Raw genomic sequence first — 71740 nt, forward strand, 5'->3', positions numbered from 1 at the left:
TTTATTGGGATGTATCCATGACTTAACCATGTGAAATAGACTCACAGCATCAAGAAGACAGTGGAGAGCTGGCACTCTTAGTCCCATGTCAGCTCATCTGTCCCAGGTAATTTCCACCAAGTCATCCTTAACATATGGCTACAAACCAAGTCTCCCAACCCAGCCAGTCAGCCAGAACCCAACAATCAACCCCCAACTCATTCATCAACACCAGACAATAAAACAAGCTCATAAAAATGAGTTTTGCTTTAAATGTTTTGATATAACCGTTCAGAAAAGTGCATAAAAGCATTACCACCACTCATGCTGAGCTCCATTGAGACCGGTATCAGCAGCATTATCCCCCAGGGAGCCATTCCCGAGGGGGTGGAACAGGAGATCTACTTCAAGGTCTGCCGAGACAACAGCATCCTGCCGCCTTTGGACAAAGAGAAGGGTGAGACCCTGCTGAGCCCCCTAGTGATGTGTGGGCCCCATGGCCTCAAGTTCCTGAAGCCCGTGCAGCTGCGCCTACCACACTGTGCATCCATGACTCCTGACGGTGATCCTAAAACCTGGCAAAAACAAGTGTCTTCCTGGAGATCCAAATTATCTTGTTGGAGCAAACTGTGTTTCTGTCCTGATTGACCACTTTTGATCCTTAAAATATACGAACTTGATTAAATAATGTGAAACTGGGTTAAACTTACTAAATCTAAAATGGAACCACTCTATCAAGTAGTACCTTTTCCTGGAAGTGATCCTGCAGTGTGTTAGTCTTACACGCTGTGTTTGGATGGGGGAGGCTGAGTGTGCATGCCTGGGAACATGCTGCCTACTGTACATTTGGGGCTGGTGTGGGCTGGAGGCTTAGAGATGCCATGCTTTGTAATGACTTTTGTACTTTTATATGGTCACTGCTTAACATTGATTTCTGTTAAAATACCAGCCAGTAAATTGGGTGCATTTGAGTTTTAGTCTTTCCAAAGTACACTGTTTCAGACTTTATCATGGCCGTGGCCTGCACACACATTTATTTTATTATGCATGAGGTAATATGCACACGTTTTTAAAATGCACCTCGAATATATAACCAGTGTAGTGGATTTAACAGAAATGTACAGCAAGGGGAATTTGTGGTGTGTTGGGGGTGGTGGTGATGCGGGTCAAGTGAAGACAATGACTTACTGTATATGAAAACTCACTTATCTTAGGGAAGGACACCAAAGCATGAGACTGGTTCCGTGGCCTCTTCTGGATCAATAAATTAACCATATCACCACAGACGTACTGACCAGCAGGAATGCCTTACCCTCATGTTTTTAATTGTTAGATCATTCTGTCTGTGTATCACTAAGTTTTATGGCTTTGTGCGCATCTAGATACTGTATCATGAAAAAGATGGAGTAAATTGTCGATTTGGTTGTTTCAGAAATGTGTGATCACCCAGAAGAAAATAATGGTGTGATTTTGGGTGGGGTTTTTTTTTTTTTTTTGGCAAGAGGCAGTGGTTGTTTTTCTTTTGGCAATGCATATGATAAATTTTGACGTTTTAAGGATGCTTGTACATAATGGGTGCATACCACTTTGTTCTTGGTTTGTAAATTAACTTTTATAAACTTTACCTTTTTTATACATAAACAAAACCAAGTTTCTTAAGGCTGCCTTTGTATTCTCTCCTGTACCTCTTAAGCGTTGAACTTGGACTTCTGCAGCAATAAAGCAGCATTTCTATGACACACACAAGGTCATTTTTTAAGAAAAAAGAATGCACAGAGTTGTTACATTTTTAAGTGCTGCATTCAGATGACACAGTTACTCAGAATTCTCTAGTTTGAATAAATTCTTGCAAAGTATCCCTACTGTAATTTGTGATACAATGCTGTGCCCTAAAGTGTATTTTTTTTTTTTACTAATAGACAATTTATTATGGCACATCAGCACGATTTCTGTTTAGATAATACACCACTACATTCTGTTAATCATTAGGTGTGACTGGATTTCTTTTACAGTTATTAAAGACTCGAATTTCTAAATCTGCAGACTAAAACTTTTTAAAATTAAAAAAAAAAAGCATTACCACCACTCAAATGATTGAATGAACAATCCCAGAAATCAAGTCAGATGTTAACTTTCTGGCTGCCTTTAATAGAGTTGCAAACCAATACTGGCAGAGAACACTTTTTCAATACATTGAAGACTCAGAAATATTATATATTAATATCTGCGCCTCTACTGACCTAATTGGTCAAAAGAGCTTTGTGTGGCAGAAGCAAGGGGTGGGTGAAAAGGAAGTGGGAAGAAGAAAAGGAGAAAAGCTGGAGGGTACTCAAAGCCCAGGATTCTTCAGAAGCTAGGCAGCATCCAGAGTTGGCCCACGGGATGGAATCTGAGGTAGATCAGCTCTGGTGACCTCAGCAGGACCTAGTTCACAGGGTCACTAGAGTGTCCAGTGGATGAAGGAAGCCTCAGCTGGTGACACAGGGGTTAGCAGTGTCTGAAGATTCCAGGTTCTGGGAGAAAGAACAAACACTGGAGAAGTGGGTAAACACCACGGACCCAGCACTTCCAGGGACAACACAGGAGGGACCCTCATGCAAGACTGCACGCATGCTCAGTCGCTTCGGTCGTGTCTAACTCTTTGCAACCCTATGGATCCTAGCCCACTAGGCTCCTCCATGCATGGGATTCTTCAGGCAAGAATACTGGAGTGGGTTGCTACGCCCGCCCCCAGGCATCTTCCCTACCTAGGAATCGAACCCATGTCTCCTAGGTCTCCTACACTGGTAAGTGGGTTCTGTGCCACTAGCCACCTGGGAAGCCCCCGTGCAAGACTAATGACCCGCAAATACCCAAAGCTCTGAAATGTCAGTGTGACCACTCTTTAGGATCCTCTACACCCAAGAGTAGTGGGATGCAAGGCTTCGCCTGAATTATGGGACAGGGCCACAGTCATACCTGGAGGCCTTAGCAAGAGGCTAGAGTCCAGGGCTTGTTGGGGCAGGGTCGTCCATCCGTCCCTCTGCAGGCAAGGGTTGAGCCTTGGGATCTAAGGAGAGGCCCCTCTTAGCTCTGATGGGGGCAGTCAGCTCTCGAGTGCCCTTTTCCCGAGGACGACGACGAGAACCGCATCTGCCAACTGGCTGGAGACACGGCGCCACCGTCGGACCTGGCGACAGCGGAGGGGTCTGGCTGGTCTTCCGTGAGCTGCTGCCGGCGACAGCATCAAACTGGGAGGACGAGCAGGAACCCCGGACAGGCAAGGGGCGCAGGGACACGGCCCGCACAGGGGCTCTGGGGTAGGTGCCCTGGCTTGAAGACACAGGCTGACGCGGGCGGGCGGAGCGGCGAGGCGGGTAGTACTTGGGGCCCACCGTTTGCACCTCCCTCCAGGCGCTCAGCTCCCGGCCGCCCGGCGCCGCGGCCTCGGCGTGGTTCACCACCGCCCGGTCCTGCCCGCGTTTCCACAGCTCATAGCGCTCAGGCTGCAGGATGCGCACGAAGGCGTCCATGGAGAAGGCCACCTGCGCCTCGCCGCAGCTGCACTGCGAGGCCGCTTTGCCATAATCGATCCAGCGCGGGGTGGCGAAATTGATGGCCTCGGCGCAGTTGAAGCCGTGGTTGAAGCCCGAGTGGTAGCCGTAGGGGAAGGTCACCATGAACTCGCCCGCCTCCTGCGTGACCCGCCCGAAGGGGATGCCGTTGTCCCGGAGCACCGTGGGCGAGATGAGCGCCGCCTTGTGCCGCAGGAAGGCCGCGCAGCCCCGCGAGCTGCCCGGGAAGAGCTCGCCGGCCAGGCGTTCCAGGCGCCGGCCGTGCTCAGGCGGCACCGCGTACCAGGTCTTGGGCTCCCCGAAGTGCAGGAAGTTGATGCTGTAAAGGTCCATGTCCTCCGTGTGCCAGGCGAAGGCGGTCTTCCACATGCCGAAGTACAGGTAGGGGGTGTTGACGCCCTCGATGACCACCCCGCACTCCTGCTCCAGCAGGTCCTGAATGGTTCCCAGGTGGCCCAGGTTCCACTGCTTCGTGTTTTCATCAAATAAAGAGCCACTGATGTCCGCGCCGTATATTGGGGACTCGTACAGGCGGGTTTTCCAATATTTTCGCTCCAATTCCTCAAAATCGGAGTAGAATGGAGTCTGATACTTTTTCGTATTTGCTAAGTGGCGGTACTCTGCCACGGTCATGGCTTTCTTCTTTTTGTGGTATTGAGTAAACACACCTGCCCCCCCGGAGACCACCTGCTGGAGCGGAGAGGCTATTAAGATGTCATTGATATCGTCGTAGGTCTGTCGGGCTTTCCATCCCTTGGGTGGAACTATCTTAGCCAAGCCTGCTCGGTGGGCCCCTTGCGATTCTATGTAAGCAATGTATTTATCAAAATCAGTAAACTCTTCTTTGGTTGGATGAAATATCATTATGCTACAACTTGGGTTCCGGCCACAATTGGACTTCATAGCTTCCATTAATAAGAAACAAAGTGCCAAGTTTTTCTGTATATTCTGGATAGGTGAGGATGCTGGAAAATGTTACGTTTTCAAAAACAGTTTGAGGATCTATGAGTCAGAAGGAACGCCCAGTGGACTTTAATACAATGAGCTGATGGTACTGCTTAGGCCTGCTGCTTCTCCAGGGGAATCCAGTCTGGGCAGAAGCTTTGCTCAGGACTGATGGTGGCTGAGCCTGCAAGTCTATGATATTTCTCAGTTGACCTTCGGCTCTGCCCTCTTGAGGTATATTGAATTACCCAGTCCTGGACAGATATCTCAAACGAAGTGTCTTCAGGGTGGTGTTGAAAAGAAAACCTAAAATATATATATATATAATACAGAAAGGTTGAAAACTAATGTTTGGAAAATGTTAATAGAGAACTGCAAATAAAACTGTATCATGGAATATAATTGCATGCTCAAATAAAGGCTAAAATTTCACAAGACTGACAATATAAGAAATGGTATTGATGTGGAACAATGGAAATTCTTCTGTTCTAGTAAGGAGAATGGAAATCATTACACTCACTTTGAAAAACAATTTGGACAGTACTATATCTACTAACATTGAACCCTTTTGCTATGATTCAACTGTTACCACACGCCTAGGATATGTGTATGCCTATGCACTGAAAGTCAAGTCCAAGAATGTTCAAAACAACATTATTTCTAGTAACTAAACATTGGAAACAACCCAAATATCAATCAACAGTAGAATGGATAAACACATTTTAATATATTCATATAGTGGAACACAATACAGCAATGAAGATAAACAAGAATTACATGAAAATATAGGCATAATTCTATAAACGTGAAACTAATTATCTAGGCTCAAAAGAATACCTATTCTATGCTTCCATTTATACAAAGATAAAAAGGAGGCAAAGTAATCTATATTAGAAGTCATAATAGTGGTGAAGTGGTGAACTTTGTGAAGGAGAGAGGTTATGAGTGGAGCTATGAGGAAGTCTCTAGAGTAATATGAATATTCTGTTTGGAACCTGGGTAAACACAGCCTTCAGAATGGTTCATTGTCATAATTCATCAAGCTATAATGATTTTCACAGATATCTGTGAACTAAACTTTTAAAAATTTACTTAAATTAGTTAAATAAATATATTTAAAAATAGAGTTTAAGGTGAAAAGCATTAAAGGAGTCAGAGCTATTATAACAAAAGGAAAAGGAAGAGTGATTGAAAATAAATGAACTAAACATTCAACTGAAGAAGCTAAAAAATAGAAGAAAGAAACTAAAAAAGTATATTTAAAAATTAAAAAAATGAGAGAAGAACTAAAAAAATAACAAAGAATAAAGAAATTAATGAGAGATAACACATACAAAACAGAGAGTTGCTGACCAAAAGTATTCTTTGAAGAAATTAATAAGAGCAACAAATCATGGGAATAACTGAGCATGAGAAAAGGAAGAAGGGGACTTCCCTGGTGGTACAATGGATAAGAATCCACCTGTAAATGCAGGGGACACAGGTTCAATCCCTGGTCTGGGAAGGCTGCACATGCCTCAGAACGACTAAGCCCATGCGCCACAACTAGTGAGCCTGCCTGCTTCAACAACTGAAGCCCACGTGCTTCACGACGAGAGATGCCACTGCAAAGAGAAGCTGGTGTGCTGCAACTAGAGTATAGCACCACCTCTCCGAAACTAGAGAAAGCCCACATGCGGCATTGAAGACTCAGAGCCACCAAAAAGAAAATAAATTTTTTTTTTTTCCAAAAGGAAGAAGAGGAAAAAAAGTTACTAGGAATGAAATAGGGCACAAAGCTAGTAACAGCAGAGAATTTTGAAAATCTCTAAAGAGAATATTAGGAGCAACATGACAGCAAAAGTTTCCAAAGAGAGAAAAATAATTTTCTAGAGAGGAAACATATCCAAAATGGATCCAAGAAAAACTAGAAAGCTTGAATATTCCAGTACAAAGATCTGGTTCAAAGTATGACCCTTGAAAGTTCAGGTGACACATCATTTTATATGTGAATCTAGAAAATTTTCAAGAAACAGTTAACTCTTATTATTCAAGTTGTTTCAGAGTATAGGAAAAGGTGGAAAGCTACTCAGATGAGGCTATTCTCATCTCTGATAGCAAAATTAAATAAAAGACAATAGAAAATAAAGCTATGGGCTATCTTTGTTTATAAGCATAGATACAAGCATAAAATGGAATGTTATCCAATGAAATACAGCAATACAGTAAAATAATAATAACATCATGACTAAATAGAATGCAAGAATGATTTAGTATTGGAAAATCTAATGGTATAATTCAGAATATTAACAAAGGGAATGAAACATATCATCATATTGTAGGTATCCAAAAAAAAAAGCATTTGATGAAATGCAACATCCATTTATGATTTAAAAATTCTTACTTGCAAAGCATCAAGGGAAACTTCTTTTGTAAGATAAAGAATTTTAATGAAAAAAAATAGCAAGGATCATTCTTAACAGTGAAACAAAAGTAATAGTCTCATTAAATTTAGAAGAAAAAAAAAGATGTATCAGCAAACTATTTCATTGACCAATTTCAATTACTCTTTTAATACTGTTTCCTAATCCTCTTACACTCCCCTAATTCCACCCTCTAAATATTCTATGTCACCTTCCCTGTCCTCAAACTTCAGGCCTACCTACTCCACCCCACTGAGAATCTTTGGAATGTCCTCAAAGTCCCTACGTGATCTGGCCCACCATCACCTCCTGACCTTACCCCTTTCTACCTTACTCCTTGCTCTCTCTGTTCCAAACACATTCCCGGCTGTGTCTCAAAAAAATGCCAGTATACTCCTAGCTTCTCCCCTGCAGAAGGAAAAGGCGACCCACTCCAGTATTCTTGCCTGGGAAATCCCATGGACACAGGCACAGGAGCTTGGCTGTGGAAAGAGTCAGACACGACTTAGCGACTAAAACGATGACATGAAATGTCAACCTGTCTCCTTCTTCCCATTTCTCTCTTCCAAAATCTCCTTCCTTCTCAGTCCCTAAATTCCACCGCTTCCAAAGTAGATGAACTTGCCCCCTTATCTTCCTTTACTGCTCCCAACAGAGCACAATCTCATTGATTTTCTACAGTTCTCTTTCAGCACTTGTCATTTCTATAACAGCAAGCATCACCTTCATTTGCACTTCATTTTGTCGAGCTCCTCATTAAGCATGTTCTGTACAGTATCTCATTCAAACCTCACAACTAGTCTATGAAACTGGTATTATCGTTATCCCCAATTTATGGAGGAAAAAACCAAGATGTAGAAAAATTTATATTTAACTTAATAGTTTGTATTCTCAATCTCTAGTTATTTCTATACTTATCTTCCATAGGAAAGTATTTTGAGAGCACTGTCTATGTCTCGATCATCATCGTATTTTCCAAAAGATCTTGGTACCTTACATAGGGCACACACTTCAAAAATTTTTATTAAAAAAATAAGTAAAATCATTGGCACACGCTACAAACTCTCTCCTCTTACTTACATCTCATCTGTCTTCCTACTCTTGGATAAGATAGTCTCCCTTTCCAGAGTTAATGTTGCTATTTAAACTCCTTAAATTGACACCTCCCACTCATTCCAAAACTAAATAAATAATCACTATCACCTTTGTCTTTCTTAAATCATCAGTCTCTTTGCTGATTTAGGCGACTGTCCTTTCACCTTCCTTTCAATTGTTGTTGTTCAGTTGCTCAGTCATGTCCAACTCTTCCTTTCAATACCAAAATATAAACAAAAATAATCTATGTTCACAAATACATTTCCTCATCTCTCGTCTTCTGATTGTAACCCCACTTCTCCACTGGAATCCATCTCTAAATCATCAAATTGTCTCCCAAATACTGCTCCAGGAGTTATAGTTTATCTCTCTACATCACAGGGCTTCCCTGGTGGCTCAGATGGTAAAGCTCCAGTCTGCAATGCAGGAGACCCGGGTTCAATCCATGGGTTTGGAAGATCCTCTGGAGAAGGAAATGGCAGCTCACTCCAATAGTCTTGCCTGGAAAATACCATGGATGGAGGAGCCTGATAGGCTATAGTCCATGGGGTCACAAAGAGTCAGACACAACTGAGCGACTCCACTTTCTCTTTCTCTACATCACTGATTCATGGAACACCCCCTTCTTCCTCCTAAAATATCTCTCACCTCCAGGGCATTGATAATCCTCTTAACTCTCTCTCTCTCTTTTTTTTTTTCTGCTTGGTTCTACTTTTTATACTACATAAATGCAGACTTATGTCAAAGTTCAATTCTCATTTCTCTTTTAACTCCTTTTACTTCCCCCTTTAAATTTCCTTTTTATGTTCATGGCTTTCCTTAGTATCACTCTCCCTATCCTTAAAGATATCATTTATTGCTATAGCTTTCTCTAAGAGCACTGACTTTCTCCCAAGTTTCTGATTTGCTTCTCCTGCCACTGAGCGCCTGAAAATCAACTCGTTTAGTACAAACTGATCATCTTTCTCCTGAGACTAACTTCCTCCTTTAGAAGTCATTTTTTCCAAGGATGGTAATACAATTATCCTAGTTACTGTTGGCTATTCATCTCCCTCTCCCCAGACATACAGTCAGTGATGTCAGGGGACCCCCTGATAGTCTACTATAAAGCCTTAGGGACATCTGTATACCCCAGGGAAGCTTCCTGTGCTCTCCCTCCTTGTATAAGACCCCAAGGACCCAGCTTGCCTTCCTCTCCTACTTATAGTTGTCACCACTCCACTAGACTCTGAGGATCTACAAGGACCAACATTACCTGTATCACATGATCATCTCCCCATCTCACATCGATTTTTTTGTTTAATTTTTGGTTGCGCCCTGCAGCATGTGGGATCTCAGTTCCTTGACCGGAGCTAGTGCCCCGTGCATTGGAAGGCAGAGTCTTAAACACTAGACTCCCAGGGAAGTTTTCACCCTAACTTTTTAATCTTTAAAATTTTTCTACAATGATTTTATTTAAAACTCTTGGTTTGTTTTTATGAATATATAATCAAATATTGCATTCTTTCTATCTGAAAATTTCCTCTAAAGAAATGAAAAGAGAAAAGTGAAACAATTTAGAAGACGAATTAATGTCAAATATTTAAATACCATGTGAAGTGTCTTTCCACTAATAAACGATAAAATGCTGACGATGAGTATCACACAGGCCCTCATTTCTTATTGAATTATTAATAGACAACTAAAATAAGCTTTGAGTTGATTGCTTTGTATTTGTTTCTATTTTTTTGGCTGTGCCACGAGGCATGCAGGTGTGTGTGCTAAGTCACTTCAGTCATGTCCCACTCTCTGTGACCCTATGGACTGTAGCCCACCAGGCTCCTCTGTCCATGGTGATTCTCCAGGCAAGAGTACTGGAGTGGGTTGCCATTCTCTCCTCCAGGGGATCTTCCCAATCCAAGGATCGAACCCCCATCTCTTATGACTCCTGCATTGGCAGGCAGGTTCCTTACCACTAAGGCCACCTAAGAAGCCTGCCACGAGGCATGCAGGATCTTAGTTCCCTGGCCAGGGACTGAACCTGTGCCCCTGCAAAGGAAGCTCAGAGTCCTAACCACTGGACTACCAAGGATGTCTCCTGTATTTGTTTTGTAAACTAAGTTATTTCCTTTTTTATATTTCTAAGGATCCTAGGAGGAATGAGGCTGGGCTAACATCTATATAAAACCATCTATGTAAACATTAGTCTTCAGATAATGAGCATCCAAAAGAAACACTCTGATTTTGTAAGTGTAACTCTGTGCTCAAATCAAAACTTCTCAGAATTTGCAGGTGCACTGACAGTGATGCTTCAGTGCTCCAGACGTATGCTTTCTCTCTGGCTCTCAGATGGCTGCTTGGACTGTGAGCCTGCCTCCACGTTTCTTGCAGCTGCAGTCACAAGGACTAGGTGAATATAGACGCTTTCATTTCAGATACTCTTCCATTTTACCCTTATTCTTGGTATTCCCAAGTAACACAGAAATTCTTCATCTAAGGAAACTTGACAATTCTGACAACTGAAGAAGAATATTTTTATCAGAATAATTAGACTTAATGGATTTCTGGAAATTAGGAAGTCTTTAAAAAATAATTTCTCCAAGATTTCCTGGGGGGTGTCTGTGTGTCTGTTTTAAACTGAGAAGGTGAGAAGTGAAGTTAAGTTTAATAATCCCTCTCACTGTGGCCACTGTCTAGATTGCTCACAACAATTTAAGGACAGCAGGAAAGCTTTCTTGTCTTTCATGTTGCATGCATATTTCAAAGTTATTATTCCAGATAGAGATTGTTGACAAAATGCCTCAAGCATTAGCCATTGTTTCTGCTGACAGTCAATATCTAAATGATTTGTTTAATAAATTTCTTCTCAAGTTATAAAGTCTACTTACCATTTATTGAAAATAATTATAACCATAATATTTGACAGCTAAATAAATTCTATTTGATGGGAGATAAGTGACTCAACTTTCTCCCATTGTTGTACAGTTATTTTTTTTACTTTTCCATAATTATTACTCATTGATAAATATCTTATATTTAAGTACTTAGATCAATATATAGAGTAAAATATCAGTTAAACAATGATATTCCTTGGATTAGATATTTAGAAATGGAATTACCACATTGCAAAGTTTAAACATTCTAAGATCCTTAACTCATATTGCCAAAATTTTCCAGAAAAACATCACTTTACATCCTTACTATTAACTTTGCTCTGAAAAAAATCTTTTAATAATTTGTAAGTGAAAAAGACTAGTTCAAGTTTTAAATTATACTTCTTGGATTACTACTAAGATTGATCTTTTTTTCTTCAATGAATGTTAGCCATTTGGATTTTATCATATGCACTGGTTCATATCCTTTGCCCATTTTTCTCTAATATGCTTCTAATGTTTTGCTTAATCTATTTATGTGAACATTTTACATATTATGTGAATATCTCACATATTTTACATAGTATATGAATATTTTACAAACTGCTCAGATGAATATTTTACATAGTAAACCTCTTGTTGGATCTAGTTATAGTTTTTTCCCAGTTTGCCAATTCTTAAATTTATATTTAGTTTTAAATGATTTTTGACATTCATTTCAGTCTTATTAAAATGTTGAGTCTGTTTTTCCTACGTAATGCCTTTCATGTCTTTTAAGTTTAGAAAGTTATTTCCCCATCCAGAGGGAGATAAATATTGCCGTATGAGTTTTTCCTTTTTGTATGTTAGTTCAGTTCAGTTCAGTAGCTCAGTCAAGTCCAACTCTTTGCAAACCCATGGACTGCAGCACGCCAGGGCTCCCTGACCAACACCAACTCCTGGAATTTGCTCAAACTCATGTCCATTATGGAGAAGGCAATGGCACCCCACTCCAGTACTCTTGCCTGGAAAATCCCATGGACGGAGGAGCCTGGCGGGCTGCAGTCCATGGGGTCACTGAGTCGGACACGACTGAGCGACTCCACTTTCACTTTTCACTTTCATGCCCTGGAGAAGGAAATGGCAACCCACTCCAGTACTCTTGCCTGGAGAATCCCAGGGACGGGGGAGCCTGGTGAGCTGCCATCTATGGTGTCGCACAGAGTCGGACATGACTGACGCGACTTAGCAGCAGCAGCAGCAGCATCATGTCCATTAAGTCGGTGATGCCATCCAACCATCTCATCCTCTGTCGTCCCCCACTCTCTTCTTCAATCTTTCCCAGCATCAGGGTCTTTTCAAGTGAGTCAGTTCTTCGCATCAGGTGGCCCAAGTATTGGGGTTTCCGCTTCAACATCAGTCCTTCCAATGAACACCCAGGACTGATCTCCTTTAGGATGGACTGGTTGGATCTCCTTGCAGTCCAAGGGACTTTCAAGAGTCTTCTCCAACACCACAGTTCAAAAGCATCAATTCTTCGGTGCTCAGCTTTCTTTATAGTCCAACTCTCACATCCATACATGACTACTGGAAAAACCATAGCTTTGACTAGATGGACCTTTGTTGCCAAAGTAATGTCTCTGCTAGTCTCTGCTGTCTAGGTTGGTCATAACTTTTCTTCCAAAGAGCAAACATCTTTTAACTTCATGACTGCAGTCACCATCTGCTGTGATTTTTGAGCCCAAGAAAATTAAGTCTGTCACTGTTTCCATTGTTACCCCAACTATTTGCCATGAAGTGATGGGACCAGATGTCATAATCTTTGTTTTTTGAATGTTGAGTTTAAGCCAGCTTTTTCACTCTCCTCTTTCACTTTCATCAAGAGAATCTTTAGTTCCTTCTCACTTTCTGCCATAACGGTGATATCATCTGCATACCTGAGGTTATTGATATTTCTCCTGGTAATCTTGATGCCAGCTTGTGCTTCATCCAGCCCAGCATTTTGCTTGATGTACTCTGCATATAAGCTTAATAAGCAGGGTGACAATATACAGCCTTGACATACTGCTTTCCCAATTTTGAACCAGTCTGTTGTTCCATGTCCAGTTCTAACTGTTGCTTCTTGATCTGCATACAGGTTTCTCAGGAGGCAGGTAAGGTGGTTTGATATTCCCATCTCTTGAATTTTCCAGTTTGTTGTGATACATACCGTCAAAGGCTTTAGTGTAGTCAATGAAGCAGAAGTAGATGTTTTTCTGGAATTCCCTTGCTTTTTCTACGATCCAATGGATGTTGGCAATTTGATCTCTGCTTCGTCTCCTTTCTAAATCCAGCTTGAACATGTGGAAGTTTTCAGTTCATGTACTGTTGAAGCCTGGCTTGGAGAATTTTGAGCATTACTTCATCTCTCAGAAAATACTAAAATGTCATTGACTTTTGGAGGTACTCTCCCCTCCTGCATAGTCTGGTTCTTTAAACCTTCTTTTTCTGTTGGTTCGTTTTGGCTTCTTTTAGGTTCAAGGCTTTCCTCAAATGTCTGGCGGTCCTTAGTAATAGGGTCAAATATAAGGGTATGGCGCCCAGAACTTATTAGAAGCTCCGGGTGTGTGGATGGTTTTGGTGACTTATGCTTCCCTGTATGGTGATCTGGCTGGGCTGTTTCCTGACTGAAGCTCTGATGCTGGTATCTCTACAACTGGTGATATTCAACAGTAAAGAATCTTCTAATCTTCCCCCTGAGGGGACAGGCCTGGTTTCTCCACCAGGCAGAAAATGGGTCTTGAATTTTCTAATATCCAACTGGGGAGGTTCAGTAAATCAGCCAGTTTCCCCTTTGACAGCCATACTCCCAGTGGTTCCCGGAAATTCCCAGTCCAGAGAACATCCTTTTCAGCCACTCTAGACAATGAAGCTTAGTTTTCTGTCAGGGTGAGATAGCAGTTTACTCTGCTGCCCAGAGGGGGAGGGGCAGAATCTTAACTGCTTAATCTTAACTGCTTAATCTTAACTGCTTCTAAGACAGACTTCCAACAAATCCCCCTTAGCCCCATTTTAACTGTCACATCCAGAGGTACCTGGTGCCATGAATTTCTGCTGCCTTTGGGGTTCTTAGAGACAACTGAGCTGCTTCTTGACTTTCACTGCCAATTTCGGATTCAGCTTTCCAGGGTTTGACAAATCAGTTTCTACTTGTCCTTCTGTTTTCTAATTTTGCTTCTATATTATCTCCTTTGCCATTTTCTTTGTGTATATATATATATATATATATAATTTTAGTTTTTATATACATAATTTTAGGTTTTTATTTTTGGCTGTGCCAGGTCTTCTGTGCTGCATGGGCTCTTTTGTTGTGGAAAGCAGGGGTTACTTTCTAGTTGTGGTGCGCAGGCTTCTTATTGCAGTGGCTTCTTTTGTTGTGGGTTCTAGGGTAAGCAGGTATCAGTAATTGTGGCGTAAGGGCTTATAGTTGCTCCAAGGCCATACGGGATCTTCCCAGAGCAGGGATAAACCCATGTCTCCTGCATTGGCAGGTGGATTCCTTACCACTGAGCCACCAGGGAAGCCGTTTATTACTTCTTAAAACAAAGATCCTGTTATTGTCACTCCAGTAGAGTTTTGGAGGGAACAAAGTAAATGTTTTTAAAGCACCATCTTTATCTTGTTTTCCCAACTGTCTCTCCCAATAGTTCCTAAAACTAACTCCCAGCTTCAAATACACGCCCTTCTTGTCTCTCCTTCTCTCAATGCAATGCTTAGTCGCTCAGTCGTGTCCGACTCTGCGAACCCATGGACTGTGGCCCTTCAGACTCCTCTGTCCATGGGATTCTCCAGGCAAGAATAATGGAGTAGGTTGCCATTCCTTCCTCCAAGGGATCTTCCCAACCCACGGATCGAACGCAAGTCTCCCGCATTTTAAGTGGATTCTTTCTGAGCCACCAGGAAAGCCCCACTTTCTTCTCTCACTGTTATCTAAATTATGATCCCTGCCTTCCAGACAAGTCTCCTGCTTGAAGGATCCTTCTGCGTGTGTGCACATCGCTTCAGCCGTGTCCAACTCTGTGCGACCCTATGAACTGTAGCCCGCCAGGCTCCTCTGTCCATGGGATTCTCCAAGCAAGAATACTGGAGTCGGTTGCCATGCCCTTCTCCAAGCGATCTTCCCAACCCAGGGATTGTACCGGTGTCTTTTGTCTCCTGCATTGACAGGTGGGTTCTTTAACCACTAGTGCCACCTGGGATGCTCCAAACCTGCAAAGCCTAGGTGTTGGTAAAGACTGTCCTCTACACTCCACGAGCACTGTTTGTTTGCACCGTTTATTTGGTGCTTAAAACAACTGTTGACGTGGGAACTCTCCAGACTGTTTTACTTGAAGCTAGCTTGCACCTTCAGTGGGCACTTAATAAATCCCTTCTATGAGATGTGCTTGCTTCTTTCTCTGAGATACCTGCATGTTTCTGCTCCACAAGCTTCTACATTCCCTTCTTGATAAGTTGTGTGGAAAAGAGAAGATGAAAAGTTACCTTTCCTGTACACTTTTAATCCCAAATGCCAATATTTGATGTGGACTCCCTAGTAAGGAACATCCAGGAGTGTGGACATAAAGGAGAATGACACATGATGGGAAGTGTCAGGCATGAACAGCATGGCAAAAATACTGATCCAGTCGAACAGCAGAAATTAAATCATGACAAAGACGATGAGTTGGTCTTTAAATCAGCAACTTAAATGTCTCGTAATGATTTCATTGTGACATGTAATAAATTGAGCCTGGGAATATTAATCTCAGAGACTTCTCTCCTTACTTTGCTCTTACATGGATACTGTGGCAATCACCGTGGTATCTGGCAGTCAGGCGGAAGTCTTCTTGAACTCATATCTCCATGACACAGCCACTCGAATTTTAATTCTAACACAGACTTCTTTGAATTGTCAATAAACTTTTAATATATTTCTTGAGTAGTATATAATCCTAATTCTTGGAATTCTCCCAGAGATTCCATAAAACCACTGAAAAACAAACTAAACCCAAAACAGAATCAACTTCCTTTGCCTAAGAGTAAATTCTCTAGGCAATAAAGAACGCTGACAAATACTCTTCCTATCCCTCATTCCCACTCCTCGAAGGCTTACTGTTACATATTTTACCTGTTTCTGGTATTTTGTATTTCCAGTATTTCTAGACTTTGCAGTTTTAGATATTGTGGACATAAACTATAAAAGACATGGATCTAGTTCTCTTTTGCTCCATCCCAGCACACTCAGACTTCCCCTACCCCATCCTCTCATATAGTTATAACCAATATTTTGGTTAAGTCAAGTCTGAAGTTTTACCACACAATCTTAGATACAGCTGAATCATGTAGTGTACCATGATTGCACTGCCTTTCATATATGAAATGTTCTCCTATAGTTAATTAATGCCTAATTTCATTTGCTTAGTTTTATACATATTAATTCATCCCCAAATTCATTCCCAGTAGTGTAAATCTCTTCTAAATACATAAGACACTTCAGGTACCAAATCTAATTTCTCTTTTCAGAAATATTCTTCCTGGAGCCCTCCATATGCTTGCTTGAATCTGGACTGGTTAGTCTTTAGGCTGTTGCACAGACTGTATCCTGGGGTTTCTATTCACTGAAATTCTGGGTGTTCTTTTTCTCTGTTAGTTTCTCTAATCTACCCCTGACCCCCATCTCAATCTTCTTTCCTGGTTTATTTTCTTGGGTTGGTGGAGTATCCATCAGGAGCATCCTTGGAAGCATCATTAGACAGAATCTCCAAGAGGAACAGAGAATAGGGTTTGGTGACTGTGCACCCAGGAAAAACACCCAAATTATCCAACCACCTATATATTCTATACCTTCTCTGGTCAAAGACCCTGAGCGAGGGACATCATTAGCTAAAACCTATGCCACGGCTGCCTCTGAAAGCTCAGTCTCTCACCATCCTCCTCCAGGGACACATCTTGTGCAAAACTGACTTCCACACATTTCTTCAAATTGAGCGCTTCCACGGAAATGTCTGATTGGAAGAGCTACGGTCGTGTGCTTACGTCTTTGCTACAACAGATACTGGATAAGTGACTTACCACTTGGCAAGGCAGGGGTTATAATGTGGAAATTTCCTCAGATACAAAAACAGAATTCTGGCCACAGATGTAACAACTGTCTACCAGAATCTGCATGTCTGAAAATGTCTGTGCTCTACCTTTTTCTTTCAAGATTCTGGAGACAATGTTCCATTGAATTACAGCTTCTAGAAATCCAAAACCCATCTGCTTTCTGATGCTTTCTGTGCAACCTATCTTCCTTGAACACTTTGATGATTATTTCTTTGCTCCTTATTTTCTGAGATTTCATCAAAATATGATTGTCTTTTTTTGCCAGTTATTGTGTTAGATCTTCTGATGTAAATTCTTTGTTGCTGAGAATTTTCTTATTCCATTTTTTCTTTCCACTATATTTTCAGTTTTCTCTCTCTGGAAATATAATTTGTTGGATATGAGACCTCCTGGGCTAATCAATTTTCTTATTTTTCTCTTATTTTCCATCTTTGTTCTTTTATTTTTCAAGCCTTCTAGCAATTATTTTTAATTTTCAGAAATTCTTTTGGTTCTCTGAATTCCTTCTTTATATTTCTAATAGTTTTCATGGCTGCAGATTTTTCTCCTCTTTTGAAATATTAATAGGGCTTTTTTTTTTTTAAGTTTCATTTATTCTCTACACTTTTGCAGAAGGCAATGGCACCCCACTCCAGTACTCTTGCCTGGAAAATCCCATGGATGGAGGAGCCTGGTAGGCTACAGTCCATGGGGTCGCGAAGAGTCGGACACGACTGAGCGACTTCACTTTCACTTTTCCCTTTCATGCACTGGAGAAGGAAATGGCAACCCACTCCAGTATTCTTGCCTGGAGAATCCTAGGGATGGCAGAGCCTGGTGGGCTGCCGTCTGTGGGGTCGCACAGACTGAAGCGACTTAGCAGCAGCAGCAGCATTCTCTACACTATGTCGGCTTCCCTCTGAATTCACCCTTCTAGGATGTTTTGGTTTCTATTTTTTCATGTTAAATGCTTTCCTCATACTTCTAATTACTCTTGGCTTATATTTAAATAAGAGTCAGGCACTAGAGAGTTGGGTTTGCTATGTATGACTGGAAAGATTTGCTGAGAATATTCTAATTTCCTCTGGGAATGGGGGCAACTGACAGTGTCTGAAGGTGAGGGTATAATCAAAAGACTATAAATTAATGCATCTATCTCATTTGAAATTGGGGCCTAGGATTTTATGGTGTCTTAATTTTTTGTTTCTGAGAAACATTAAAAATAAAGAAAATAGAATATATAGCAAAACCCTGCATTCCAACCAGCCATAATTGACATCTTATTATTTTATCATATTTGCTTCAAGCGGTTTTTTTAAACAGCTTTATTGAGATGTAATTTACATAACAAATATTTCACCCATTTTAAGTGTACAATTGAATGTTTTTTTGGTATATTTCAGAGCTGTGCAGCCATCATCACAATGTACTTTTAAAACATTTCCACCATTCCACATATAAACCTCATGCCCATCTGCAGTCACAGCCAATTCCCACTCTTGGCTCCAGGCAACCACTAATCGACCTTCTGTCTTTGTAGATTAACCTATTCTGGACATTTCATATAGATGGAATATGTAATATTTTGTGTCTGGCTTGTTTCACTTAGCATGTTTTTGAGGTTCATTCATGTTGTAGGCATGTTTCTTCTTTCTATGGTTGAATAATATTCCATTGTTATGAATATACCATATTTAATTTATCCATCCATCAGTTGATAACATTTGGGTTGTTTTACTCTTTTGGCTCTTATGAATAATGCAGTTATGAACATTCATATTGAATAGACATGTTTTTATTTTTTATTTTTGTACAGATACCTAGAAGTGGAATTGCTGGGTCATACAGTAACAAAGCTAGTGAAGGTGATGGAATTCCAGATGAGCTCTTTCAAATCCTAAAACATGATGCTGTGAAAGTGCTGCACTCAATACTCTTATGAATAATGCAGTTATGAACATTCATATTGAATAGACATGTTTTTATTTTTTATTTTTGTACAGATACCTAGAAGTGGAATTGCTGGGTCATACAGTAACAAAGCTAGTGAAGGTGATGGAATTCCAGATGAGCTCTTTCAAATCCTAAAACATGATGCTGTGAAAGTGCTGCACTCAATATGTCAGCAAATTTAGAAAACTCAGCAGTGGACACAGGACTGGAAAGGGTCAGTTCTCATTCCAACCCCAAAGAATGTTCAAACTACCATAAAATTGCACTCATTTCACATGCTAGCAAAGTAATGCTCAAAATTCTCCAAGCTAGGCTTTAACAGTACCTGAACTGAGAACTTCCAGTTCAAGCTGGATTTAGATGTTCAAGCTGGATTTAGATGTTCAAGCTGGATTTAGGAAAGGCAGAGGATCCAGAGAGCAAATTGCCAACATCCATTGGATCACAGAAAAAGCAAGAGAATTCCAGAAAAACATCTACTTTTGCTTCATTGATTACACTAAAGCCTTTGATGGTGTGAATCACAACAAACTGTGGAAAATTGTTCAAGAGATGGGAATACCAGATCACCTTACCCGACTGTCTCCTGAGAAACCTGTATGCAGGTCAAGAAGAATCAGTTAGAACGAGACATGGAACAATGGACTGGTTACACATTGGGAAAGGAGTACGTCAAGGCTGTATATTGTCACCCAGCTTATTTAACTTATACGCAGAGTCCATCACACAAAATGCTGGGCTGGATGAAGCACAAGCTGGAATCAAGATTGCCGGGAGAAATATCAATAATCTTAGATATGCAGACGACACCACCCTCCTGGCAGAAATTGATGAGGAACTAAAGAGCCTCTTATTGAAAGTGAAAGAGGTGAGTGAAAAAGCTGGCTTAAAACTCAACATTCAGAAAACTAAGATCCTCGCATCTGGTCCCATCACTTCATGGCAAACAGATGGAGAAACAACAGAAACAGTGACAGACTTAATTTTCTTGGGCTCAAAAATCACAGCAGATGGTGAATACAGCCATGAAATTAAAAGACATTTGCTCCTTGGAAGAAAAGCTGTGACAAAACATAGGCAGCATATTAAAACACAGAGATATTACTTTGCCAACAAGGGTCGGTATAGTCAAAGCTATGATTTTTCCAGTAGTCACATATGGATGTGAGAGTTGCACCATAAAGCTGAGCACCAAAGAATTGATGCTTTTGAATCGTGGTGCTGGAGAAGACTCTTGAGAGTCCCTTGGACAGCAAGATCAAATCAGTCAATCCTAAAGGACATCAATCCTGAATACTCATTGGAAGGACTGATGCTGAAGCTCCAATACTTTGATGCGAAGAGCCAACTCATTGGAAAAGACCGTGATGCTGGCAAAGACTGAAGGCAGGAGGAGAAGGGGACGACAGAGGATGAGGTGGTCGGATGGCATCACCGACTCAATGGACATGAGTTTGTGCAAGCTCTGGGAGATAATGAAGGACAGGGAAGCCTGGCGTGCTGCAGTCCATGGGGTCACGAAGAGTGAGACACGACTGAGCAACTGAAGATGATACAAACCATATGTTTAACGTTTTGAGAAACTGCTATACTATTTCTCCAAAGTGCCCACAACATTTTCAGTTTCCATCAACCGTATATGAGGGTTCCAATTCTTCAATATCCTCACCAACATCTGTAATTGTCCTTTTTTTATATATAGCACTTTAGTATGAAGTTGTATCTTATTTTGATTTGCATTTCCTTAACAACATATGATGCTGAGCATGTCACTATCCTTATTGGCCATTCACATATCTTTTTTGAAGAAATTTCTATTCAAATCCTTTGCTCATATTTGCATGTGTTATAATTAATTGAGTTGCAAGAGATCTTTATATGTCCTGATTATAAGTTCTTTTTTGAATGTATGATTTGCAAATATTTTCTCCCAGTCTGTGATTATCTTTTCACTTTCTTAATTGCATCTTTTGAAGTGCACGAGTTTTGAATTTTGATGAATCCAAGTCATCAGTTTTCTTTATTGCTTGTGCCTTTGGTGTTCTAGCTAAGAAATTATTGCCTAGCTCAAAATCATGGAGATATATTTCTATGTTTTAAGTTTTATAGTTTTAGCTTACACTTAGGTCTATGATTAACTTTGACTTAGTTTTTGTGCATGGTGTGAGGTTAAAAAAAAGTGAAAGTAAACTTGCTTAGTTGTGTCTGACTCTTTGCGACCCCATGGACCATAGCCTACCAGGCTCCTCCATCCATAGGATTTTCCAGGCAAGAGTACTGGAGAGGACTGCCATTGCCTTCTCGAAATATGGTGTGAGGCAGGGATCCAGATTCAGTTTTGTTTAAGGATATCCATTATTCCAGCAACATGCATTGAAAAAGATTATTCTTTCACTGTTGAAATGTCTTGAAAGTTTTGTTGATTCTATTCCATTTAAGTTTACAGTTAGTCATTAAACTATATATAGCTGTCCCTATACTAAGGGCTTGATCATTGAAACTTTGCAGTGAAGTTTTGAAATGGGGAAGTATGAGTTCTCCAAGTTTTTTATTATTTTTCAAGACTGTTTTGGCTATTTTGAGTCTTTAGTACTTCTATACCTTTTTCAGGATAAACTTTTTTTCCTGAGGGAAAAAAGCCAGCAGGAATTTCAATAGGGAATACACTGGACCCATATAGAACAATTGGGGGAGTATTGACATCTTAACAATATCATTTGCTGATCAATGAATATGGAATATTTTTTCATTTAGATCTTTTTTAACAATGTTATGTAGTTTCCAGTGTAGAAGTCTTATATCTTTTTTGTTGAATTTATTCTTAAGCATTTTATTCTTTTTGATATTGTTAATGGAATGTTTTCTTAATTTTCAGATCTTCCTGGTGTGTATAAATCAACTGATTTATGTATATTTATCTTGTGTATCCTGCAATCTTGTTGAACTTATCTGTTGTAGTAGTTTAGTCATTCCCTAAGATTTTCTCTATATAAAATCAAGCTATCTGTCAATTAAAGAGTTTTCTTTCTTTTCAACTTGGATACCTTTTCTTTCTTTTTCTTACCTAACTGCCTTGACTAGAATCTCCAGTGTAATGTTGAACAGACATCCTGAAGGGTCTTCTTCCTGGTTCAAGTATTTTTAAACAGAATAAATATTTCAGATGAAGTGGAAATCCCTTTCAGATTTAAATCCCAAATCCTAATCTCCTTCTTCTCCGCAACCCCAGAAACAACAGCTATCATGAATTTGGTGCATTTTCTGTCTGTGGATGTCTTTTGTGTGTGTCCAGGTGGTTCAGTGGTAAAGAATCTACCTGCCAATACAGGAGATGCAGTAATGATCCCTGGGTCAGGAAGATTTCCTGAAGTAGGAAATGGCTACCCACGCCAGTATTCCTGCTGGGATAACCCCATGGACAAAGGAGACTGTCCATGGACAATCCATGGCCTGGCAGGCTACCGTCCATGGGATCACAAAAGAGTTGGACACAACTGAGCAACTGAGCACACATGCCCATGTGTGTGTCTGTTGCGGATCCACATATACAGTATTGTTTCGTGTGTTTGCTATTTTTATTTTGTATAAATGATTTTATACCAAATATACTAATTTTTGTAATTTTTAAATTAACAGCTTCAAGATGCATTCATCTATGTACATATATAGTCTGTCATAAAAAAACTTTAATGCATTTCTCTATTGATGAATATTCAGATCACTTTTTTATTGTAAACAATGCTGAATTAAAAATCTTATTTACATGTCTCTTAGTAATTATATGTGAGAATTTATTTAGGTTAGATACTTTGGTCTTATTTTTTACTGATATAGAAACTATACTTTGTAGTTTATTAGGCAACGTCAGGTTGCTTACCTGTGGATTTTCCTAATTAACACAGTCACTAGCACAGTAGGAGAGTGTATTTCTCTGTATCCCCAGATGTATTTGATAATGTCAAATTTTTAGTTGCTGGTGATTGGATTGGCAATTTATCACCTTTATATTCTTGTTAATATTAATGTTGTGTGACTCATGATTTTTCATTGATTTATTGGCTTTTTGTGGGTTTTGACAATTACATTATATCCTTTGCCCATTTTTTCAGTCAGTGTTTTCCTTTATTGATTTGTTCTTTAAATATTTAAATGATTGAGATACTAATTCTATGTCTATTGGATGATTTGAAATATCTTATCCTAGGCACCACCTCCATTTCAATCTGTTTATGGTATATTTTTCAGGTGATTTCAAATTTTAAATGTAGCCTCATTTATTACCAGAGAAGGCAATGGCACCCCACTCCACTACTCTTGCCTGGAGAATCCCAGGGATGTGGAGCCTGGTGGGCTGCCATCTATGGGATCGCACAGAGTCGGACACGACTGAAGTGACTTAGCAGCAGCAGCAGCATTTATTACTATTTTCCATTATGGTTTGTTCCCTTATATCTTGTTAAAGTATCCACTGTTTTGGAGTAACAAAGATTTTATTTTCTTTTAGTTTCTCTTTTTCATATTAATTTGTTTCAACTATTTAGAACATTTTTGTTGGAGGTAGGGATCTATATTGTCATTGTTGGGTTTTTTTTGTAGAAGTCCCATTGTCTATCACCATTTTCCCACTGAGTTGGAATCCTCCACTTTCATATGTCAAGCTTAAAGATAAGAATGGAAACTTTTTATTCAAGTCTTTAATTTGTCCATTCCTGTGCCAAAACTATATTGTCTAAATTACTATAGCTTTATAGTTAGTATTGTTAACTGGTAAAACGAGTCCTGAAGTCCTTATTCCTCTTTTTCAGAATTAATTTGACTAGACTAGTAAAGTTACACCTCAGTATTCATCTTAGAATAAACTGTCAAGTCCTATAAAAACTCTGATTTAAATTGAAACTGAATGAAGTTAAATAAAAATTCACTGTAGACATAGCACTCCCTCCTATTACCTTGTATGCTGCTGCTGCTAAGTCACTTCAGTCGTGTCCGACTCTGCGTGACCCCATAGACGGCAGCCCAACAGGCTCCCCCGTCCATGGGATTTTCCAGGCAAGAGTACTGGAGTGGGGTGCCATTGCCTTCTCCGATTACCTTGTATAGTCTTCCATTTATTCAAATCTTGTGTGTATTTCAATCAAGTTTAAAAATTTTATCCATAAAGATATTTATCTGTTTCTTCAGATACATTCTAATGAACTTTGTTACTTTTTAGTATAATTTTTTAGTAATTTATAGTCATTTTTTCTATTAATTTTTTAATTGACCTCTTTTCAATCCTCATGCCTCTTATCTCCTATTGGTTCTATCAGCTTGACCACTGATTATAGAGACTTTCATACAGCTAATATCTAATGAAAATATACACAAAAATTATCTCCTCTTTTCCAGTAGCCATAGCTTTTTTTTTCAACTTTTTTGGTTTATTCTGAGCTGATTAGGAACAGAAGTCTTATATGATTAGACATAATCTCCAATAAAATGTTGGATATTGACTGAGTTAGCATAATTCTAAACTCATCTCAGATTTTAATGAGTGGTTCTAAATTCTATGTTACATCCTATCACTTAATCTGAGGTGCTTTTGAGAATGACAGATTGAGGGAAGAAAGGCATAAAATAGGACCCCACTCATTGATCAAGTAGTTGAAAAGCAACATAGACTATTTGAGTGAGGCAATTTAAAAACTGACCTAAAGGGCATAGATCGAACTTTGTACTCCCAAACTGCAGAATATGATTTTTTTGAGTACTATGGAAATTTAGCAAAATTGACTATAAAACTCTGGCCATAAAACAAGTTTTAACAAATGTCAAAGTAGGCAGAACATATCCTCTGACCACAAAACAATAAAGTCAAAAATCAATATTAAAATGATAGAGAAAGCTCTGTATTTTGTAAAATTAAAAATGTATTTCTAAATAAAACTTGTAATCATAAATAAAAATAAAATTAGAAAATACTTTAAAGTAAATGAAATCCTAAAGAAATGAATATCCTACATTTCAAATCTAGGGGGATACTAATGAATAGTATTAAAAGGAAGATTTACAGGCTTAAATAAATATTTAAGAAAAGAAAAAAGACTGGAAAATTAAATGAACTCAGCATCCACTGCAGAAAGTCAGAAGCACAGCAAAGAAAGTAGAACAAAGGAAATAGTAAAAAGACCAGAAATTGATGAAAGAGAAAACTAATATAAAGAAGATGAACAAAACCAATAGTAGTTTTTTGTGAAAAGTCTAATAAAACCAACAAACTCCTGGTGAAAATGGTAAAGACCAGAAACAGAAAGCACAAATAATCAATATTAGGAAAGACAAAGAAGTCATTGCTATAGATGCTAGAGACGTAAAAAGAAAATAAAGACAGTAAAAACAACTTTAAGCCAACATATTTTAAAATTCAGATGAAAAAAATTCTTAGAAAAATATAAATAGCAAAATTGACAGAAAAAGCGACAGAATGCTGAGTGTATCCATAACCAGCAAGGAAAATGAAGCAGTAATCAAAACTCTTTTCACAAAGAAAACTCTATGGCTACACCAGCAACTTTTACCAAATATTCAAAGTAGTAATTCCAATCTTATAAAAATTTTCCTGAAGAATAGAAAGACTATTTCCCAACATATCTTATGATACAAACTGTATGTACACGTCTCCAACAAGGACGTTATAAGAAAGGAAAATAAAAGGCTAATCTCACTGATGAGCATAGATGCAAAAGTCCTAAACAGAAACTGAGTAAACGGATCCCTACAATATATTCATCATGACCAAGATGGGTTTATTCCAGGAATGAAAGGTTAGTTGATACTTAAATAAGTTAATATAACACAAACAGATTAAAAAATAATCTTATTAGATGCAGAGAAGTGTTTGATAAAATCTGCCATTCATTTAGCAAACTATAAATTGTAGGGAAATTTCTAATTGAATAAAGTGCATCTACCCCAAACCTTCAGTAAACATCACACTTAATAATTAAAAGTTCAAAGTTTTCTCTTTCAAAGCAGGAAAAAGACAAGGATGCTTGTGACCACTTCTTTTATTCAGTATGCCCTGGATGTCTTTTTTTTTTTTTCCAAGGAGGGGAGGGGAGTATCCTGGATGTCTTATGCCATGTAAGGCAGCAAGGAAAAAAAGGGAAGGGTGGGGGGGAAACAAAGCTGTTGTTATTCCTAGAAATGACTGTGTATGTAAAAAATCCAAAAGAACTATGAATGAACTATCTTAATTAATAAAAGAGCTTAGAACAGTCTCTGAATTTAAAACAGCAATATATAAAAAACAATTATCTTTATACATACCAGCAACTAACAATTAGACAACTAAAATTTAAGATGCCATTTACAATAGCATTAAAAATTAAACAGTATCTAAGGCTAAAGCTCACAAAAATTTGCAAGACTTCTATGAAGATAATATAAATTTATTTAAGAGAACTTAAAGAAGACTTAAATAAATGGAAAAGACATAATCTGATAATAGATTTGAAGACTCAATTTTGTAAACATCAGGTTTTAAACTTATCTACAGATTCAACATTATCTCAATCAAAATCCCGAAAGTATTTTTGTAGAATAAGACAGCTTAAATCTTAAAGTGCAAAAGGCAGAGAAGAGCAAAGCACTCATAAAAGGGCAAGGTGGGAAGACTTGCTTTATCAGAGTCTAAGACTCTTCTATTATACCATATACAAAAATGAACTGCTGGTAGAACTGTGAAAGGCTCAACTATAAAACTTTCAGAAGATAATATCTCAGAATATCAATGTAATCTCAAAGTAGGGAAGAATTTTTTAACCAAGAAATACCATGCACTAAGCAAAAAGGAAAAAAAATTAATAAATTGAACTGCCCTGGTATTAATTTTTATATGTTAAAATATACCAAAAAGCCAAATGCAATCAGCATACATGTCTATACACTTATTGTTTCTGTGTATCAATGTTGTTAATTTGGAGCTAATTTCCTAGTAGATTTCTGTGATGCAGTATTATGTCTATATTTGTATCCTTGTTAATGCTACACTACTTCAAGAATGCTTTTGATAATATTGCTACATAAAGCTCCTTGTGAAAAAGAATGAAAAATTTATGTACAACACAAATAAGTGACAGAGAACTGTTGCCCAAAGTATTAAGAACTCACAGAAATCAATAAGAAAAAAACATTTCAAGACTGAACAGACACCTCATAAAAGAAATCCAAATGAACAATAAACATATGAAAGGTAATTAGTACTCAAGGAAATGTAAATTAAGACCTGAGTAAGGTATCACTATGCACTCACCAGATGAGCTAAAATTGAAAAGTTGGACAGTATCAAGTGTACAGTATCAAATGGGATTATGGGACAAGGAGAATTCTTATCTTGATGACGGGATATATATATATATATATATGAAAAGTATACACATACAGCTCTGCACATTTCCAAGAATGTTCAAGGTGGCATTATTTATAATACATTGAAAACATAACCATTAAAATAAGTTATAGGATGCATTTTTATGCAGTGAAATTCTATATATTATACCACAACTACACATAATAGACATTAAGAAACAAAACACCAAAGAACATATATGATTCATTTATATAAAGTTAAAAAATTGGCAAGATTAAATACTATCATTTAAAAATAATACATAGGCATTTATTGAAATTTATTCATGGACTTTATACTTGATTAAATTTTGTACATATTCATTGTTTATCAAAAAGAATGTGTATTCTCTTTTTTGGTTAAAGGATTTTATATACAAATATAAATGCAATATATAAATATATATGCATATATAAATGCAATAAGCATACATTCTACACACAATCTTCTGTGTATCAATGTTAATTTGTTGTTAATATCTTAGATAAAATATAAATGCAATATATAAATACATTTGCATATATAAATGCAATAAGCATACATTCTACACACAATCTTCTGTGTATCAATGTTAATTTGTTGTTAATCTTAGATATCTGTGACGCAATATGATGTCCATATAAGTGTCCTTGTTAATGCTACACTAAAGAATACTTTTTATAATTAATATTGCTACATAAAGTTCTTTATTGTTGTTGCTTAGAATTTGCCTGGTATATCTTTTTCTAGCATTTATTTTCTGTTATTTTAGTTGTTTAACTGTTTCTTAATGTTTGTTTTTAATTGTCTAATTAATAACAGACTGGCTCGCTAATGAAGCAGAGAAGTGCTCAGATTAAGTAAGAAGTGATTAAACTATAATATGGTCCAGTAATCTAGTCTGGATCATCAGCAAATTTCATCTTGAGGTTACTGCTGGGAAAGCATCTCTCTGGTATCCAAAGCATCTGCATTTAAAAACAGGATTTTATTGATAGAAAGCAAGCTTATTTTTGTATTCCTTTCACTTTCCAAAACAGATTAGAGCAATAACTTTTTATAAAATCGGTCATTTTCAGATTTATATTACTTTATTTTTTAAATGTGATTTTTAAAATTTATGATATTTTTATTACAGTGATATTTTTATTTTTTAAATGTGATTTCTAACTTGTGACCACTAGGTTTTTTCCTTCATTTTCAAGCAAAAGTTTCACACTTTGTGGGCTGGTAATTTTGTAAATGAGAGGGTTTACTGGAATTGGGGAAGAGGAGGGAAGTTTGATTGAATTAGATCTGTGATCCACTTAGGGGTTGGCTGAGTGAATTAAAATTCTGATAGTACTTATAGAGCCTGTTAATCACTTGATTTTTCATTTAGAGATTCTTTCCTAAAAAGAGCATCTTTCTGGGTCTTGGTGTATCTTCACTTTAAACCTGGACTTCAGACTCGCAGAATAAAAATTACTTTTTTCTCCTTTAAAGTATAAGGAGGTATAAAGATTAAGGTAATAACTTTTTGCATCAAAATGTGATTTTTTTTTTTTTTTCCTGTTAAAACTCACTCATTCATTTGGAAAACATTTATGTGCACCTATTGGTGCCAGGCACTGGGTTAGGAAACATAGCCAGATACCAGTCTCTAGGAAGGCTGCAGGGATCTGGACCCAGGGCACAAGGGGGAGGATCAGGGTTCCCTAACCGCGTGTTCACCTGTTCTAACCCACGGAAAGCTCAATGTAACAACACAGTCAAAAGCAGCTCAGTACATCTGCTGGGGAGAGATGAGGAGTCCTCTGAGAAAGACAGCTTCTATTTTCTCAGGGAAGTCAGATGACTATCCATTCCTGGGAAACAAAATGCAGGAAAGGAGGGTGGAAGAGGCCTGTAGATTTGAAGAAAGGGGAATGTGGCAAATTATAATACTGCAGAGTGTGGGAAAATAAGCAATTAGGACAGTGTAAAAGGATTGCTGGGTAGAATAAAGGGCTCACCTAGATTTTTGTGGAAATCGGTTTAAAATGAGGATTCTTGGGAGGTTATATATGCTTTTTGCCAGCTGACTGGGTGAATTAGGTTTTTAAGTTAACCTTACTTTCTTTATCTCATATTTTCAAGTCACTTAAATAAAAAATTTTTAGAGTTTTGTCTTTTCACTAATACTTTAAAATTTTTTAAGCAAACTTTTTAGTTTCTTTTCCTTATTAATACTTTCAGACCATTTAAGCTAAAGCTTTTAATTTTGTGGGCTAATTATATTGTAAGTCAGTGTTAATGAAACTACAGGGGTGGTTATATAATCATGGTTGGTGATCAAAAGATTACGTGGTTGAATGGGAGACAAATGAATCCAGGTCACTGCCTCAGGGCTGATAAGTTGGAATATATTAATAAAAAACCAGGAGTGTTTTCTGTATTTGTGTTACCACCTTGCCATTTATGTCATTCCTCCACTTCATAGTGTGTTAATCATTCATTCATTCAACAAATACTTACTCAGCACCTATTATGTGCCAGGCACTGTTCTACATGCAGAGGATACATCAGTGAACAAGAGAGACAAGGTTTCTGCTTTCCTGGAACTTATGTTCTAATACAGGAAGATAGACAATAATAATAAAAATATTATTAATAATAATAATAATTAACATTTGTTTAGCAAATAGTTTGCTGTGAATTTTAAGCACTAGTATTAATTCACTTAATACTTATAATAACATTATGAGGTGGAAACTAGAATTATTCCCATTTAATACATGAGGAAACTGAGGGCATAGAAAGGGAAAATACCTTGCCTGAGGTTACAGTTAGGAAAGGGCAGATCTAGATTTCAGAACCAAAACAAGCTGGCTATAGGTTCCTTTCTCTTAATGACTTTGCTATGCTGCCTCTCAGACAAGAAACAAGGAAATAAACAATCAAACAATAAATTCAGAAGTGTTTAGTACTATGAAAAAATAAAATAGGGTGATATGATGCTATTTGTGTATCAGCAGGATGGGGGTGTAAAAGAAGATGTCAGGGGAAAGCTGAGGAGGTCATCTTTGAGTTAAGACTTAGAATGGTAATACAGCTATACTGAGGCACATACAACAGAGAAAAGCTAGTGCAAAGAAATCTAGTCTCTGAAACAGAAATGCAGTGTTGCCTGTGGCTAGAGCTTAGTGTGTAGGACAATGATTAGAAGTGAAGCCAGGGAGACAGGTAGGAACCAAACCCTAAGAACTCTCACGTCAGGTCTCATTGAGAAATCTGATTATTCTAAGTGCAGTGAATTTTTACGCAGGAGAGTAACACTACCTGATTCACGATTTTAAAAGATCACTCTCATTTTTATATGCAAAGTTAACTGTGGGAGAAAAGTGGGACCAGGAAGATCATTAGGGGACAATTACAATCCAGGTAGAAAATGATGGTGGCTTGGACTAAGGCAGTGGAATCAAATTTGGGGTATATGCTGAAAGTAGAATTGGGAAGACTTGCAAGTAAACTAGATGAGAAAAGTGAAGGAAAAGGAATTTCAGCAGGATCCCTGGGATTCTGGTTTGAGTAACTAGCCTGATGGTAGTGTCCTTTACTGAGATGTGTAAGGTTAGGAGAGTAATACCTCTGGTAAGAAAAATCAAGATTAGCAACTTGAATTTTATGAGGGAAGGGGCTTTTTCTAATGCTGTTTCATTTAAAGTTCAAAGAAAGAGTTCTCGGGGCGTGGAGTGGGGGAAGCTTTTTTCTGTTCGATGTTATGAGCTCTTTACATTTGAAACTAAGTTGAGGGAGTTGAATTTTCATTTGTTTAACAAATATTTACTAAGTATCTACTGTGGCCAAGGATTATGTGATTATATACTAAGATGAACTAAAAAGGCAAACAAAATCCCTGCTCCCAGAGGGCTTTTGGTGGGGGAAGGAGTTAGGACGACTGGTGATTTTTTTATTTTCCTGTTCGTTACCTTATGAAAACTTCACCTAACGCATGAGTAGCCATCTTACAATAGTAACTGCCTCTACGGCTCCTGGCAGTTGGGCCCACCGTTCTAAACGTTCAATGTCGGTTAGTATATAAATGAATCTCTGTAAGTAGTGACACTTCCCCTCCCACTAGAACTTAGGCTTTTTTTAAAAGTAAAAATTTTAACGAACATTACGTATACAACCTTCGCTGTGAAGACTAATATTTTTGCAGGAATGGTACCTTTATAAAGATCGTGGTTGCCCCCGTACATATTTGTTCTTTCTTCATATCCAATTAAATGCAAATACTACTTTCCGTAGCCCAACTCTCTAGGCTTGTTGGGTCTAGCTCAGGAGAAAGGAAGCAGGAGCCGTTGGATTTAAACAGTTTGGTGTAATCCTTTTCTATGCTCTCTCGCTAGCCGGGGACTTGGTGTCGGCTACGGGGCTCTCTGTTCACGCAGTACCGGAATGAAGGAGTCTGGGAGGGGGTCGGGAAAGGAAAAGACGGGAGAGATATTAATTGGCTCTCGAAGATATAAAACGACATTCAGGTTCTACTCTAAAGCACTGATTTCAAATGCCCGCCCCCTAGGCCGTTTCAGCCCCGCCCCTGGCGTCGTCACTTCGACTTCCACCTTGGTCTCCGCTGATTGGTCGTTGCCTCCGCCTCCGAAGGGCGGCTGAAGAGCTCGGGGTTTGCTTCCGGGTCTTGGGCTTTTTGCCCCGGGGTGCAGAGGTTTCTGGGAGCGGAGAGTCATGATGGCGTCTGTATGATCTCCGGAGGCAGCGGCGTCGGAGCTCGGCCAAAGTGAGTGGCAAGAGGAAAGCGGACTGTGGGTTGGACCGTAAGGGGCAGTTGGCGGCGGAGGCAGAGAACCCGGTACGGGCGGTGGAGGCGCCAGAGCTCCAGATGAGGAAAGTCGAGTGTGGGTGGGGCCAGAAAGGGGCAGTTGGGGGCGGAGGCCGAGAAACCAGTGCGGACCGAGCGGGCCCCAGAGGGGCGGGACGGGGAAAGCGGCCTGTGGGCGGGGCCGGAAGGGGCAGCTGGGGGCGGAGTCAGCTAGCCGGGTTTAGGCCGCGGAAGCCCCGCAGCTGCCGACGGGTGGTTGGGGCCGGAAGGGGCAGCTAGGGGTGGAGTCAGAGAGCCAGCACTGGCGGAGGAGGCCGAGCTGCAGACGAGCGGTGGGGCTCGGCGCCTGGCGACCGTGTCCCTGGTCTCCGGCCGGCAGCCGAGAGCGCAGCGCCAAGGCGGCTCTGCAGAGGGCCGCTCCTCGCCCCCTGGGATAGGGGTGAAGAGTCAGCGGGTTCCCGGTGACAGCCCGGAGGTGAACTCCCCGCCCCAGGAATGACTCTGTAGGGGGGAGGCGGCGATGCTCCCCAGCGGCCTGCAACCCTGTTTCTGTCTCTCTGGATACATCCCTCTCCACCCCCCTTTTTTTTCCGGAAAATCTAGAGAAGTGTCTCATTTCCCCCAGTTTTCCCCTGACAAACTTGCTTCTCTGACGCTTGAGGGTGTTTCGGTAACCACAAACGGGTCCCTAATTTTTGGTTAGCAAAGTCCTTTGAGGGTGGGCTCCTGTGTTTCCAGCATGTCTTAAATTGTAACTTGCAAAAGATCTGACTTATATTATGTTGGCTGCTGCTGGAAGAAATTTGATCAACAAAAGATTGTTGGAGATATTTGCCCATGTAACTGTCATTGAGATTGAGCACACTTTTTTACCAGAACACTCAGTAACTTTGTCAGTGATTTTTTTTTTTTTTAAAGATGTCTTTGCTTTTGTAGTTGTTAGCCTGTTCTGCTGTGTGAGATTTAGATGAAATGGGAGTAAGGAGTCTGGTGGCATGAGTTTGAGTGGAGATGTTTAAAACTCAGACATAGTTATACTGTATTTTACAAGGGTTTTGATGTGTCAAGTCTCCTGATTTAATAATCTTATGAGAATATCCCTATTCCACAGATGACAGAAACTTAAACTTGGTGGCTTGCCAGGAGTCACAGATGTTTGAGGGAATGAGCTCGGGAAATTATTTCACAAGGATGGATATTGATTAATGCTTTTCAAAATGAGAGTTTGTCATATGGAAAATAACTTGGCACTGTTTTTCTTCAAAGCATAAAAGATGACAACAGCAGCTCGGCCAACTTTTGAACCTGCAAGAGGTGGAAGAGGAAAAGGTGAGGGTGATTTGAGCCAACTCTCAAAGCAGTATTCAAGCAGAGATCTACCTTCTCATACAAAGATAAAATATAGGTAATGAAGCCTTTTATTTTTTCTTGTTTCACAGGCAAGACCAAATCTGTTAAATGATGTGGTCATGAGATAGTGTGTTTGGGTTATTATCACTCAAGTTATCTATTTTCATAGGAGTAGAATGTAGTGTTTCTGACACCAAAATTGTACTCCATGATTTTAAAGTGCTACCAGATATTCCTTAAGCAGAAATTCCAGTTAACCAGGAATTTCTGTATGTAGATTGAACAATGACTAATAATACATTTCTGTCAGGAGGAGAAAGCACTATCAGTACTAATCAGTATGACATTAAAAGTCTTGCTGTAACAAGCCCTGAGTTAGCATACTAACAAAAAGTAAAGGCATTTTGATCAACCTGCTGCCTTACTATGGGAAAGTATGTTGATTTAGTTTGAGGTTCTTAAAGTTTGTTGATTTAGTTTGAGGTTTTTGACATCACAGGATGCCTCTTAGTAACCTTCGGATTAGACTGATTATCTTGTTGATTCCCCTAGTGGAGTTTTATGCTTTAGGGACTCAGGATGAAGTTGTGTTTCTTGAATTGTCTTTCATTATTACAGCCGTTTGTTTTTTAGAAGTAACTTTGCCTTGTTTTGTTTCTACTTTAGACAGACCACTCAGGATGCCCCTGAAGAGGTTCGAAACCGTGACTTCAGGAGAGAGTTGGAAGAGAGAGAGAGAGCTGCTGCAAGAGAGAAAAACAGAGATCGGCCAACCCGGGGTACCAACACTACCCTAGACATTTCTCTCATAACGTTATGTTGACAGTTTTTCTTTCATGTAGTAATAGGAATGGATTATTTTGTTTGTTTGCTTTTAAAATTGGGTAAGAGCTATAGCAGTTTCTTGAAAGATTAGATTGGATTGGATTGATTGGATTAGATTACATTGGATTGGATTAGAGACGATAATGAAATTGATGCCAATTTCATCTTTTTACGCTTCTTATTAGAACTAGGGGATATTTAGCAACCATTGTTTCAATTCAGATTAAGGAGTTTTTGACTATTTACAGCAGCCAGACTTTTTAAGTCCCCATGGTTTCTGTCGATGAAATTCTTCCATTTTTATTTCTAGCATGTGTAAACTGTATCCTAAATTTCCTGAGGCCACAGTTCCCATACTAAAATCAGTACTTTTGTTAACTCATTCAGCAAATATTTGTCAAAGACTTATTTGCCTGCCACTGTTGTTATAATCCCTACTGTCAGGTTTAAGACCTAAGCTGTCTGTGCCCACAAGTCCCTAAAATGTTACAGGAAATGCAGGATTTGATTCAGTGAGCTAACTAATGTTTGTTTTCTTCCAGAACACACAACCTCCTCTTCAGTGTCAAAGAAGCCCCGATTGGACCAGATTCCTGCTGCCAACCTTGATGCAGATGACCCCCTAACAGATGTATGTTTTACTTCCTTCTCTCATCTCCATGTAGTAATTTACTCACCATTTTTCTGAAATACTTTTTAATTTACTTTTTTAGCTTTAAGAAGCAATTTGTATTTACTTACTGTTATTCAGTTACAGCTCTGACTTCAGAGCTAAACTTTATAGTTTATTTTAAAACAAAAAAAGCATTATCTTGTTAGTCAGATTTCAAGTTTGATCTCTGGAGAGCCAGAAAGGTGTGCTTCCCTAAAAAATAATTCCCTGTATTAAACCATGGAAATTGGATAGCTCTGCCTCTTCAGACTGGGCTCTTCATCAATAGCATCACCTCCAGTGAACGTAGGGACCTTTCTGTATTCTCAACCAGTGTTGCCCCTTCCACATGTTCAGTGGGCATAATGGCTCCCTCTGTGTTTAGGGAGGCATGTGATCTAAGTGGAAGGTTTGTAAGGATTGGCACTTTCATTAACATTCACATTTAGTGGGACCCCCCCCCCCGACTCACTAAATTTGCAGTTTTCTACATACAGAGAAAAGTCTTCAAGGGTAGCATCTAATTAAGCATATATGTGTTAGTAATTCTAGAATTGATAGACTAAATTAAAAATTGACATAGTAATTCAGTATACGAAACTCAGTTTTAAGTGAGATTTAATGATTATTCATTTGAAATTATTTTACTCTGAGAATTTAGTACCCTGTTTTGTACTTCCAATTATTCTTACTTCCTAGTTGTTTTGAGCAATATAAAAGTGTTTTGACCCTCAGGGTCAAAGTATGTATAGTTAGTGTGTATCAGTGTAAAGTGTTCCTTTTCCAGTTTTACAGTTATTTGCATATGTAAATTCTTATTTGATCATGTAAATTTGAAAAATACTATTTGCTGCTATAATGTCTAAAATACATTTTAAAATACATTTTAGTAAGTAGTCATAAGCTACTTGTGAGGTTTTATTTTACTTTTTGTTTGGTTGCTGATTCTAATTGTATTTAGCTACATTTATCTTTCCCACTGGGAAAATTAATCCTGCTCAGAGATTCGATAAGTGCCATTTTTATGGAAAAAATATGACTTATGCCTATTTTGTGTCTAACCTCCTTTGCCATCACCATTCTTTTTTAGGAGGAAGATGAAGATGAAGATTTTGAAGAGGAGAGTGATGATGACGATACTGCAGCTCTTCTTGCAGAGCTTGAAAAAATTAAAAAAGAAAGAGCTGAAGAGCAGGCCAGGAAGGTAAAACCAACATATTAAATGTTTTTACATCTTCTCACATAAATTATAGTAGAAATATTTTTTAAGTCAAGTAGTAGCACCTTATATTAGACATCATCCTTGCCAGGTCTAGATATTATAGCACCTTGGGTCTATAAATCTGGTAATTTCTGTGACATTCTAAGTCTCCTAGTTATGTTAGAAATTCTTTTGAAATGGTTCAAACAAGCTTTAGGCCTAGTCATTAAATTGTTCTTCACTCATTTATTTGTTCAACAGACATTAAGTCAATGTCTGTTAAGTGTCAGAAGAATCAAAGATGACTAGATGTAGTCATTATCTAGGAAGAACCCACAGGTATAATGAAGCCATCTTTACCTCTGTTCTCGTCTTCTGCCCCAGCCTTCTTTCCAGGCACTTGCTGAGGCCATCTGTCAATAAATTTAATGTAACCTAGCTTCTCTGAGTCCCCACAGTCTCTCCATTTGGAAGAAAAGAATGTCTAACTCAAAGACAGTTAGATAAATTAAATAGGATCCATGGTATGTACCTTTATTACATAACTACCCATAGTAGTAACAACAAGAGAGAAGACTTAAGAGGCAAGAGTGAGTGCGTGCACTGACCGCTTGTAGACCAATGCGAACGGCGTGAACTCTGTCCCAAAGGATATGCAGAACTAGTTGATTTCAACAGGAGACGGTAAGGCTGGGGTGCATTTTAGAAAGAGTCCTCTGGCCGAAGTGTGGAGGATGCAAGAAAGAACTGATTAGAGGGCTGCTTCAATAATCCTCATATCCTGTTACGAGAATCTTGCATGCTAGGAGTTGAATTTGAGAGATGTTAACTATCAGGGAGATAAAACTGACCAAAGAAAAATGACCAGTTTAGCTATGGCAGTTCCTGGGTCTGTGTGAGTGCCATACACTAACTCAGGGAACGTAGAAGGATGGGCATGCTTCAGTGGAGAGAAAAGAAATGAGTTCTGTCTGGAACATGTTGAATTTGACACACTGTGAGACCCTCAAGTAGATCTATCTGCCTCCACTTTCAACCAGAATGGAGCAAAATTTTTTTTTAAGTGGGCTTCTATGTAAGATTTTATTTGAACAAGAATTGTTCTGTTTAAAAAAAGGGAAAAGACTGATGTAGGTTAATGCTTGGAACCTAGAGAGGTAGAATTCACGTGGGTCAGAAGGGCCAGGGAAGAATTGAGAAAAGTCGTAGAATTGGGGGATAGGCTTTGAAGACAGCTGGAATTCAGATTGGAAGAATAAAAACATTAAAGATCCAATTCGTGTCAAAATTTGGCATAGGATAGCAAAACTCCAATAGAACTGTAAGACCATTCCTATGCCTGCACACCACAAGAGGGCAGTTGTTCCATTCCAAATTCTTTTGGCCTTCCTAACAGCTGTGGATACAGAAAGAGACAATTAAATGCATTTGGAGCATAAACATTTATTTAAGGAGCATAAACATTTTAGAAGGTCTTGGCAATTTTGCAAGATGCATCTGATTTCTTTGTACAAAAATGTGTTGGTGTTTTTTGGAGTCAGATGACAGTTCTGTACCTATTTCCCTGTCTTGCTTTCTAGCGGCTGACTTTTGAGGTGTTTCGAAACATTTTCAAACCAGTCAGCCTATGTCAGGGACTGGGAAACTTACTATAAAGGACTACATAATAACTATATTAGGCTTGCAGACCACATAGCCTCTGTCACAACTTTTCAGCACAGCCGATTGTAGGATAAGCAGCCATAGGAATCATGAATAAATGAATGAGACTGTTCAGTAAAACATATTTACAAAACAAGATGGTTTGGATTGGAGTAAACCACAGGCTGTCCACCTGTATACCTGTGGTCATGAAACAGTGTACCTGGTACTTGAGGATGGAAAGAGTCGGCACCTTTTCCCCCCAGTGCTCTGTGTGCCAATCAACCAATAACCCTAAAGGAAATAATGGGAAATTGTTCTTGGTTAATAATAACTTGTCACCAGTCCTAGAAATGCAAGTTTACATTGTTAGTGAGTCAAAAGATTATTTATAATCGGCTATATTAACCCTTCTTTAGAAATTGAGATAAATTGCTTTGCTAAATGTGTCTTTTTGATGTTGAACATGTTCTTAAATGATTAGAATGTTTACTGATATACTCCCTAAGCAATTATGTAATTTTGTATGTAATTCAAGAAAGAAAATATGTTTAAATATGCAACTCAAGAATTTCAAAGTCAGAAAGAGACTCATGAATGATAACAAACATGAAATATTTAAAATGAAAGTGCCAAATTGTCTCAATAAGTGAGTCTTTTTTGGTATATCTTTAAAAACAAAAACAAGGCTATCTTGATGCTTATCCCATCTCTCTCTAAAAATCCTAACAGTCTTTTAAAATATGAGTTATAATAAGATTGACACCAGAGTTAATATAAGTAAATGAATCTTTTACTTATGAATCTTCCCATATCGTTGACAGGAACAAGAACAAAAAGCTGAAGAAGAAAGGATTCGCATGGAAAACATTCTCAGTGGAAACCCTCTTCTTAATCTCACTGGCCCATCCCAGCCTCAGGCCAACTTCAAAGTTAAAAGAAGGTATTGTACAGTAAATAAGTTGGAGATTTTATGTATATGTATACAATACAGATTATATATAAAATACAAGTTGTATGTGTAGTTTTTTGATTGTATTAAACTATATGGTGGTCCTACCTTGTTTGGTGCAGATAGGAATGTTTGGAGTTTGAAACATGTCTTAATACACAGATCACATTTGACCTAGCTCTGCTCAGCTTTTCACATTTCTCTGCACTGCACCAGTGATGACGTAGAACACTTTTCAAAGATGCCCATGTTCTTTGCTGGTTTTCCATGTGCAGTTTCCTCTGACACGCATACATCCACACACAAACACACACATTGTATAGGCTTTCATTTGATACATGTTGATGAGAACCCATATATTGTATACATGAGTTTGTGTTTTATATGCTAAATGATATTTTGAAATAGTAGTCTTTATTTTCTCTAAAACATGTATTTAAGCCGATCCGAGGCTGCCTGTTGTTTTTTTGTTTTTCTTTTTTTTTTAAGTTTATACATTATGAAAGCCAACCAAATACTCTTCAGCTTCTCTTTCCTTGTGGTTAATTTAGATGTGGGCCAACATATGAGCCTTAATTATTATACCCTAATAGTTTCTTCTTTTGTCCTAAATTGTTAAATGGTAACAGAGTGTATATAAAATCCTTAAAACCGCATAATCTAACTATAGTGACTTGCCCGGTTATCCTTGAGACCTGTCCATACTAATCAGGGTAGTACCAGGTGCTGCCTCTTTGTTTTAGACCGAAAAACATGAAATACTTATGCAATTTCTGCTTTTTTTAACTCAAAGTTTCTTATACTGGAGGGATAATAAGAATGTTGTGTATAGTCTAAAATAGGGATTCAGTTCAGTTGCTCAGTCGTGTCCCACTCTTTGCGACCCCATGGACCATAGCATACCAGGCTTCCCTGTCCATCATCAACTCCCAGAGCTTGCTCAAACTCGTGTCTGTCGAGTCGGTGATGCCATCCAACCTTCTCATCCTCTGTTATCCCCTTCTCCTCCCGCCTTCCATCTTTCCCAGCATCAGAGTCTTTTCAAAGGAGTCAGTTCTTTGCATCAGGTGGCCAAAGTGTTGGAGCTTCAGCTTCAGCATCAATCCTTCCAATGAAAATTCAGGACTGATTTCCTTTAGGATGGACTGGTTGGATCTCCTTGCAGTCCAAGGGACTCAAGAGTCTTCTCCAACACCACAGTTCAAAAGCATCAATTCTTCGGTGCTCAGCTTTCTTTATAGTCCAACTCTCACATCCATACATGACTACTGGAAAAACCATAGCCTTGACTAGATGGACCTTTGTTGACAAAGTAATATCTCTGCTTTTTAATATGCTGTCTAGATTGGTCATAAATAGGGATTACCCTTCCTGTTATAAAAAAGCAAGCCAACCACCTTTTAAAAATTACTTATTCTTTTGGGTATAATTGCAGCATCAAATGATGTGCATGTTGAGCATGAGTAAGCTTTGCAGTTCACATGATACTTTTATCTCTTGATACAGGTGTTGTAAGATTGTTCTATTTTTTTTTCTTTCAGGTGGGATGATGACGTTGTCTTCAAGAACTGTGCAAAAGGTGTAGATGATCAGAAGAAAGACAAAAGATTTGTAAATGATACGCTTCGATCTGAATTTCACAAAAAGTTCATGGAGAAATACATTAAATAGTACAGTTTTATGTGCTGAATTGAAGGCTATAAAATGTAAACGATCTGACTTCATTTTGATTTATTTTTCCCTCCCCACCCCTATCTAAATTGTGTATAGGCTTCCCTAATTTTTAGTTTCAAAGTATCTTTTCCTTTATTGATTAATTACTTGATAAGGACTTGGGAATTGGTTTAACCCAGTTTCCAGCTCAATATTTCCAGTCATGTGTTTTCTCATAAATATGGGAAAAGAAACCTGCTTGTAATAAATATTTTTAATAATCTAAACAGCCCAATCTGTGTCCCCGACTTGTTTGTTGAAATGTATGCAGCTAATAAAACATTGCATATTTTCTTCTGTGTGTTGTATTTCTTTGTATGTTAACTTTTCCTCCTCATATCTCAAGTCAGTTAATTCATGATATCTCCTCTGTCTTTTGAAAAGTGTGATGAAAGATTAAAGGGATTCCAATTTGGACCACTGTGTTGGTACAGAGGAGTGTTGTCAAGCAGAAAGCACCCCCAGTGTGTGTATGAGGGAGCATGGGGTACCTCTCACTTTTGGGGTTGCCCCTTTCTCTCAGCCCCAGACAAGAGCTGCTTAAGTGTGCCCAGGAGTGGCATTCACCTGTGTTCTAGATGCTCAGCTGCCATGCTTCTCTTGAGTGAGAGAGTTTGCACACTGACACTCACTAGATGCAAAGCCTGAGAGAGTTGAACATCAAACAATATATGAAATAAAGCCTTTGGAAATACGAGGATATGGATACGGGAAGTGGGAGTGTTCACGCAGCTGGGAAATGAAGTTTCTCTAAACCTTGGCTAGGATTTTTAAGGTGGTCATTTTGATAGAAAATGTGAGACTGGAAATGGAATCCTTTACAGATAGAGACCCATTCATAGGATTCCTCTGTTGTAAATGATGTTGGCTTGGTAGGGTTAAAGGTAAAACCTTTAAAGGAAAAATTACTTATTATTTATCACTGGCATTTATTTAAACTCCCTTCTCTAGGATCCCCAGTGGAAGCTTGGACACAGGTTAATGAGTCCAGAGGAGAACTGGAATTACAGCCCAGGTCTTGACCAAGTTTATGCCCTGTGATTTTGGGTTTTTCCCAACTGAGCAATTTACATTGACATTCGAATACCTTGACAAGTGTGTTTTTTGTTTTTTTTTTAATTTGGTTGTGCTGGGTCCTAGTTGTGGGATCTAGTTCCCTGACAGGGAATCAAACCCGGGCCCCCTGCATGGGGAACACGGAGTCTTATTAGCCACTGAACCACTAGGAAAGTCCCTTGACTAGTGTTTTTTTAAAAGCCTTTAATAATACTGAAATGTTTTTATCTCCAACTTTCAATTTCCAAAGTGCCTTCACATTCATTTTCAATTTTCTTCATAGCAATGTTTACATAGGAAGGAAATACTGGGTTACTCAAAGCTAAGGAAATGAAATTCAGGCTGAGTGATTGGATCAGCATTAATACATGGTGGGACACATCTGAGTGCCTAAAACTATGTGAAAATGTGCTTACAGAAGTGAGAAGCGTTATTTAGATCCCAAAACTAGTTCTTGGGATTATGGGTAAAGTCTTGAGGAAAAGAAGCAGCAATTAATCTTAAAACTTCTTTTTAGTATATAAAAGGCTTATAACTCACACCCAAGGGCACAATTTAGGTGCACCCTTACTGTGATATACACTTCAGATAACCTATTGGAGCCCAATAAGTTCAGGAAGAATCAGTAAACCTAATTTCAATGATTATCCATTTTCCTAATATTTTCCAGTGTGAGACAACATTATGTAACTGGTCATAGATCAAGGACACATATAAATGGTACAGTTTCAGCTCTCAGATTTATAAAGCCAGTAACAACCTTCCTAGCAAAAATGCCTAACGTTCTTGCAACACATCTTGCATTGGTGTGACTGAGGAAACCATCTAATCCCGCCAAGAGCTGGGACTTGGAAGCAAGATGGACCTGAATGTGAAGCCCAGCTCTGTCACCTCGGGTTCCACTAAAGCTAACTAGCTAACATTTCATCAAATGTACTACATGCATGTAATCAACACTGCTCCCTGTAAGGCAGGCGTCATTATTTTCTGTGTTTTATAAACAAGGAAATTGAAGTTTCTAAGAGAAATTTAAGAACAAGCCAAGTCATAAATCTTTAAGAGAATAAGGCCAAGATTCAAACCTTGCAGTGTCTATTTGCAACCCATCCTCTTAACTGCTTGGAGAAGGAAATGGCAACCCACTCCAGTATTCTTGCCTGGAGAATCCCATGGACAGAGGAGCCTGGGAGGCTACAGTCCATGGAATCACAAAGAGTCGGATGTGACTGAGCACCCTCTCAACCCTTCAGAGTTTACCTTGGGTTATAAATATGGCCTCAACAGGGATTGATTGGTTTTGCTTGGTTACTAGGATTAAAAACCCACTAGGGACTTCCCTGGTGATCCAGTGGTAACACTACGTGCTCCCAAAGCAAGGGGTCCAGGTTCAATCCCTGGTCAAGGAACTAGAGCCTGCAAGCTGCAACTAAGACCCAGAACAGTCAAATAAATAACATATTTTTTTTTAGAAAGAAACTAATAGAAACAAGTGAAATAGAGGTTTATAAACCTTTTTTATTTTTTGGAATTGAAATACATCTGATTTACAAAGTTGTGTTAGTTTCAGATGTACAGCAAGGTGAATCAGTTACAACCTTCTGACTTTGTCACAGGGAAGGGTTCTCATGTCCTCCTGAAATTTCCTCAAGGCTCACACCACCTTGAACGTCTAACTCTTGGCCTCAGAGGCCTATTTCCAGAGTGTAGGTTAAATCAGCACTGGGCGTTGAGTCACTCTCTGGAAGGAAGCCTTGACTTCAAACAAGCCCCAGTGGAAGAAAAAGCTGTGGATGAGGAGAAAACTGAGATAACAGAAGTGGCAAAGCTCACAGAGCCTCGAAGCGTGAGCCCTGGGCAGTGGGCCCTACAGACCAGGCTCCCTGCCTCCCTCCAGCCCCGGAAGAGCTGCTCCCTTGCCACCTTCCTGTTTAAAGCCTTTGACAAACAATAAGAAAATGCCGGAAAATCATCTCTGTCAAGAAAGCTACAGAAAATGTAAAATGTATAGTCATAAACCTAATAGGAAATGTGCGTAATATTCCACTGCAGGGCATTCATAAAAAACAATAAATGTAGCAAAATATATATTCCTGGATGGGATGACTCAACAATGGAAGATACAAGTTCTCCAACCCCTACAAAATTTTATGAAATTTCAGGAGGTTTGGATATTTTTAATTGATATTGTGACTAAATTGCTTAACATTTTTCTGTTAAAATAAGTTCGTAAGAATAGCCAGGGAAAAATCTGGCAAGGAAATATAGTGAGAGGGACTTTCCCCACCAATTAAAAAAAAAAAATGTACAAAAAGCCCAAAACAGAAAAAGACACATGTGCCCCATTATTCACTGCAGCACTATTTACAATAACTAGGACATGGAAGCAACCTACATGTCCATTGACAGAGGAATGGATAAAGAGGCTGTGGTACATATACAGAATGAAATACTACTCAGTCATAAAAAGGAACGCATTTGAGTCTGTTCTAATGAGGTGGATGAATCTAGAGCCTATTATACAAAGTAAGTCAGAAAGAGAAAAACAAATATTATATGTTAATGCATATATATGGAATCCAGAAGGGTGGTACTGATGAACATGTTTGCTGAGCAGCAATGGAGATGCAGACAGAGAAGAGACTTATCGACAAGGGTTGGGGAGAAGAGGGAGAGGGAGAGGTGAATGGAGAGAGTAGCATGGAAGCACACACACTAATATGTAAACAGACCGCCAACAGGAATGTGCTGTATGACCCAGGGAGCTCAAACCGGGGCTCTGTGATAAGCTAGAGGGGTGCGGGTGGGCGGCAGGTGGAAGGGAGATTCAAGAGGGAGGGGGCATTGTACGCCTATGGTTAATTCATGTTGATGACAGAAATCAAACCAATATTGCAAAGCAATCATCAATTAATTAAAAGTAGATAAATATTTTTTTTAATGTATTAGAAATTTACAAAAATTACTGTGGTGCTCGCAACAGAACAGAGAGATGGAAAAAAATGGAACATAAAAAGTCTGAACACAAATGAGGTACATAAAATAATTTTGTAGATGAGAAAAATCTTAACAAGGAAATCAACGGAGTCATTTGCAGCAATATGGACGGACCTAGAGATCATCAGTACTAAGCGAAATAATTCAGAGAAATACAAATATCATATAACATGATATCACATATGTGGAATCTAAAAAAAAAGATACAAATGAACTTATTTACAAAACAGAAATAGACTCACAGACATAGAAAAATTTAGGATTACTAAAGGGGAAAGAGTAGGGGAGGGATAAATTAGGAGTTGGGGATTAACATATACACACTACAATATATAAAATAGAGAACAAAGACGTACTGTATAGCACAGGGAGCCATATTCAATATCCTGTAATAGATAAGAATTTGAAAAAGGATACATGTATATGTATTAATATAACTGAATCACTTTGCTATATACCTGAAACTAACACAACATTGTAAATCAACTATACTTCAAAAAAAAAAAAAAAATCAACGAAGAAAGAATGAACTATTCAGTAAATGGTGTCAGTAAAGTTAATGAATAAATTAGGTAGAAAATACATGCTAGTGTTAAACACAAGGCCAGAGGAAGACAGATAATTCAGCCAGTAAAGAAAGAAGCCCTTTTTAGATTCAGATGATTTAGTACTTTCAAAGTCAGTGGGAGGAAGCAGCCATGGGCCCCTTGTGCAGGGAAACCCGGAAACAAAAGGGACCAGGTGATGGCAACACTAAAGCCAGACACCTTGGTGCAGAGAGGCCAAGGTCAGTCAGCCGCATTTTGTTTCAGAGCTTCCAGCTGTGCTATTGCGGAGGTGAGGCAGAAAGCCTCAGGCCTCATCAGAACTTGGCCATGGGAAGCACCCCTTAAAAGACTGAGAATCGAGCGATAAATAACCCTGTAGCAGCTCAGGCTCCCAAGGCTTTCTGCCAGGATACAGATTAGCTGCATTTAAGACTTGCCCAGGCGTCTTAATGGACGGAAGACGTGTGCTGTCCTGGGGGCCAGCACAGAGCTGTTCCCCTATAGCTACTTCACAAGTCCGCCAGGATAAATATCACGTGGTTTAAAGATTTAAAGGAAAAAACTAAATAAATGTACTGGTGAAAAATATGGCTAAAATACGTGTTTGAGTTGAGATGGACTTTCTATGAATGACATTGAAAGCAGGAAACATTTTGTAAAAAGCTAAATTACTTACTTAAAAAGATTTGGTAGCTCAAAGTACTTAAAATGCCTGTATTATGATTAATTTTTCTTACTTGGCTTTTTTGTTTTCTTAGAGTTTCATAGTGACTTTCTTTTCTTCTCTATTGTCTTCATTTATCTTCACTTTCTAAAAATTATTGCAGTATATGAGATAAGCAGTCAAGTCCTCTCTCTCTTTCCCAGAGCCTTCCAGATGGAGCAGTAGTCCCACCATGAGTGTAATTATGGGTCAGCTTTGCACGCTTTCCCACGTAGAATGCCCTATTTTCAGTGTCCCACAGCTACTTCCTCCTTAATTTGTGCCCCCCATTTTTTTCATGGAGTACATCCTGAAATAACTTCCTAGGAAAGGATGGGTGAGGGGTAACATATCTGAGTCCCTTATGTAGACATCTAAGTTTATTCTACCCACCTCACCCTCTCCCCCCGCCACACACACACACACAAACATTCAACTGATAGTTTTTCTGTTGTAGTTGTTCAGTCACTAACTCGTGTCCGACTCTTTGCAACCACGTGGACGGCAGCACACTAGGTTTCCCTGTCCTTCACTATCTCCCAGAGTTTGCTTAAACACACGTCATTAGGTCGGTGATGGCATCCAACCATCTCAACCTCTGTTGCTCTCTTCTGCCTTCAGTCTTTCCCAGCATCTGAGTCTTTTCCAATGAGTCGGTTTTTCTCATCAGGTAGCCAAAGTATTGAGGCGTGTGGCTTAAAACAAACTTCTCTTAGAATTTAAATACTTTGTTCCATTTTCTTCTACATTTCAGTCTTCTTGAAAATGCTGATGCCAATCATTTTTGTGTTCTTTTATATATGTCCTAGTTTTGGTTTTGTTTTGAATCTCTGCAGTCTCTTGGGATATTCTGTTTGCTGTTCCAAAATTCCCCAGTGATATAGCTAGCTGTGTGTCTATCACCACTTATTATGTTTGATTCTCAGTGAATCCTTTGGTGATTCACAGCCTATAGGTCTAGTAAAATTTCTCATCCCTCTGAAAATCTGTTTTCTCCACTTCCTCTGTTCTTATTGTTCAGAATTCCAACTCCTTGGTAAACTAACACTTCTGTCCTTCATTTTTTTCTCATACTTTGGTCTCTGTCTTTTTGTTATACTTTCTAGGGCATTTTCTACTATTTCTGTTTCAATTATTTCACTGACGTTTTTATTTTTTTGCTTAATTTTGGAAATCAAGATGTCTTTTTATTCTCTGAACTTTGCTTCTATATCCTCATGATTCTCAACCTTCACATTCTCAGGCTGCACATTAGAACTACCTGGGACCTTTGAGCAACACTGATGAGGCCATGCCCAATCCAGTTAAATCAAAATCTTAGTGGCTAACACCCAGGCATCCATATTTTTCAAAGCTCTCCAGTAGATACAGATTTTTGTCCTAGTTTGGGAAACATTGTATTATCTTGTTTCTGTCTTGACCTAAACTATCTTTTTCACCAATATCATATTAATATTAAATATTACATAGTTAATTACCTATTTATCTATTTATTCTATACTATCTACTCATAGATAATCCTTGTCCTATATTTAACAGGTATAATTCTCAGGCAATAGTCTCAGGCATACAAATATATAAATAGCCATAATTCAATTTAATTTCTATTTCCAGCCTATTGTGCAGGTTGAAGAAACTCAAACTGAATGAACTAAATTTATTTCAGTTCCAGGTTTAGACATGTAGTATCTATTGACTCTCCCTTGGGTTACGTATAAAGGAAAGGAAAGAAATGCATCTGGTCACTATTTTTAAACCAAAGTACCTCTTGAATAAATTACTAGATGTCAAAATGAAGTGATGTCAGCAATATTTTGCCTTTCCTCTCAGCCTTCTTTATGCTGGGAAAGAGATGTCATTGGTTCAGATAACACACATATATCAATACATATATCCTGTCTTTTTCAAAAGTTCATTTGTCTTATCCCTTTGGTAGACTGGATTTTTTCCTCTAAAAAGGAGGAAATTCATGTTATGCATTTAAAGTCTCCAGTACAATATGTTCCATGTAACAGTCATTTTTTTCTACATTGAATACTGTCTTTTTGACAGGCTAGAACCTGGAACCCTCTATTGAAGTGCTGCAATGATTGAATCTGGACAAATGTCTCCTTGAGCAACAAAATACAAAGAAACTGTAAGGGACAAAAAATAATTGTGTGCATGCACAGTTGGGGCGAATCTGGACAACAAGGTGTAAAGAGACCAAAAAGTCCAGCTGCCGCTTCAGAAGACTAGGGAGCAAAGGCAGGGTACGATGCATGCCCCCTGCATACAACACCACCTAAAGCGGCAGGCAAACCACTTAAGCCACCTCTTCAGTCCGACCTGTGGACACATCCCTACCTTCACCCCCAATAAGGAACCAACTCAGACCCCGCAGGGAGCAAGCTCACGAGGAGCCTGTCATTTGTTCTTGTTCCCCTCCTCCTGCAGCAGGGGCCCCAGTAAAGCCTTGCCTGAATGTCCTGTCTGCTCTCTGATTAATTTCTACTGATTAAGGAGGCAAAGAACCCGTGGTCAGTAACATTTTGTGTAGGTATGAGTGTGGATGTTCATAAGCTAGTCTGTGCTCAAAGTAGCTATAATAAAATGCTTTTTAAAGTCAAGCACACACACCCACAGGCACACACAGACATACTTTCTCTGTCATAGACAGATAAACACACACAATCTTTTTTCCCCAACCTATTCCAAACTTACTGCATGATGTTTCCACAAGCTTCCCAAGTGGTTCAGTGGTAAAGAATCCACCTACCAAGCAGTAGACCCATCCCTGGATCAGAAAGATCCCCTGAAGAAGGAAGTGGCAACCCACTCCAGTAATCTTGCCTGAGAAATCCCATGGACAGAGGAGCCTGGCAGACTACAGCCCAAGGATCACAAGAGTCAGACACAACTGAGTGACTAAACAAGAACAACAACAGCATCCCAACTGCTTCTCCATGGTCCAGGAAGGGGCATGCGCTCATGGCTGTGCCAACTGCTCCCTAAGAAAGGGCAGTGAGGAGGGACTCCCCAGATGCCAGGATAGATGATGAGGTTCTCCTTGGCAAGGCGGGAAACCAAACTCAGATCGCTGCCTTTTCCTCCTGTGATCCAGGTGGCTCTGGTATTTATACCATATTTTTCAGAATAGTGAGGATAAAGTACCCTGTTATGTTCAGTTCAGTTGCTCAGTCGTGTCCCACTCTTTGCGACCCCATGGACCACAGTATGCCAGGCTTCCCTGTCCATCATCAACTCCCAGAGCTTGCTCAAACTCATGTCTGTCAAGTCAATGATGCCATCCAACCATCTCATCCTCTGTCATCACTTTCTCCTCCCGCCTTCCATCTTTCCCAGCATCAGAGTCTTTTCAAATGAGTCAGTTCTTTGTATCAGGTGGCCAAAGTGTTGGAGTTTCAGCTTCAACATCAGTCCTTCCAATGAATATTCAGGACTGATTTCCTTTAGGATGGACTTGTTGGATCTCCTTGCAGTCCAAGGGACTCTCGAGAGTCTTCTCCAACACCACAGTTCAAAAGCATCAATGCTTCGGCGCTCAGCTTTCTTCACCATCCAACTCTCACGTCCATACATGACCACTGGAAAAACCGTAGCCTTGACTAGACGGACCTTTGCTGGCAAAGTGATGTCTCTGCTCTTTAACACGCTGTCCAGGTTTATTAGCCCTATTATGTTGTTGTTAGTCACTAGTCTTGTCCAACTGTTTGTGACCCTGTGGACTGCAGCCCGCCAGGCTCATCTGTCCTTGGGATTCTCCAGGCAAGAATACTAGAGTGGGATGCCATTGCCTTCTCTGATAATGTTCTCCTATTATGTTAGCAAACTGCTAAACAAATAAACTAGGTTCTGAATGTGTTCTTAACCCACACCGAGGCATTCTTCAAGCTGATTTATGAGTTAAACCCCAGCATAGGTTGGCCGGAGCTAGATTTGTGTGGGAATTCTAGGTTCACAGAGAAGTCCAAGGGCTTCCGGGTGGTGCTGGTGGTGAAGAACCCACTTGACAATGCAGAAGACATAAGGGATGCGGGTTCAACCCCTGGGTGGGGAAGATTCCCCTAGAGGAGGGCCCGGCAACCCAACGTAGCATTCTTGCCTGAAGAATCCCACGGACAGAGTCCTGGCAGGCTACAGTCCATGCAGTCGAGAAGAGTCAGACACAACAGAAGTGACTTAGCACCCGTGTATTCAGAGAAGCCCAAAAAGTCTTGTAGATTGACGTTTCTGACCTTGAGAGACTATTCTAACATGCAGGCTACAGTCCATGCAGTCGAGAAGAGTCAGACACAACAGAAGTGACTTAGCACCCGTGTATTCAGAGAAGCCCAAAAAGTCTTGTAGATTGACGTTTCTGACCTTGAGAGACTATTCTAACATCGGGGGTGAAATTTCATTGCTACTGCACTATCTCATTCATACTATAGTGAAGGAATCTAAGTGATTTGTTTCCAAAAAATCAGCTTGAATTTAGCAATTCTGTGACTATATGGATTGGTTTCTCATATCCACACATGTATTTTTAAATAATGCTATAGTTCATTTGAAACTGTTGTAAAGCTACTTCCTGGAAAGTTTGGCTAGCCTGGGTGGTAGGCTTCCTCCTCCCTGTCTTAAGGTTGAGTCTTTGGCCACCCTTGGAGGAGGGAAAGTCAGGGTATCTTCCTGTTATTCCAGAGAGCATGTGGATTCCCCTCCTGCCTGGTTGCCCCTGGGAACACAACACCCATCAGATGACAAGTTTGTGCCTGCCACACTTCCCTGCTTACCTTCCCCTTATTTCCCACATTTTTCCCTAATAAGAATTTTTTAATTTCACGTATTATTTTATTGATATATTATTTTATTATTTCTCTTTAATAATTATTGTGTAAAATAATAATTTACTCAGTAATAACAATAATAAATTCACTGTATGTCACTTGATATATGCTACTCACCATTCACCATATTTATATTTTTTGCCTCCCTTTGCATTTGTGTTTAAAAATTTTTGATATAGACATGCAATTTCATGTAAAATAAATAAAATTATATTTCATATATTATGTGTGATTAAAAAAAAAAATACCATTAAAAGGCCCAGCATCTTCCTTCTGCTTTGTTTCTTGCTTTCCCTTCTCCCTCTTCTCCTCCCATGTTAGCACCAAACAGGGAGCCCATATTAACAGCCGAATGTGTATCATCTATGCTTTTCTCCATGCTTATAGAACTACCTGGGCTTCCCTGCTGGCTCAGCAGTAAAGAATTTGCCTGCAATGAGGGAGACCTGGGTTCGATCCCTGAGTCGGGAAGATCCCTTGGAGAAGGGGATGGCAACCCACTTCAGTATTCCTGCATGGAGAATCCCCATGGACAGAGGTGCCTGGTGGGCTACAGTCCATGGAGTTGCAAGGAGTTGGACATGACTGAACAACTAAGCACAAATAACTACTCACCATGTACACATACACACAGAGAAATATTTACTTTACATATATGGGATTGTGTGGCATAATTCCCTATCTTTGTTATTCAGTTCAGTTCAGTTCACTTCAGTCGCTCAGTCGTGTCCAACTCTTTGCAATCCCATGAACCGCAGCACGCCAGGCCTCCCTGTCCATCACCAACTCCCGGAGTTTACCCAAACCCATGTCCATAGAGTCAGTGATGCCATCCAACTTTCTCATCCTCTGTCATCCCCTTCTCCTTCTGCCTTCAATCTTTCCCAGCATCAGGGTCTTTTCAAATGAGTCAGCTCTTTGCATCAGGTGGCCAAAGTATTAGAGTTTCAGCTTCAGCATCAGTCCTTCCAGTGAACACCCAGGACTGATCTCCTTTAGGCTTGACTGGTTGGATCTCCTTACAGTCCAAGGGACTCTCAAGAGTCTTCTCCAACACCACAGTTCAAAAGCATCAATTCTTCAGTGCTCAGCTTTCTTTATAGTCCAACTCTCACATCCATACATGACTACTGGAAAAACCATAGCATTGACTAGATGGACCTTTTTTGACAAAGTAATGTCTCTGCTTTTTAATATGCTGTCTAGGTTGGTCATAATTTTCAACAAATTTTTTTTAGAAATATTTCCAAGATAACTAGTATAAGTCTAATTTACCCCTCTTAATGGCAATGTGCAAGACTCTGTGGTGTTCTAGAATCATTACATATTTAATATTCACCTCTTACAAGAGCTAGTTGTTAAATACGCAAGAATTCTGAAAGCTGGTTATAAACACTAAGTAAGCTTGATGTAATCTGTGGTGGGAGAATTTACACCATGGAAACTGGCAAACACTACAAATCCTAGCCTTTGATTTTTCAGAGAGCTAGCACAGCACAAGTGAAAGTTTATAATAATTTTACATAAGCAATCACGTTTTGAAAGGCTGTTCATTTTATTTTTCTTTTCTATTCCTTTTCTGTATTTTCCCCCTCTATGAACAATGCTGTAATAAACTCGGGGGAGTTGAGCAGGGCTCTGCTGAAGACATTTGGGCAGCTGCTCCAAAGTTATTATGAGTCCACACAGGGCCAGATAATAGGGGAGTAAGGGCATCAGACCCTGACTGAAGCTGCCTTATTGTCCCCTGGCTGCCTCTGTGTTTGAGAATGCCCTACTTGGATGCTTCTTGTATGGTATTCCAGAGGGTTGACCGCTCGTCCTTCCTTCCATTTCATAGTCACCTCTATTTAAGCCTCTCCTGCCTATTGCCCTTAGCAGCCTCCTCCACCCTTAACATTCTGAGGAAGACTCACACAGAATAGCAAAGGCACAGTGCCCTGAGTTTTGAGAGTTCTGCAGCTGATGGATCATGGTGGTGTGGAGTTGGGTTACAGACAGAACAGAGTTGCTCCACTGGGCTACACTCTTTCAGGAAGCCACAGGACGGCTTTATGTGGCTGATCCCCACAACTCCATCTCTGGGTCATCTATTTCTGTCTACTTCCACCTATCGATATCTATTTCCCAAGCTTCCGTTCTTTGTTTCCGATCATCTGCTGAGCAGTCAACCAGAATCTCACATTCAACAAACATATCCAACCTAGCACCCTGTCTTTTGCCAACATCATGACTTTGGGCAGTGCTGCCATTTCGTCATTAATTTCTGTGGCATTTAAATGATGTGCATGTAAAAAGCCTAAATGTTCCCCAAATGTTAGTTCTTTCTCCCTCCTTCCCTTCCTTTATTTCTTGCTCTTTTTGGAGGAAGAGAAGTTTCAATTTAGGGGGAATAATCTCACAAAGTTGCCGAAGACAATGTACTTGCCCTTAAAAGTAGACAGAAAAGCTAAGCTCCGGAGTCTCAAGAGGAAAGAGACACTCAGAGTTGATACATTTTACTGCCCTTTTATTGACCAAGACTCAAGGAAGAGGAGAGATGAAGTGGGTGTGAGGAAGGAAGGAACTGGGTTCATCCTGGCTGTCCTGAGGCCAACTACAAAGGGGCTCAAGTCGAAAGTCCGCTGGAACTGATGATGCCCCTTAGGACACTGGTCAGGCTGCAGAAGACGGAGTTGTTTGAGGCCGTCTAAATAAGAGGAGAAAAGAAAAAATCAAACTCCTTCTCTTGAGTTTCAGTTTTCTACCAGTTGAAAATCACCAAAGGCTGCAGGCCCATCTGTCAGCCCCTGATGAACCACATCTGTCCTCCCATTATCTCCTGAGCTGGGCCATTGGAAAAATCTCATAAAACATGTGAGGACAGAACATAACTATTTAACAGGTTGTCAGAAGCCCTAGAGCACCAGGGCCCAGCAGGAAAACTGAAAGATTGCCCATGGAGGGCCGGGAGAGGTGGGAGGAGGAAGAGGGGATTTTGTGGTTTTGAAGTGGAAAAGAAAAAGAAAAAAGCTCTGCAGGATATAGAGCTAGAATGTTTTGCTTATAATAAATAGTGAGGCAGTGCTCTTAGAAGGTGTGTCTAAAAACTGCTTAAAACCTACTGTATGTAAGACACTGTTCTAAATTTGGAGATTCAAAGGTGTTCAAGACCAGGGCTGGTCTTCTGACACAGCTGTCTATCTGTCAGGAGTCCAGACAGAGGCAGGCTCCAATCAGAGCTCCACTACTTGCTTGACTTTGGTTGAGCTATTTCATTTCCCCGAGTCTCAGTTTGCCGATCTGCAAAACGGGAGTAATGGTCCCATTTGGGAAGAATAAGCCATAACATGCGTAAATCGCTTTGCATCCTGCCTGGTACCTGGTAAATGATCAACACACCTCCGTTCTCTCCTGCCCCGCCCCAGCTCCTCCTTCCTCCCCATCAACAAGCTGTCTCCTTACCTCACTGCTGTGCTCCCAGTGCCCGGGGGAGTACTTACTGGCACTCAGAGAAGGTGGGCATGGTGGGTTGTCCAAAGCTGCACTTTGGGAGAAATAAATGAACATGTTCAGAGGAGAACAAGAGAAAAGAAGAAAAATGGGGAACAGGGACTGCTGAAAGAATCCCACATTTAGTCAAGAGAAGAGATGATGTAGGGCTTGGTTAGAAGGGCAGAAAGCCTGTATTCATTAGTGAAGACGGCTGTTGTGTGGATGGGGAGGGAGTCTTGATGGTTGCCGACCGAGGCACAGATTTCAGCATGGTGACAGAGTCGTCAAGGTGCAGGAACACTCCCTCCAGGGGGGTAAGGGGTGAGCTGGAGGGTGGCGGGTGGAGTTATGAGGAAGGGGGCACAGATGCTGCAGACTGGCGGAGAGGAGAAATGACCGTTAACTTTTACCTCTTTCAACACTGAAGACTCTGATTCTGAAAATTCTACTCTATTAAAAGAAAGTGAAAGTGAAGTCGCTCAGTCGTGTCGGATTCTTTTCGATCCCATGGACTGTAGCCTACCAGGCTCCTCCGTCCATGGGATTTTCCAGGCAAGAATACTGGAGTGGGTTGCCATTTCCTTCTCCAGGAGATCTTCCCCACCCAGGGATTGAACCCAGGTCTCCCACATTGTAGACAGACGCTTTACCATCTGAGCCACCAGGGAAGTCTCTATTAGAAACAGTTACTCAATATCTTGTAATAACCTATAATGGAAAAGAATCTAAAAAGAATCTTAAAAAGAATCTAAAAGAATCTAGTGTGCGCTAAGTTGCTTCAGTCGTGTCCGACTCTTTGCGATCCTATGAACTATTTCAGAATGGGATTCTCCAGGCAAGAAGTGGTCAGGCCCTTCTCCAGGGGATCTTCCCGACCCAAGATCGAACCTGCGTCTCATGTGTCTCCTGCAAGGGCAGACAGGTTCTTTACCACTAGTGCCATGAATGCAACTTTGTCAAACACGATGATGATAACCGCCGTTTACCTCGGCCCCTTTGTTGGTCTGCTCATAGCTTCTCAAAGGTTCCAGCAGGCTGCCTGCTTCCAGCCCTGACTCACACAGTCCCTCTTCCCTCGAGGGCCACCTCCCTCCTCCCAAACTGTCTTTCCAAGTCATGCCCGTTCCTTGTGGTCCAGCTTAAACCTATCAGGAAGCTTTCCAGACCCCCACAGGGCAATCAGCATGTTCCTGACCCTCTGTCCACAGCATTTTCTTTTTAGGTGCAGTAGAGATCTGCAAGGATAACTCTCTCCCACACTAGATTAGGAGCTTCGGGCCTCTCACAGAAGCTTAGTGTTATTTATTCTCACTTCCTGACCCCCTTAAAGTTAATGGATGCTCAATATTTGACTTTTAATTGACTGAGTAGGGCAAGTAACTACACATTATCCTCTCCCCTTTAAAAACAATCAAACAAAAGAAAATGAGAAATCAAAACCAAAAATCTGGCTGGCGTGACTTTCTGTTTGTCTACTTCATAGTCTCTTCATATTCTGGGTTGATGAAAAGGAGCTATTACTGACAAAAAAAAAATGTACAGGCTAAAAGTTGTAAACTATATTTTGTTCAGTGGCCTTACTGACAACAGTAGCTTGGGATGTCAGCCTCTCAGATTACTCTGAGGGACTGTTCCAAAGAGGTAAGGGAGGAGCAAGGATATATAGGAGCTTTTGCAAAAGTAAAAAGCAACAACAAAATCCCAGGTAGTAAAACAAGAAAAGATTCCTGCTAATGACACATACTCAAAAAGACAGACATCTCAAGGTAATGAATCTAGTACTTTTCTGTGTATGGGAAGGTGCAAGAGTCTGGGCTTTTAAAAATCATTCTTTCACTATGCATCTGAACTATCAGGGCCAGTATCCTGTTCTATTCCATCCCTCAGTGTGCACCATGGGGTGGCAGCAGGCACCGCAGTGGCTGCTGGCTGCTGGCCAGACATCCTATATTTTCTGAAAAGGCAGGTGACAGCCTTTGCCCACACTATGCAACTGTTAACTGCTTAGACTGATTGCCGGACAGTGCTTACTTCCTAGTCTTACGTCCCCACATATCACCTTTACTCATTCATTCACTGTAACCCTGACAAATCTCCAGCAGTGAGGAGCACAGTTTTATGTATTTGGGTTCAAGTTCTGGCCCCAGCCACTAGCAGGGTGGCCTTCAGTTAGAGAATAGACCTAGGGGACTGTGCCCAGGTTTCCTCAGCTGTCACACAGAGCGGAAGACAAACCTGCCCTCAGGATGACATGGGAATCCAATACAATGCCAAGTGCTTTATAAGTGTTAGGAGCTAGTGTTAGTATTTGGTGCAATCCTCCCTTCCATGTAGATACCAAGCAGAGCCCTGTGGGGCTCCTGGGCACAAAAGCCTTTCTGTGTGCCCCATTTCTTTGATTACAGGGAACGGGCTTCTTTCAGCCTTTGTGACCTTCCCAGGGCTCCAAGTTACAACTGGCCGAGTCAAGCAGTTGTTAATTAGGGAAAGTAGGGGCCGCAAGACCAGGGAGAAACAGTCAAGAGAAACAATGGTGCTGCCTTGGGGCAAAGTCCTGGTTTCCCATCAAGGGATACACACAACAGTATCTTTGAGCTGTTTTGCAGATACAGAAACCCCACCAGGTGGGAGAACTTATCAGTTAAAAAGGGCTTGCTGCCCGCAAGCACAGAGACCCCAGACCAGTTGGAAACAGACTGATGAATGCTGACTCCTACTTACCTCACCACCAACCCATCAGAAGAAAGTCCCTGAACTGATCAAGCCTCCTTTGAACCATTGCTATAAAACTTCTCCAAGGCGGGGGTGGGGACAGACAGTTTGGAGGACCCTGGTTGTCTGTGACCCTCTTTGCCTGGCAAGGCAATGAAGCAATTCTTTTCTACTTCACCCAAAACTCTGTCTCAGAGATTTGATTTGGGCACAGATTTGCTTTAGTGTCAAACACGTCATGCCAAGCGTATGCTTGGAAAAGGGCAGGGGTCTACCCAGCCCATGGGCCTTAGCAACTAAACAGGAGCTCAGAAAGGAACACTGGGGCTGCTCCCCTTCCCTACACCCTGTGCCTGCTATTTCTACGAAGCTCACTTCCTCTCCTGGGATATCTTGTTCTGAAAAAAGAGAGAAAAGCCAGTGTCCTGCAAAGCCAAAGCATCATTTAAATTCCCTCTTTCATCTACTTTAGTCCTTACTGAAAAGAAGGAACTGTCCGTTCCCCACTGCGGAAGCCCGAAGGGAGATTAATAACAATAATAGTTCATGTGGAGATAATGCTCCGTGAAAAATACCCCTCTGTTCTAATTCTTTCAGTTTAGAGAGACGGGGCCTGAGAGACAGTAAAATGGGTATGACGATGGCATTCTTGGAGAGATACAGAAATAACCCAAAGGGCCCAGATTCCCATCACTTTCCTTACTTGAGTTCTCCATCAAACTCAGTCTGTTGCAGGAAGGGGGACCCCTTCCAGGGCCTGAGAGTGGGCTCTTGCCTAACACTTAGAAACGAATGACCTGAGGAGACACTCGTACTGACACAGCAGGAGACTTTGTTAGGAAGGGGAGCCTGGGCAGAGGGCAGCAGAGGAGGGATCCCAGGAGGACTACGTGGCCACGTGACTCGCCGTCTTGGGTTTTATGGTAACGGCGTTAGTTTCAGGATCGTCGCTAACCAATCACTCTCAGGGTCTTTCCTGTGTCTCCTTTTGACCTTTCCGAATTCTTCCAGTTGGTGGTAGCTTGTCAGCTCTGCGTTTCTTACCAGGACCTCCTGTTGTAAGAGGACTCATGCAGGTGGTTACCATGAGGCCTGGTGAGGGTGGGTGGTTTCCGACAGTGGTGCCCCTAACAAATTTGCTTTTCTCAAGCCAAATTTTTAGTGATGACTAAGCCAGTCCTGAAATTTGAGCCCACAGCACAACCATACCTTTTCATATGCCTGATCTTATTTGAATTAATGGCTTAGATATTGTCTCTGCCCCTTCCTGGCTGGGTGATCCCAGGCAAGGCAGCAGGTCATGCTGGGCCATCTCCTAGAACAAGGGAGTAGCAATGAGACTTTGGTTGTCTAGTCCCTGGCATAGGTAGGTCCTGGCAACTGCAGAAGCAGTGCCTCTTCTGGAAGAAATGGGCTGGTTTTACCTGACAGACTTTGTGAGTCCTGCAGAGGCCAAGAGCCGCTCTTAGCTGGGTCACTAGGGAGTTCCGAGGCTGATCTGTGCAGATGCTTGTGTCCCACCTGCTTCCACCCTTCATTTGCTGGTCACTCACCAGCCCTGTTTCTCCTTTGCCTGGAGTCCCTCTACCCTTTTATCCCCTTGGGGGTCATATGTATTTTTGTAGGCACTACCCAGCTTTTCTAGGAAAAAGAGGAAATTCTAAATACATTTCAGGAATTATAGGATGTCTTGGGTTGTTTCTTAATGGTTTCTTGTATATCCATTTAAACACAAGTAAATTATAGTCAAAACAAGAGAAGGGTGGTATGGATTGAATATTCGTGGTCCTCCAAAAGCCATATGTTGACAACTGTCAACATGTCTTAATACCCATTGTGATGTACTAGGGGTGGGACCTTTGGGAGGTAATTAAATCATGAGGATAGAGCCTTCAGGAAAGGGATTAGCACCTTATAAGAAGAGGAGTGAGAATACACATCTATGTAAGGATACATGTATATGTATGGCTGAGTCTTTACTGTCCATCTGAAACTATCACAACATTGTTAACTGTCTATTGCTCAATCTAAATTAAAAAGTTTTTTAAAAAAGTAAGCATGAAAAAATTTTTTCAAAACATTTGTATTGTTGTTATGATGATTATACAATATTCATTATATTCATCATAATTTTGTATACACTTTGGCTCCCTTAAATAAAATCTCAACTCTTTTTTTTAAAACTTTTTAGTTTATATTGCAGTATAATTAACGATGTTGTGACAATTTCAGGTTTATAGCAAAGGGACTCACCATTACATGTACATGTATCCATTCGCCTCAAAACTCCCCTCCCCTCCAGGCCCCTCCCATCCAGGCCCCTCCCATCCAGGCTGCCACATAACATTGAACAGGGTTCCCCCGTGCTGACCTTGTTGATTATCCCTTTTATTTTTTTAAATATTTATTTATTTATTTGGCTGCATTGGTTTTCTAACTTTATTTTTAATTGGACGATAATCGCTTTACAATGCTGTGTGGGTTTCTGTCATATATCAACACGAAATAGCCATAGGGTTATATAGTAGTGTGTACATGTCGATACCAAACTCCTTAACTACCCCTTCCCTCCATTCTTTTCACATGGCAGCCATAAGTTCATTCTCTAAGTCTGTGAGTTAGTTCATCAGTATTAGTATCAGTAATTAAGTTCATCAGTATAATTTCCTTTTAAGTTCCACATGTAAGGGAGTGCATATGCTATTTCTCCTTCTTTGACTTCACTGAGTGACAATCTCTAGGTCCATCCATGTTGCTGCAAATGGCCTTATTTCATTCTTTTTAATGGCTGAGTAATATTTTATTGTATATATGTACCACATCTTCTTGATCCATTCATCTGCCAATGGACATTTAGATTGCTTCCGTGTCTTGGTTATTTTAAACAGTGCTGCACTGAACCTTGGGGGTACATGCATCCTTTCGGACCATGTTTTTCTCCAGGTACATGCCCAGGAGTCGGATTACATGGTCATATGCTAACTCTATTTTTTAGTTTCTTAAAGGGCCTCTGTACTGTTCTCCACAGTGACTGCATCAATTTACATTTCCACCAACAGCATAGGAGGGTTCCCTTCTCTCCATACCCTCTCCAGTGTATATTCATCATAATTTTGTATATACTTTGTATCTCCTAAATAAAATCTCAACTCTTAAAAAAAAGGAAGAGGAATGAGAGAGATGATCTCAGGGCCATGTGAGGGTGCAGCAAGAAGGTCGCTGTGGCAAATGAGGAGGAGGGTTCTTGCCAGCTGTTCTGCAAACCAGGAAGACAGTTCTCACTGAATCTGCCAGCATCTTGATCTCAGACTTCCCAACTTCCAGGCCTTTGAGAAATAAATCTGTGCTGTTTAAGCCATATTACTTAGGGTATTTTGTTATAGCCGCCCAAGCAGACTAACAGAGTCATTTTCCCCCAACTTCTTTTACTTCTCTCATTGTGTCAGCTTGGATCCTCTTAGCAGTAAATGCCAAGACAGAATCAGACAGGTAAGAGATTTATTGGGGGGAGCACCTGTGAAGGATAAAGGGGCAAAGGAGCAGAAGTAAGAGGAGTGGGCCGTCAGCCCTGATGCTGGTCTGACACCTGGGGAAGGACAGCGGGAAGGCAGGAGCGCTGAGTGAGAGCAGAGAGTCTCAGCCAGGCTGATGGGGAGCCTCACTGAAATATTCTCCATCAGGGGTGTCAGCGTGGACCAGGGGCGTCAGCGTGGACCAGGGGCGTCAGCGTGGACCAGGGGAGTCAGCAGGGACTGGGGGCATCAGCATGGACCAAGGGCATCAGCATGGACCAGGGGCATCAGCAGGGACCAGGGGCGTCAGCGTGGACGAGGGGTGTCAGTAGGGACCAGGGGCATCAGCGTGGACCAGGGGCGTCAGCGTGGACCAGGGGCGTCAGGCCATGGTACTCATGCTTAGTCACTAGCTGTGAACAGCCTGGGGAGAGCATGGCCTCAGCATGAATGCTTGGGAAGATCTAATTATGTAGCAGCTGGAGGCTGTTCCCCAAAGACCCTGTTCCAAGGAGGTTCTCTTGAAGGGAGATCTGAGCTGCACCGCTGAGTGGCTGCTCACCCACTGTGTCCAGCTGACTCACACCAGGAGCTCAGTGCGCTAACTCAGAAGTTTCTTAAAGCCGTGTTCATGTTTCACACCTTCCAGCTCCTTTTCCACAACAATACACAGCTGTTTTACATACTCCTCTCTTAGAAATCATGTCTCATTTTCTTAGGACTTTGATGCCCTCTCCAGGAAATGACTTTCACAAGAGAGTGGTCAGGGGTGTAGGTTCCGGTGCTGGATTGCCTGGGTCCGTAGCCTGGGAACCCATCACCTACTAGCTGTGGGAACTGGAACAAAGTACTAAACTTTGTACCTCAATTTCCTCATTTACTGAATTATGACAGGAATAATACCTATCTCATGGGGTTGTGATGGCACCCCACTCCAGTACTCTTGGCTGGAAAATCCCATGGACGGAGGAGCCTGGTAGGCTACAGTCCATGGGGTCGCTAAGAGTCGGACACGGCTGAGCGACTTCACTTTCACTTTTCCCTTTCATGCACTGGAGAAGGAAATGGCAACTCACTCCAGTATTCTTGCCTGGAGAATCCCAGGGACGGCGGAGCCTGGTGGGCTGCTGTCTATGGGGTCGCACAGAGTTGGACACGACTGAAGCGATTGAGCAGCAGCAGAGCAGCATGGGGTTGTGAAAAATGCCACCTGTGAAGCACTTAAAACAGATCTTTGGAAATAATAAGTTCTCAAACAATATGAATTGACAACTGAGAATGTGATTTGCATATGAATGTGAATAGTATATGAATGTGTCCCCCCCAAATTCTTATGTTGAAATCTAATCCCCAAAGTGACAGTATTAGAAGGAGGGGTCTTTGGGAAGCCATTAGCTCATGAGAGTGGCGGTTGTTGTTCAGTCGCTAAGTCATGTCCAACTCGTTGCGACCCCATGGACTGCAGCACGCCAGGCTTCCCTGCCCTTCACTGTCTCCTGGAGTTTGCTCAGACTCATGTCCATTGACTTGGTGATGCCATCCAGCCATGTCATCTCCTGTTGCCCCCTTGTCCTCTTTCCCGCCATCGGGGGTTTTTCCAATGGCTCTTCATATCAGGTGGCCAAAGTATTGGAGCTTCAGCTCCAGCAGCAGTCCTTCCGATGAGTATTCAGGGTTGACTACTTCTGTTATGTGAGGACACAACCAGAGTCTGCAGCCGTGACAAGGCCCTCACCTGGCCATGCTGGCACCCTGATCTTGGCCCAGTTAGCCTCTAGAACCGGGAGAAGTAAATTTTTCTTATTTATAAGCCACCTAGTCTGCAGTATTTTGTTATAGCAGTCCGAATGGACTAAGACCACTCATTAAAAATGAATACATTCTCAATCAAAATTAATATATTAACATTAACATGGCATACGTCTCATTAACAATTTTGTCTTTCAATTTGTCCTACTTGAAAATTCCTCGTAGGCATTTCAAACAAACTGGCAGAAGGCTTTCAGGAACCCTTCACAACATTCCATGTAGGCTCCTATCTATCTGTCTGACTTTGGAATCAGACATAAAGTCGTTAGCTTAAAGCTTACCACATAATAAGCACTGGAAATGGGAGCTATTTCTACCATGAACACCATTAAAAGTAGTCTCTGCCTTAAATTTTCTTTTCTTTTACCCAGCAATTATTGAGTATCTGTGGGTGTCAGGCACGGTGACAAATACCAGGGAATCAAAGATTAGCCAGACAGATCTTGCCCTCCACAAAACCAAACTCTAAGTGAAGAGAAGTTAGAGGCACAAAAAGTAACTAGAATAAAGGATAGAAAAGCATGAGAATTTTTGTAGACAGCTGGATAAAGAGCAGAAAGAGAGAGACACTGCTTCCACCTGGGCACAGAAAAAAACGTTCTGGAAAAGTAGATCCTTCACTTGGCTTGTAAATGCCAAGACCTAGACACACAGGGCCTGGAGGTGTGCTGAAGAGCAGGCAAATGATGAACTTTGTCCTTACTGTCTGCTATAGCCTATCCTTAGGGAGCCATATATGTTTTCAGGGAGATATTGCTTTACAGGCACCAGCTGCCTCTCAAATCATGTTAGAAATATAAATGGCAGAACTACACATCGAAGCAGAAATAAGAGCAACGAGAGCTTCAAGCCTGTTATGAGTGCACCTCAGTGCCTTTCTGGGACCCTGGGAAGACGCGTCCCGGCCCTCTCCTTCCTTTTGTTGCAGGTCATTAGCAGAGTCGTTGGCTCAGGTGCCAGCGCCCTGTCAAGGATGGTGACTCCACCCTGCAGGGGAATTGTCGCCTGTCTTCAGTTCAGCCTGAATTCTGTGTTACTCTTTTTTTTTTAAATTATTATTATTATTAATTATTTTGCCTGTGTTTTGTGGCATGTGGAATTTAGTTCCTCAACCAGGGATTGAACCCATGTCCCCTGCATTGGGAGCACAGAGTCTTAAGCACTGGACTGCCAGGGAAGTCCACCATGTTACTCTTTTGATTGGTTCACATTCTACCTTCACAACCTCCACCTCACGCACGTCCCCTACTCGGCTTCTCCTAAGACAAATGCAACCCAAGGTGTCACATCACTTGCGTTTCTGTTCCTCCAGGCTTCCTCTGGGAGACCGCCCCGGTTGAGATTTCCAGTAAGATGGGCGGGTCGTTGGTCACATTTCAATTGCCCCAATTTGGGGTCCATTTTGTGGAATGGTGGGAAACTCCGGGTTGGTTTCACCACCCCACCTTTAATAACCATGCAGGACATGGGACTGGCCAGGTGATCTCACTTAGGCCCCCTAACTGATGGTGGCCATTCTGATTCTAAAGTAGGAGAAAGAATTCCTTGGCAATCCAGTGGTTAGAACTCTGGGCCTCCACTTCCGAGGGCACAGGTTTGACCCCGGATCGGGGAACCAAGATCTGGCAAGCTGCGTAGGAAGGCCAAAACAAACAAACAAAAACCCTCAAACTCCCTAAGCATGTATGTCTATTTCTGTTTTGTAAATAAGTTCATTTATATCATTTTTTTTAAGATTCTGCACATAAGCAACATCATGTGATACTTCTTTTTCTCTGTCTGACTTACTTCACTCAGTATGACACTCTCTAGATCCATCCATGTTGCTGCAAATGGCATTATTTCATTCTTTTTTAATGGCTGGGTAATATTCCATAATATATATTTATATATGATGGATATACATGTACATATATATATACATGGACCACATCTTCTTTATCCACTCTTCTGTAGATGGACATTTAGATTGCTCCTGTGTCTTAGCTTTTGTAAACAGTGCTGCAGTGAACACTGGGGTGCATGCATCCTTTCGGACCATGTTTTTCTCCAGGTATATGCTCAGGAGTGGGATTGCAGGGTCATATGGTAGCTCTATTTTTTAGTTTCTTAAGGAATCTCCATACTGTCTCTGTAGTGACTGTACCAATTTACATTCCCACCAACAGAAGGTTCCCTTCTCCCCAGAATTTATTCATTGTGAATTTTTTGATGATGGCCATTCTGACTGCTGTGAGGCAATATCTCAGTGTAGTTTTGATTTGCAGTTCTCTAATAAGTAGCGATGGTGAACATCTTTTCATACGCCACTCTGCATATGTGTGTCTTCTGTATGTCTTGTGATTTAAAATGGATAAACAGCAAACACCTTCTGTACAGCACAGGGAGCTCTGCTCAATGTTCTGTAACAACCTAGTTGGGAAAAGAATTTGAAAAAGAATAGATCCAAGTGTATGTGTAAGCGAAGCACTTTGTGGTAAAGCTGAAACTAGCACAACATTGTAAATCGACTCTACTTCAACATAAAATAACCAAACAAACACAAAATAAAGCAGCAGAAATGCAGGGAAGCATGTGGTGTCACATGAGGCAAGAGAAGGTTCTGGATTTCTGGCACTCCTGCCCGGAGGTCCCTTTCATTGAGATGGGGAGCCTGGGGGAGGAGTTGATGGGGAAAGGGGAGAGCAGGCGAAAGAAAAGCTCAGTTTCGGAAAGTCCAAGGTGTCCTTTAAATCATCCAAGGGGAGTTGTAGGGTAGGCCAGTTTGTATCCGAATGCGGAATTCGGAAGCACAGTTGGGCTTAGAGGTATATATAGAGGGAAATGTGAGAAACTTTACGATGTAGGTGTTATTTAAATCTGTGGGACTGAATACTGTCAACAAGGAAGTAAATGTTTATAGAGAATAGAAGAAGAGCTCTAGAAACTTCTAAAGGTTAGAAGTCAGGGAGAAGATGAGAACCCAGCAGTGGAGGCTTAAGAAGGAGCAGTCCAATGAGGCAGGAACCATCTAGGAGAGTTTGTCCTAGAAGCCACTGAAGGAAGCATTTCGAGCGAAAGGAATGTTCAGTCAGGCCAGCTGGCTGATACGTCAGGTTAGGGGAGTACTGAGAACTGATTGTTGGATTTAGCAACACAGAAGTTGGTGGTGACCTTGACAAGAGCAGTTTCAGTCAAGTTTGCTCTGACTTCTGGGCCCATATTCCCTCTGCTTTCTCTCCCTGAGCCTCACTCTCGGCCTCGAGTGTCTGCGAAGTCCTTTGCCCCTGCCCTGATCTTCTGTCTTCAGGCATTGCAGAGATTCTTCACCTTTTAGGGTCAGGAACTCAGTGAAAAACCTATTTAAATATGCGATCTTCTTCACATACACATACAATTATGTATTATAATTTCAGGGGTTATTATAATTTCATAGACTCCCTAACACTTGATCCCAGGGTAAGAAGACCTTAAGATAGGCTGCTCTAGTGAGTTTCCTTCAGGGCTTCCCCTAGTGGCTCAGATGGTAAAGAATCTGCCCACAATGTGGGAGACCTGGGTTCAATCCCTGGGTCAGGAAGAGCCCCTGGAGAAGGGAATGGCAGCCCAGTATTCTGGCCTGGAGAATCCCATGAACAGAGGAGTCTGGCGGGTTACAGTCCACAAGGTCGCAAAGGGTTGGACACGACCAGGTGACTTTCACTTTTTTTCAATGAATTTCCTTTAGCTCTGGCCACACAGAGGTCTTGAAACCCCAGTTTGTCCAACCCCTCTTTAGATCTTTATTCAAATCAGAGACAATGAGAGCTAAGAATGAATGTTTCTAATACAAGCTCTTGGGGAGGCAAATTTAGGACAAACACGAGTAGACATGGTAACCAATTCAAGTAGGTATTAAATGGTATGATTTCACCTATATTCATACCATCTTAGCTCTGCTTTAGATCTGATCTCTTCTGGTAGTTTCCATAGGTGGTTAGGCTAGGGGCAGCCACATCCTCTACATTGAGGATCATAAACTCAACATCTATGAGAACTGGGCACATAATGACATAAGCTGAAATGCACGGGAAACACCCAAGGGACAGGGTCTATGGTGAACAGGGAAAGTGGGGACTACATGGTAGGTTTAAAAAAGAGAAGCTGAGAGCTTCCCTGGTGGTCCGGTGGTTAAGACACCACGCTCCCAATGCAGGGGACCCAGGTTCAATCCCTGCTCAGGGAATTAGATCGCACATGCCAAAGATTCCATGTGCCGCAAAGAAGATCAAATATCCCACAGGCTGCAAACTAAGACCCAGCGCAGCCAAAAAAATAAAAGGGAACAGATGATACTCTTCTGGCAAATGTTGACATATGAGAATTTCAGCTCATATTGCTGAAATTTTTTCAAGATAATGGAAAATATCTTGATTTTTCAAGATAATCTGTAGACTTGATTCCTATGCAGTCTAAATAAACTGGAATATATGGTCTATGGAAGCTGGGCCATGTCCGAGAGAGAATTAAATTATGATTATAGATGAGTTTTGGTGTAGAGTCTAAATCTTCTGTTCATTGTGACAGATTGTGTTTCCCCAAAATTACCAAAGTCATATTTCCAGTCCCACACAGTTTCCAGGATATTGCCAGTTGTATTAAGTGAACCTGGAACCCAGTCTGGTCTTTGTAGCTGGCTCCACAGCAGACATTTGGACGTATGACTTCTATGACCGAATCATGCAAAGCAATCTGGTTTCCACGTGGGTCTCTCTCTCTCTCCCAGGATGCTCACCCAGCCCTCAGGCTGTGAGTAAAAGCCCAGGCCAACCTAGCAGAGGTTTCATTTCCGGAAGTGAACAGGCATCAACCACCCAACAAGTAGGAGAACAAACCTTCAAATGACTTAAGCCCTGAGCCTTGAGTCATCCAGCTGAGGCCGTCAAGGAGCAACGACCAGCCGTTCCTGCTGTGCCTTGTTCAAATTCCTGACCTTTAGATTCTGTGAGCACAGTTGCTTTATGTCACTAAGTTGGAGTGATTTCTTAGTCTGCCTCAGTAACTGAGTTTTCATTTATAAACATGGAAGTGCTTTAGCAAATCCATCTGAGGAATATACCTTTTAGAAAAATGCTTTCTCTCTGGAGTCTTTTTTTTTTTTAAGAATTTTTTTTTTTTAATGAAGGACAGTTGATTTACAAGGTTGTATTAATTTTTGTTGTACAGCAAAGTGCTTCAGCTGTACATATACATATATATATATATATACATTCTTTTATATTCTTTTTGCATTATGGCTTATCACAGGATATTGAATGTAGTTCCCTGTGCTATACAGTAGGACCTTGTTGTTTATCCATCCTATCCATCCTTGTTGTTTATGCATCTGCTAATCCCAAGCTCCTACTCCATCCCTCCCCCAGCCCCACCCCCTACTCCCTTGGCAACCGTGTCTTTTCTCTCTGTTTATGAGTGTTTCGTAGGTATAGTCATTTGTGCCATATTTTATATTCTACATACAAGTGATATCATATGGTATTTGTCTTTCACTCTCTGACTTATTTCACTTAGTATGATGGGCTCTAGGGAGTCTTTTTCAATTTTGACTTCCTTCAGCTGATGTCCCTTAGGATTCATGCCCTCCTATGACTCAGACCTTGCGAGTCAGAAACTCTAGGAGTGGACCCAGCAGTCTGTATTTGAACAAGGCCTCCGGTGATGCTTGTTCAAGCTTGAGAAGGACTGATACAGCCCACACGTAACGAGGTGTTAAAGAGTTACACGGAAACGGTGAGGAGGAGCACGGAAAGTGAGGCCTTGAGGCTAGCTGGTGGTCCTGAAGTAAAGCCCTGGGGGACCATGAGGAGAGGCGGGGCTGCGGGCGGCAGGAGGAAGGAACGGCCTGGAGGGACACGGCTGGAGCTGACCGTAAAGCTTTCGAGGAGCCCTCAGCTCGGACGTGGCCACTCTGCGGGCTCACTTCAGCGAGACTTGTAAAGTCCCTCCGACTCCACAGCAACCCTGATTTTCCAATGAAACACCATGCGGAGTTGGGTCCAAGAGGGCAGACCAAGCAGCTCCGGCCGAGGGGCCGGGTTGCCCAGGGCCTCTGCCTCCGTCCCTGTGGTATCCCTTGAGCTACTTGCAGAAACCACACATTCAGCTTCCTTGTAGCTGTGATTCTCCAAAGCTATGAACAGGGCGCTTGGTCATGCCTTAGGGTTGAGCTCAGGGGAAGCCACTAAATTTGTCAGGAGCGCGCGGACAGGGGTGGACTGCTGCTGAACTCATGTGTGCCTGCAGTGGGCACCAGCGCACAGGGCCCAGGAGGCCTGGTCCCACGGGGAAGCCGTGCGGGGATCAGACACCAGGCCAGCCCCACGTGACTGCGAGGCCCAGGCCGGTGAGGGGAGCGGGAGGACAGAGGCCAAGAGTCAGTCTCCCCCAGGAGGCAGCAGCTGACCAGCACACAGACTCCAGAATAACCACGGGTGCTGGGTCAGCTGCGACAGTTTCTCCAGACAGCCTTCCATGGGAAGGGTATTTGGGGGGGAACGTCATATCCCTGGTGGCTCAGATTGTAAGGAATCTGCCTGCAACGTGGGAGACCTGGGTTCGATCCCTGGGTTGGGAAAGTCCCCTGGAGGAAGGCATGGCAACCCACTCCAGTATTCTTGCCTGGAGAATTCCATGGACAGAGGAGCCTGGCGGGCTACAGTCCATAGGGCCGCAAAGAGTCAGACATGACTGAGTGATGAAGCACGCACATATACAAACACACACACACACACAGAGTTTAGAAAACTAGCCATGATTCTTGATCCTCAGAGAGTTCAGTCCCTCTCACCAAGACATTTTGTTGCAGCTACGAAATGCATCACAGTTACACACCATGATGCTCTTTACCCTTCCACCTTTGCTCTTTCCAGAAAGCCTTTCCCTCCGTGAAGATTCCTATCCGGTGTTTCCTCTTCCTGGAAGTCCTCCTGATTGCCCTCCCCTACCTTCCATTCCTGCCGCATGCATTTCTGCTGTGTTAAATTACTTGTGGACTTGTTGCTTTAGTCTGAGAACCATTGAGGACAGGCTCCGTGCATTCAGTGAAAGCCAGCCCCGCCCTACTGCATAACAGACACTCTTAAAATCCCTATAGAATGACTGCCTCAGTCATCGCCAAGCCCAGCTGACGGTGGAGGTCAGCGCAGTGGCCTGGGCTCAGGGTGGCAGGGCAGACGGACATCACACCTGCTGGGGATGGGGTGCAGCCTTCACACCCACAGGGAGCCTCTGGCTTCCCTCCTTCCTGCTCCGAGAGAGCAGCTGGTGAGACAAGGCAAGATCCAGAGCCCAGGAAGGCACAGCATCCCGTTGGTGGTAAACATCACTGCTAACACCATGGGACTGAAGTCAGTTTCACTGGCCCCCAGACTAGAAGAGCGAATCCTTTTGGCTACAGATTTGCTGGTGACTCTAGAGTTTTCTGCCCAGTTGCTTTTTGTTGCGGCTAATTTGAAGCTCCTTTTCGCTGCCCAGGCTCTTCAGAAGGAGGGTTGGTGAAAATCAGATGCTATTGATTAATTTGACCAGGTGGGTTCTTTGCCTTTTTTCCTTCATATCCTGGGAGAGACAGTTTCCATTTGTAGGATGGATGCTTGTCTGAGCTGAGACGAAATGCTTTCTCTTTTATCTGGATATATATTATGGGGGCTTTGCTCTGCATTCAAAAATGAATTAATGTCCACAACGGGGTTTTGTTTTTAAAGCTGGCATTTTTAACATTAACTAAAATGTTCTCGGTAAAGTCCAAGTAATTGTAAAGTTTGGATGAAAGAAGACAAGTCTTCTCACCCAGGAAGGAGCAGGGCAGTCAAGGACTGTTATGGACTGACTCTTCGTATCCCCCCAAATTGAAATGAATTCTCAGTCTTCCCAATGGCAAGCATCAAGGAAAGGCCATGTGAAGACACAGCGAGAAGCCTCTACAAGCCGGGAGCGGGCTCCTCACCAGGAACTAAGTCAGCCAGCACCTTGATCTTCCTTTTCCCAGCCTCTAAAACTGTGAGGAAATACATTTTTGTTTAAGCCACCAGACTACGGTAACTTGTTCTGCAGTCCCCCCAAAGAGAAAGTGTTAGTTGCTCATTCGTGTCCGACTCTGCGACCCCATGGACTGTAGTCCGCCAGATTCCTCTATCCATGGAATCTCTGGGCAAGAGTTCTGGAGTTGGGTGCCATTCCCTTCTCCAGGGGACCTTCCTGACCCAGGGATCAAGCCCATGTCTCACGCATTGCAGGCAGAGCCCAAGCTGAGTGAGAAAAGGAGAAAGATGGGAGAAAAACAGAGAAGGCTGGAGTCAGGTGTCAGCTCTGAAGCTATCTTCCCCCAGGGCTTGTGTGAAACCAGGCTCTCTTAGCAGATGTACAGGCTGGTTGCTATGGCAATGAGGGCTGTAGCTGGGGTGTTGCCTGGGCACAGACTCCCTCATCCCTGCCACAGGATCGCCTGCTAACCAGGATTGTCACATTCTAGGCACACTGTGGCATTCAGGCCTACACCCAATCTCAAGTGTCCCTATAGCCCACCCCTCACCAGCAACCCACTCCATACCCCCACAGTAGAACCACCCGGAGCCATGCTCTCTTGGGGCTTTTCGAGCCAAGGAGCAAATAGCATGTGTGTTTGGGAGAAGTAGGAGGTCAAAGAGATTTTGCACGAAATCGGCAATTTTCAACTCCTGCCTTTGCTCCCTACAATGGAGCTGGCCAATGATTTGTAGGGAGGCTGATAACCTTGAAGGTGGGTTTGGCATGGAAAGGCAAGTGTCCCTCTCTGTCACCAAAAGGCCATGCCCTGCACTTCAACCCTGCCACCTGGCCAGATCCCCACATCAAGGCAGAGAGGAGGGTGAGCCAGAAAGGTTGTGACCATATTTACTTTAAAGAGAAAAGGTTTATACAAGCCCAGTTAACCATAGTCAAAGCTGCGATTTTTTTCAGTAGTCATGTACAGATGTGAGAGCTAGACGATAAAGAAGGCTGAGTGCTGAAGAATTGTTGCTTTCGAACTGTGGTGCTGGAGAAGACTCTTTTTTTTTTAATTAGTTTACTTGCTATTTTTTTACTTTACAATATTGTATTTGTTTTTGCCATACATTGACATGAATCCACCATGGGTGTACATGTGTTCCCCTTCCAGAACCCCGCTTCCACCTCCCTCCGCATCCCATCCCTCCGGGTCATCCCAGTGCACCAGCCCCGAGCACCCTGTATCATGCATTGAACCTGGACTGGCAATTCGTTTCACATATGATAATTTACATGCTTCCATGCCATTCTCCCATATCATCCCGCCCTCGCCCTCTCCCATAGAGTCCATGAGAGTCCCTTGGACTGCAAGGAGATCCAACCAGTCAATCTTAAAGGAAATCAACCCTAATTATTCATTGGAAGGACTAATGCTGAAGCTGAAGCTCCAATACTGTGGCCACCTGTTGAGAAGAGACAACTCATTGGAAAAGACCCTGATGCTGGGAAAGATTGAGAGCGGGAGGAGAAGGGGGCAACAGAGGATGACATGGTTGGATGGCATCGCCAACTCAATGGACATGAGTTTGAGCAAACTCCAGGAGACAGTGAAGGACAGAGAAGCCTGGCATGCTGCAGTCCATGGGCTCACAAAGAGTTGGATATGACTTAGTGAGTGAACAATAACAAGCCCAGTTTATTAAAAAAAGAGTTCTTATCCATAGTAGACATTGAGTTCATGCAAAAACTGTCA

General features: G+C 41.2%; 2 protein-coding genes and 2 long non-coding RNA genes across 12 annotated transcripts; 2 read left to right on the forward strand and 2 right to left on the reverse strand.

The window, feature by feature from the left end:
* Nucleotides 1–2099: 2099 nt before the first annotated feature.
* On the reverse strand, nucleotides 2100–31752 carry LOC145527436 (lysine-specific demethylase 4D-like). 4 transcript variants are annotated; one of them, XM_081545471.1, is made up of 5 exons: nucleotides 31422–31752; nucleotides 29726–29819; nucleotides 21926–21987; nucleotides 2938–4784; nucleotides 2100–2492 (listed from the first exon to the last, which is right to left on the reverse strand). In XM_081545471.1, exon 4 carries the CDS (start codon nucleotides 4443–4445, stop codon nucleotides 2958–2960), a length of 1488 nt encoding a protein of 495 aa, XP_081401597.1. In that variant the 5' UTR covers nucleotides 4446–4784; nucleotides 21926–21987; nucleotides 29726–29819; nucleotides 31422–31752; the 3' UTR covers nucleotides 2100–2492; nucleotides 2938–2957. The 4 variants fall into 4 exon arrangements, with proteins under 4 accessions (XP_081401597.1, XP_081401598.1, XP_081401596.1 ...); XM_081545472.1 differs by lacking the exon at nucleotides 31422–31752 and adding an exon at nucleotides 31180–31222; XM_081545470.1 differs by lacking the exon at nucleotides 21926–21987.
* LOC145527439 (uncharacterized) lies at nucleotides 13864–22631 on the forward strand. Its single transcript, XR_014069752.1, has 3 exons — nucleotides 13864–13974; nucleotides 14801–15012; nucleotides 18912–22631. It is a non-coding gene; the product is annotated as an uncharacterized LOC145527439 (long non-coding RNA).
* Nucleotides 31753–31908: 156 nt separating the features above from the next.
* Nucleotides 31909–40661, forward strand: CWC15 (CWC15 spliceosome associated protein). Of its 6 annotated transcripts, none has more exons than XM_081545477.1 (7): nucleotides 31909–32063; nucleotides 33300–33438; nucleotides 34050–34162; nucleotides 34751–34839; nucleotides 35951–36064; nucleotides 38527–38645; nucleotides 40196–40661. In XM_081545477.1, exons 2-7 carry the CDS (start codon nucleotides 33308–33310, stop codon nucleotides 40323–40325), a joined length of 696 nt encoding a protein of 231 aa, XP_081401603.1. In that variant the 5' UTR covers nucleotides 31909–32063; nucleotides 33300–33307; the 3' UTR covers nucleotides 40326–40661. The 6 variants fall into 6 exon arrangements, with proteins under 6 accessions (XP_081401603.1, XP_081401606.1, XP_081401604.1 ...); XM_081545480.1 differs by having other exon boundaries at nucleotides 35954–36064; XM_081545478.1 differs by having other exon boundaries at nucleotides 31909–31998.
* A 12328-nt stretch (nucleotides 40662–52989) lies between these two features.
* Nucleotides 52990–58475, reverse strand: LOC145527440 (uncharacterized). The gene is made up of 2 exons (XR_014069753.1): nucleotides 53602–58475; nucleotides 52990–53186 (listed from the first exon to the last, which is right to left on the reverse strand). It is a non-coding gene; the product is annotated as an uncharacterized LOC145527440 (long non-coding RNA).
* Between the last annotated feature and the right edge of the window lie 13265 nt (nucleotides 58476–71740).

This window comes from Giraffa tippelskirchi, chromosome 11, assembly GCF_054371585.1.
Source record: "Giraffa tippelskirchi isolate mGirTip1 chromosome 11, T2T-mGirTip1v1.2.pri, whole genome shotgun sequence".
Taxonomy (NCBI): Eukaryota; Metazoa; Chordata; class Mammalia; order Artiodactyla; family Giraffidae; genus Giraffa; species Giraffa tippelskirchi.

Bases quoted from the DNA above. Each gene is read 5' to 3' on its own strand.
- LOC145527436 (XM_081545470.1), bottom strand. From the start codon at position 4,445: ATGGAAGCTATGAAGTCCAATTGTGGCCGGAACCCAAGTTGTAGCATA.
- CWC15 (XM_081545477.1), top strand. From the start codon at position 33,308: ATGACAACAGCAGCTCGGCCAACTTTTGAACCTGCAAGAGGTGGAAGA. The intron at 36,065-38,526 runs GTAAAACCAACA...TATCGTTGACAG, and splicing joins CTGAAGAGCAGGCCAGGAAG to GAACAAGAACAAAAAGCTGA. The intron at 38,646-40,195 runs GTATTGTACAGT...TTTTTCTTTCAG, and splicing joins AACTTCAAAGTTAAAAGAAG to GTGGGATGATGACGTTGTCT.